At 38.4% G+C, this 70449-nt stretch overlaps 9 protein-coding genes and 1 pseudogene across 24 annotated transcripts; 8 read left to right on the top strand and 2 right to left on the bottom strand.

The window, feature by feature from the left end:
* Positions 1-33842: 33842 nt before the first annotated feature.
* LOC145121063 (uncharacterized) lies at positions 33843-35253 on the top strand. Its single transcript, XM_079056874.1, has 5 exons — positions 33843-34056; positions 34357-34556; positions 34673-34774; positions 34886-34937; positions 35028-35253. The coding sequence occupies exons 1-5, from the start codon at positions 33966-33968 to the stop codon at positions 35144-35146; spliced, it is 564 nt and encodes a 187-aa protein (XP_078913000.1). The 5' UTR covers positions 33843-33965; the 3' UTR covers positions 35147-35253.
* Positions 35254-35365: 112 nt separating this feature from the next.
* On the bottom strand, positions 35366-37107 carry LOC145120977 (UDP-glycosyltransferase 85C1-like; annotated as a pseudogene). The gene is made up of 2 exons (XR_013714457.1): positions 36517-37107; positions 35366-36417 (listed from the first exon to the last, which is right to left on the bottom strand). The product of XR_013714457.1 is annotated as a UDP-glycosyltransferase 85C1-like (transcript).
* Positions 37108-38345: 1238 nt separating this feature from the next.
* Positions 38346-40088, bottom strand: LOC145104566 (UDP-glycosyltransferase 85C1-like). The gene is made up of 2 exons (XM_079041790.1): positions 39546-40088; positions 38346-39364 (listed from the first exon to the last, which is right to left on the bottom strand). The coding sequence occupies exons 1-2, from the start codon at positions 40060-40062 to the stop codon at positions 38427-38429; spliced, it is 1455 nt and encodes a 484-aa protein (XP_078897916.1). The 5' UTR covers positions 40063-40088; the 3' UTR covers positions 38346-38426.
* Positions 40089-40759: 671 nt separating this feature from the next.
* On the top strand, positions 40760-42450 carry LOC145104559 (UDP-glycosyltransferase 85C1-like). Its single transcript, XM_079041783.1, has 2 exons — positions 40760-41302; positions 41384-42450. Exons 1-2 carry the CDS (start codon positions 40789-40791, stop codon positions 42319-42321), a joined length of 1452 nt encoding a protein of 483 aa, XP_078897909.1. The 5' UTR covers positions 40760-40788; the 3' UTR covers positions 42322-42450.
* Positions 42451-43877: 1427 nt separating this feature from the next.
* On the top strand, positions 43878-45577 carry LOC145104551 (UDP-glycosyltransferase 85C1-like). Its single transcript, XM_079041776.1, has 2 exons — positions 43878-44429; positions 44511-45577. Exons 1-2 carry the CDS (start codon positions 43907-43909, stop codon positions 45446-45448), a joined length of 1461 nt encoding a protein of 486 aa, XP_078897902.1. The 5' UTR covers positions 43878-43906; the 3' UTR covers positions 45449-45577.
* A 1427-nt stretch (positions 45578-47004) lies between these two features.
* Positions 47005-48704, top strand: LOC145104544 (UDP-glycosyltransferase 85C1-like). The gene is made up of 2 exons (XM_079041771.1): positions 47005-47556; positions 47638-48704. The coding sequence occupies exons 1-2, from the start codon at positions 47034-47036 to the stop codon at positions 48573-48575; spliced, it is 1461 nt and encodes a 486-aa protein (XP_078897897.1). The 5' UTR covers positions 47005-47033; the 3' UTR covers positions 48576-48704.
* Positions 48705-50131: 1427 nt separating this feature from the next.
* LOC145104536 (UDP-glycosyltransferase 85C1-like) lies at positions 50132-51706 on the top strand. Its single transcript, XM_079041765.1, has 2 exons — positions 50132-50683; positions 50765-51706. Exons 1-2 carry the CDS (start codon positions 50161-50163, stop codon positions 51700-51702), a joined length of 1461 nt encoding a protein of 486 aa, XP_078897891.1. The 5' UTR covers positions 50132-50160; the 3' UTR covers positions 51703-51706.
* A 1552-nt stretch (positions 51707-53258) lies between these two features.
* LOC145104527 (UDP-glycosyltransferase 85C1-like) lies at positions 53259-54958 on the top strand. The gene is made up of 2 exons (XM_079041757.1): positions 53259-53810; positions 53892-54958. Exons 1-2 carry the CDS (start codon positions 53288-53290, stop codon positions 54827-54829), a joined length of 1461 nt encoding a protein of 486 aa, XP_078897883.1. The 5' UTR covers positions 53259-53287; the 3' UTR covers positions 54830-54958.
* A 1427-nt stretch (positions 54959-56385) lies between these two features.
* LOC145104519 (UDP-glycosyltransferase 85C1-like) lies at positions 56386-57979 on the top strand. The gene is made up of 2 exons (XM_079041750.1): positions 56386-56937; positions 57019-57979. Exons 1-2 carry the CDS (start codon positions 56415-56417, stop codon positions 57954-57956), a joined length of 1461 nt encoding a protein of 486 aa, XP_078897876.1. The 5' UTR covers positions 56386-56414; the 3' UTR covers positions 57957-57979.
* A 5339-nt stretch (positions 57980-63318) lies between these two features.
* On the top strand, positions 63319-68357 carry LOC145120048 (anaphase-promoting complex subunit 6-like). 15 transcript variants are annotated; one of them, XM_079056058.1, is made up of 18 exons: positions 63323-63518; positions 63631-63727; positions 63839-64053; positions 64160-64229; positions 64624-64770; positions 64860-65070; positions 65175-65311; positions 65372-65515; positions 66225-66308; positions 66390-66462; positions 66556-66724; positions 66801-66902; positions 67001-67075; positions 67158-67283; positions 67373-67442; positions 67539-67622; positions 67808-67921; positions 68076-68357. In XM_079056058.1, the coding sequence occupies exons 11-16, from the start codon at positions 66687-66689 to the stop codon at positions 67587-67589; spliced, it is 462 nt and encodes a 153-aa protein (XP_078912184.1). In that variant the 5' UTR covers positions 63323-63518; positions 63631-63727; positions 63839-64053; positions 64160-64229; positions 64624-64770; positions 64860-65070; positions 65175-65311; positions 65372-65515; positions 66225-66308; positions 66390-66462; positions 66556-66686; the 3' UTR covers positions 67590-67622; positions 67808-67921; positions 68076-68357. The 15 variants fall into 15 exon arrangements, with proteins under 15 accessions (XP_078912773.1, XP_078912253.1, XP_078912184.1 ...); XM_079056193.1 differs by having other exon boundaries at positions 63323-63727; positions 64167-64229; XM_079056587.1 differs by having other exon boundaries at positions 63323-63727; positions 65486-65515.
* Positions 68358-70449: the final 2092 nt, after the last annotated feature.

The raw sequence follows: 70449 nt of genomic DNA, 5'->3' as shown, positions 1-70449 counted from the left end.
GTTTTGGTGTATTTTAAAGGAAGAAGAAGGTGGTGGTGAAGCTTGGAAGCTAGAAACAAGCTTGGATTTGGAAGTCTTGCATTATTCTCCATCTCCAGAAGGTATAAAGTTCATACCTTGGTGTTAACTTGATAGATCTTGTTATATGATAATACTATGAGCTTTTGTCCCCAAACTAAGACTTTCTTGTGCATGGCATGCTATAGAACATATGGGTTGTCCTTTTGGACGTTTTACCATGTCTTGAGTCATAAAAATGTGATCTTGGCCTCTTGGTTTCCCTCATGCAAGTTATTAAGAGCTTTAGTGATTAAGTGTGACAACCCGAAAGATATTCCGTTAACATAACCCATGTCGTTAATAAAATTTATTTTATTTTGGGTTTTTTCGTTAACTTTCAAATTAAATAATTCATTTAGAATTATTGTTATTATTTCCTATGTGTTGAAACGAAATATTTATTTGAGTGAAAACACTCTAAATAATCTTTTAAAAATTTCTAGACTACGACTAATACGGGTAATGGTCATTTACCCGGGTAAAATATTAAGCTCCGTTTAATGTCCGTATTGGGTGTATTCCCACCGGGTCACTAACTCTAGTCATACAAAAGGGTGGAGTGACCACCACTTGAGCTTTTCCCACACTTGAACTTTCTCTCTCTACTCTCTCTCTAGAAATCGAACTCTCTCAAGAATCTTCACTTTCAAGCTCCAATTTGGTAAGTGATCCTTCCTAACTAGTTGTTTATCCTATCATGCATGCAAATCTATGTTCAAACTACCCAAGAAGCATCAAAAACTCGTGTTTACGGTTTGGGGAGCCTCCCAAAAACCGTAAACTCCTTCAATGGGGGTTTTGAAGCCCCAAAACCCTTCCAAACCTCTTCTAATGCTTAGATCCTTACATGCATGGAGTTAGAACCACAAGATCATAAATTTTTGGCCATGAACATGAGTTTACGGTTCTTGAATGTTCAAGAACCGTAAACACCCTTTTATGGGGTTTTGATGCTCCTTAACCCTTCCAATGCATGTCTAATGGCCTTGAATCTTGCTTGGATGATCTTAGAACCCTAAAACATGTCCAAATGAGCATAAACTCGAGTTTACGGTTTGGGAACGTCTCCCAAAACTGTAAACACCTTCCAAGGTTGTTTTAATGCTCTAAACACTTAGCATGGCTTGTATTCGAGTCTAGAACTTGCATGAATGGCCTACAAACCACCAAAACACATGGAAAATGGACAAACTTGGACAAGGGTGGGTTTACGGCCGTAAACCCATGAGTTTACGACCGTAAACTCCCCAAGGGTGGTCCAAGGACCGTAAACCCTAGTTCCTAGGCCATTTCATGTCCCGATCACTTCCTAAGCCATGGAATCAACCTTAGATCCTTCCTATGTGCAAGATGAGACCTTGGATCACTCAAACCTCCACACCCATGAGTTTACGGCCGTAAACTCATGGGGGATGTGGTCTTTGGACCGTAAACTCTCCTAAGGGTTTACAATTGAAGAGTAAACCCTCCTAACTAAGTCATACACTCCTTAAATGCAACCCGTATCATTCCTAACACTTGGAATCAAGTGTTTTCTTGCATTGAGTGTGTCTACTTGTTTAATTAGTAGTATAATAACTAATTGGATACAATTGGGTATCACCTCATGTTACTTAGGACCTTTGCGTGTGATCAAGTCCTAAGTTGTCTACTAGCATCTAAATCGGCACATTCTCGTCAGGTGAGTTCATACCCCTACACCTTTTCCAAGTTTTTCATGTTTTCAGGGGGGGGGAATACAAGCAAAATCATAAAGGTTTTCATAACTTGAAAGAAACTGATGTAATTATACGATTCTCCGATGAACTTATGATACTTTATCCCTCTTGTAATAAGCAGAGCATAAGGGATATTTTCTAAATATAATTACATAGTTTTCCTAAAACTGTATGGAACTTATCAAACCTTTCCAATCTAAATGGGAAAAACTTATCAAACTGTGCAAATTATTATGGGAATAATTTGGGGATCTTTACCACTTGTTATACGAATTTCGATTTCATGCAAAGTCAAAAATATAAACTATGTCTGATTTAGTTTATCTATGTCTAATCTAGAGTATCATGCTAAATAATTATGTTGTATTTAATTATTTATACTCTACTATGTTCCAAACTAATTCGAAACTCGAAAACGATTGAATTATCCGAAAATCTGTAAATACTAGCTTGTGAGACTTATCTTCGTTATATCCTTCGGGATACCAATAAATCCTCACCGGAAGTATAACCAGAGTCTCCTGGAGGGAGAACGTGAAATTTGTGGATAGATCTATTCGGGACTGACAATCCCACACCTAAACTGTTAGCTACAGTTAGGCGGGCACGCCTGGGGTGACAAATTTTGTAAATCGAACGACGCCTGAAGAACGTCAAGGAGGTCACGGGTCATATCAGTATGGTTATACGGCTCACAATACGTATTTAACAAACCAACTTGGTTACGGATTTTTCTTACTTTATTTCAACTATAGTTTTATGTATTAAAACTACCTGCTTTCACACTGGATGGTATTCCAGGGATCTAATCTAATAGTTTTATGTATTAAAACTACCTACTTTCACACTGGATGGTATTCCAGGGATCTAATCTAATAGTTTTATGTATTAAAACTACCTACTTTCACACTGGATGGTATTCCAGGGATCTAATCTAATAGTTTTATGTATTAAAACTATCTACTTTCACACTGGATGGTATTCCAGGGATCTAATATATAGTTTTATGTATTAAAACTACCTACTTTCGTACTGGATGGTAATTCCAGGGTCATAACTTATGGTTTTCATATCTTATTCAAATAAACTTACATGTTAGAAAATATGGGATTTTCTGGGAAAAACATGCCTATGTATTTCATAACTCAGTAACGATGGCTTTTCAATATTACAGTAAACTTTTACAAAAAGGAAATGAATTATATAACACTGGATTAAATAAACGATTTTTCCTTAACAAAATACGCTTATGAACTCACCAGCTTTATGCTGATATTTCAAAACTGCTTGTATTCTCAGGTTCTCATTAGACAGGTACTCTTGTCAATCTTTTGGAGAAGACGGAGCATCTAGAAGACTCGTCTTTACTTTTGTTCTAATTAATGCATCTATGAAACTTGTAGTACTTTATTTTCAAACAAATGTAAAACTTTCTCATGTAATGTAATGGTTGTGTTTACTATGCTTGCTATGTACATTGGTTGTGATACTCTACATGACGTCACTCCGCCCCGGGACGTTTCCGCCATCGGTTTCGGGGTGTGACATTAAGATTAGTTAGGGTTTTGTTGTTGGGTTTGATTTAGACATGTAGAACCATAAAGTTGGAAACTTTATGGTTTGGAGTGTCATTTAGGACAAGATCTGAGACTTGGACAAAGTGGCTTAAGGGAATAAGCCCTTAAAAGTTGGATCATTAAGACACTGCGTATGTTGGGCGTACCTGGACGTACGCTGCATGAGGCCCGTCTTGGATGGTGAGTACGTTGGGCGTACGTGCTAAGTACGCTGAGCGTACTCGGCCTGAGTTGACTTTTTAACCAAGTTTAACTTTGAGTACGATAAGCCATGACTTATTGTCTCGCACGAATCTCACTAACCTATCACAACCATTATCTTACATAGCCCTATTACAGACTCTCATTTATTTATTTTCACAACCCATTACTACCCAATCATATTATTAAGTATAACATACAATTAGATCAAGTAACAATCATATCATATAGTACGAATATATTAAACACATAAAAAACAGCGTACATAGCATTTAAGCATATAGGCTACTCGTATCTATGTGTAAGTTGAAAGTAATTATGCACTCACTTAATAAAGTGGATAACTGGTGATTTGGGCAGAGCTTCGCCTAATACCTTGACATTTCCCCTTGATGTGACCTAGGTATGATTATTACTAAGTCTTAGTATGATATTCCTCATGAGTTATGATAGTCTATATTCCTCAGCAATCCCAATGTCTATATCAAGATCTATCAAGTAAGGAACAACCCGGTAGGATCATATCGGAGGTAGGGTCCATTTGGTATATATAGTAAACTATTTGGAAATCCCACTTTAAACACCTTACTAAATCTAGCCTAGATATCATCCCCGTAAGTAGATCAACCAGTATATAATCACTTGGAATTACTGATAAATCTTATTTATAGGTTCATAATAACGACTTATGACTATAAATGTAAGTTACACCGAAAGCAAAAGAGTGCAGCTTAACTTACCGAGTATTCTTATGAAAAACTGGGGATTATGCGGGCAGAACTCTGATCTGGGAGCTTCTGTTCATCAACTATCTGACACCACAGGGCTTTGCTAAGGGGTTGGGAACTAGGGAGTAAAGGGAATAAAAACTAGAAGGTATTCCAGAGAGAATTGGAGGAAATGTGTGAAGAAAGTGGCTGAAAATCGAATAATATATAGGGGTAAAAAATAAAATGTGACAACCCGAAATTTCTATTTTGAATAGTTGTTCAAATCAATCAAGGTTGGACTCATTTTGCTATCTTCTAGTATTGTTTAGGGTCTATTTGAGAGTTTTAATCATAGTACATCCAAGGATCGGGTATTAAGAAGTAACTGCTTGAGTCCATTGTGCACCAAGTAAGCCATAAACTTCATCATGTGGAGTTTACGGCCACACCATATGAGTTTACGACCGTAAACTCAAGGTGGCCGTAAACTCACCCTATAAACATGATATTCTATCATTCCTTCCTCATTATTCACCATTTCAACCTCAAGAACTTGATTTCTCTCTCAAGTATCATAAGATCTTCATTTTTATCTTCCAAAAATGTAAGTGTTTCTTCCCTTGAATCATTGATACATCTCGATATCTTGTATCACCCTTTGATTTCACCCATTAACTTCATCTTTTGGGTTTGATCTTCAAGTGTTCTTCATTTCACCAAGAACACCAAGAACACCTACTAAGTTCTTGGACTTCAAACACCCCTAAAGGCTTCTAAACTCTTAAGTACCTTCCTATGTGTATTACTTACTAGACATGCTACTTGAAATCACCCTATATCCAAGATCAAGGAGAGTTTACGGCCAAAGAGCATCTCCCTTGGCCGTAAACCCTTGTTAAGCCTTCATATTGGACATAAACACTTCCTTTAAGGCTTGTGTTGGATCTAGAACACTTCTAGGAGGTTTGTAAGACCTTAAATCACCTCTTTAGCACAAGAATTCATGAGTTTACGGTCGTAAACTGTAACGCCCGTAGATCCGGGCTAGTCAATTTAGAGGCAATGAGTGTCGAAAACGAATTTTTGGCAAAATATTATTTATAATAAATAATCTTAACCAAGTTGTAGAATATTTCTCAAGGTTTCCGTACATATAAAGAACTCCGAAATCCGAGTTATAACGAAGAAGTTATGGCCCGTCGAAGTTTTACGGCAAAACCGGCACGGCACCGGGAAGCGTAAATAGTGAATTTACGATGGAGCGACTTTTAGCCTTAGTGATCTAAACAAAAGTCGTAGAAAACGTTAAACCGAGAGCGTCCATAAAAAGAACGCCCAAATCTGACTTCGTATGAGGAAGTTATGATTTTTCGAAGTTTCGGCTTAGTAGTGTACAACCCGAAACTCGAATTTTAGTTCGAGCGGTTTTTGGCTTACAAGGTCTAAATGAGAGTTGAATATCTCATTAATAGGAACTCAACGGTAAAAAGACATACAAAAACGGAGCTCGTATGCGAAAGTTATGGACGAAGCTTAGTCTCTACTTTTCGAGCGCGGCGAATTCGATACAGTTTTGTAAATCCGAGATAGAATGAGAATTAGCCAACGAGGTCTAAATGAGAGTTGAAGATCTCATTAATAGGAACTCAACGGTAAAAAGACAGACAAAAACGGAGCTCGTATGCGAAAGTTACGGACGAAGCTTGGAGACTACTTTACTATACAATTCCTATAAATAAGAGATGAACTCTTCATAATTTCCTCACACCTTCAAACCTTTCTTTCTCTCTCTAACCTCCCTAAACCCCTCCCAAGTCTAGGGAACCTCCCTAGCACGAGAAGAAAGCCCCGGAGCGCACGACGGCTCCGAGAAGAAAAGCTTTCGGCTCGGAAACGCTGCTCCAGCGAAGCCCGGTTTTTAATAAAAACTCGCTGTAAGTGAGCTACGCCTACGCTATTTTTAATATAACTTCTAATTAATTATAGTAACATTATTAGGACCTTAAAACAATTATTTGGTATATTATTATGAGTTATATAAGAGTGTTGTTTAACGCTTATATAATAATAATAATAATAATAATAATAATAATAATAATAATAATAATAATAATAGCTAGACTATTAATTAGTCGCGGTTAACGTTAGACTAAAACCTAGTGGTATTGATACTAGGTTTTGTCGAAGGAAATTGTTTTAAGAGTAACGAAGCGCTGTCTGAGTTTGGAATCATCACTTTAACAGGTGAGTGCATGGTCCATTTCATCTTACACATAGATATGAAGTATTTTATATAAATTACGTGTTATGTGTGCATATTATCTGAATACTTGCTGTCTATGATGGATGAATGATTTTATACATGTTTTAAATGATTTAAATATATATTTATTTTATATCTACAAATACGTTGGGATAAAACATGGGTAGATGAAATAGTTGGTGTGTGATGAAATAAAATGATGAGAGATAGGTGATGATAGGAAGGTGATGATAATTAGGTGATGGATAGGTGATGATGAATCGGTGATGTAGGATGAAAGATACTATAACCTTGTCCGACAATTTGGAGATGTAGTCATCTACTAGAGTATAGATGGCGACCACGGAATATTCTAGACAACCCGTGGAAACACCAGCAGACTTATAACCTGTAGGTGATGAATTACGAGTCCAGGTGATGTGGTGACTGTATATTCATGCGATGATACTCTAACCCTTACTATGAATTACGAGTTCAGGCGACGTTGTAACTACGTATTCATGCCTTAGGAACGAGCATATAAGGAAATGTGAGGTAGAAAGATGAGAGGTAAATATGATATATGAGATGACCCTTAAGATAATTCTTTAAGGAATATTAAAGAAGATAACGGGGATGGGTAATCGGGTTGATTGTTTAATGTTTAAATATAATAATTATATTATTGTGGGTTGAAAACCCTATGTACTCACCAGGTTTCCCAACCTGACCCACTCCAGCTTATTTGTATCACAGGTGTCGATACGAAGCTACTTTGCACTGAGAGATTTAAAAGAGATGTAGATCACTAGTGTAAACGAATGTAAGTTCTGTTTATGCTTATGTTTCTGTGTTGACGATGACATCCCAAATGTTTTAAATGAATAAAACTACATTTCTTCGGAAATGCTTTGATAACATATTTATCATGTTTTTCTGGGAACAAATTCCACAACATTTTTATTAAAAGAAGTACTCTGATTTTTATAAAGCATAAACAAAAATCGGTCTTTTCTGGCCGTGAAAATGGGGATGTCACATAAACTCATAGAGCCGCAAACCCTATGGTCGTAAACTCATGTGGCCGTGAACACATGGCCGTAAACACCATAGTGTGGCCTTAAACTCCTTAGATGCAATCCTTTGTGATTATAACACTTCCATATAAGTGTTTCCTAGTTCCTAAGGTGTGTTCCTTACATGATTAGTTGTTTAAACACTAATTATATACATATATGTGTCATTATATGCTTAATAGGATCCGTTATGCTCAAGTCTTCACTTGACACTTAGCATCCTTTAAATCGATCTTTCATTCGTATAACTCACTGCAGGTGAGTTCATACCCCTTAACTTATCTTTTAAATGATTTTAAATGCTTTTATGGGGGGGGGGAATAAAAGTAGAACTATTATAGTTATTATATCAATCACATGTGATTAATAACTATCAAACAAGTAGATTTCTTATATTTCAAACTGTGTTATCAATCAAACTACTTCAAATCGTTTTACAAACTCTTTTACATGTTAAATTCTTTCTATTAAACTCTTTCAGACTTATATTTTGTCAAAAGCATATCTATATAGATATAGTTATATAAGTAGGGTTGAAAGGACTTAGGACTGATAACTCGCCTTACATCTTGTTCCTTGTCTGGTTGTGGACTTAGGGTATCGGTTGTTTGTCCGAAGGTCGTTTGAATCTTAATTATATAGTATGTGCAGGCCCGGCCCAATAGGGTGGGCAAGCTGCGCGACGGCCCCGAGCCTCACTACGGTTTGGGGTCCCAAAATTAATTATGTTTTAGTTTTTATAAATATATATACGTCTTGTTAATTTATTTATATAAATTCTAGTAGCGTAGCTGGTTATGGTACAATTTTTACGTGCAGTTTGTGATTAATACCCAAGTTCGAGTCTTCTGAAAATCAGTTTTTATGCATTTACTTTAGAGGACCCCATTTTGTTCTACTACGGAGTATTTTTTTTTCTTATTGTAATCATACCATTTGAATTAGATGTGGATGTCCTAACTTGGTGAATTGGAATCCAATTTACAAAAATGGCCCTTATATTTTTTTTTTCATTATACATAAATCATCCAAATTATAGAAATATTATTTTTTACTCTTTTGGATTTTTGACACTCTTTTCAATTTTTGACAAACCACTCACACACTTATTTCATTTAAAACTTTATTGTTTTTATGGCCAATTATCATGCACAATTTTCATGTGTATATATATGAGATTTTTTAGTTTCATTGTCTTTTAATGTATAAAAACTATTATTTATATGTTTTTTTAACGAGAATCATATTAAACAACCCGTTAGACGGATTATTCTTCCTTTTTTTTCATTATACATAAATCATCCAAATTATAGAAATACTTTCTTGACGCTTTTGATTTTTAACAAACCATCCAAACACTTATTTCATTTAAAACATTACTTTTTTATGACCAATTATCATGCATAAATTTCATGTTTATATATGAGATTTTCTATTTAGCATTGTCTTAATATCTATTATTTATAGGTTTTTTAGCGAAAATCATATTAACCAACCGGTTAGACAAGTCATTCCTCATTTTTTTTAGTTTTCACCAACATAAGATTTTTTTCCAAATACACATTTTTGTTTTTTTCCAAAGATCTTGCCGTTTTTCAAAATGGTTCGGTTGTTCGATTTTTTGGATTTTTGATTTTGTTTTGTCGCTGGTTTTTTTAAACTCACGTCCTTCAAATACAATCCAATTTATATATATATATATATATATATATATATATATATATATATATATATATATATATATATATAATTTAATAACAAGTCCACTGGTACTCGTATTATCGTTTGTTTATTACTAAATTTTGAGAGGCCACATTTTTTGGTTTTGCCCCGGGCCTCAAATCGTCTTGGGACGGCCCTGAGTATGTGTATGTATATAGATATAAAAGTTCATCCTTCAATTCAATACCTTTGGGTAGCAAAGGTGTACAAACATTTTCATTCATACAAACAACATTGCTAGTAAACTATAATAGGTATAGTTTAGGAAGTCACTAATACTATTACTAGAATAACGAAACATACAAAGAGTCAGTTCATACATGAGTCAATACATACTATAACGAGAAACAATACTCACTATAAAGAGAAACAGATAGAGAATACTATAACGAGAAACAATACTCACTATAAAGAGAAACAGATAGAGCATACTATAACGAGAATCAATACATACTACACACTATACACTAGAGAACAGACTACATATTAGACAGAGAGAACATACATTACACTAGTACATACTATACAAATACAAGAATACTATAACATTAATGTGAGATACTACTTCATGGCTCAGCATATACTGTTGCGTCACGTTTTGTACCCAGAGTCTCCTGGAGGGAGAGCGTGAATTTGTGTATAGATCTATACGGGACTGACCCTCCTACACCTTGTTGCTAACTACAGTGGGACCTACAGGTCTGCGGGTGACGAATGTCATATCATTTCGACGTCTCGAACGTCGTGTTATACTGGTCAATCGAGTATGGTTACAATCATATCACATTTCACCTTAATTAACTAACAAGTTTAAAGGTAGTTAGTACATTAGTAGTTACCTAGATAAAACTCCGGTACATCTTTATTTTTCCCAATTTATTCACATTGTGATCTTCTCACATAAACGGTAATGAGAAACTATATTTTGGTAATGATAGTCATACTTTGGGAAAACTCACACTTTTACAAAAGAAGAAACATAGAGAACAGTTGAGTCTTGGTAGAAGACTACTTTAGTAGAAAATATAGGATTTTCTAGGAAGTTTACAAACATTTACATCAAATACTTACAAACTTTTACATCAAACATTTACAAGTACATTCTTCAAACTTATACAAACAATGACACTAAAATACTTATGAACTCACCAGCTTTAATGCTGATCTATGCTTTCAAAATAACTTGTATTCTCAGGTCACCAGTAGACAGGTACCGATGACCAGGTTTTTGAGAAGATGGAGCACGATCAAGACTCATCTCTTATTTTGAATTTTCATTTTTGGTGTCTTATAAACTTCAGAACACACTTGTATTAAAATATTACTATTAATGCAATGGATGATGTTGTTGCTTGTTTACTATTATGCATTGTTGTGATACTGTACATGACGTCCTCCGCCCCCGAACATTTCCGCCGTTCCGGTTTTGGGGTGTGACAGATTGGTATCAGAGCATTGTTTATAGTGAATTGAGTATATCAACCCATAAAAGATATTGTGACAACCCGATATTTTGAGTCAATATAATGTTCGAAAAGTCAAATATTATAAACTATTTTGAATCAATAAAAATTAGCGTAAAAAACGAAGTGTTCTAAAGTCTCAATTGGAATACAAAAAGTGATAGATATTGTATCAAGTTTTTCAAAAATATAGAGAACACTCAAATCCGAGTTATAACGAAGAAGTTATGACCAATCAAAGATTCGCGACAAAACCGGTAAAACGCTGTTAAGCGTGAAAAGTGAAATTTCAATGAAATACTTTTTAGCCTTAAGTATCTAAACGAAAGTCGTAGATTATGTTAAACCGTGAGCGTACATAAAAAGAACGTCCAAATCTGACTTTGTATGAGGAACTTATGATTTTTCTAAATTTCAGATCAGCGGTAGACCGCTAAAAATTCGAATTTAAGATCGAGCGATTTTTAGCCGATGCAACCTAAACGGAAATTGAAGATCTCGACAATAGTAGTACAACGGTAAAAAGACAAACGAAAACGGACATCGGATGAAGAAGTTATGGATTTTTAACGGAATTATCTTGTCCCGGCCTATTAAATAAAATATAATTAAAAATAAATTCAAAATTAGCCAACGAAGTCTAAATGAAGGTTGTAGAGTATATTCTCACCTACGCGTGGATATAAAGAACGTCAAAAACGGAGCTCGTATGTGAAAGTTACGCATTTTTCAAGTTTGTGGCACACACATCGAGGCTTATCCGAAGGGAACGCCCTGCGCTCCCTAAGGGAACGCCCCGCGTTCGTGCATGCAGGCCTGACCCTTCGCCATCCCATCCGAGGTTAGTAATCGATGACGTATTTCAGCTTCAGAACGCGCTGCGTTCAGGGGAACGCCCTGCGTAGGGGAAACGCCCCGCGTACCCAGCAGGAACGCCCCGCGTTCGCACCTTGACCAGCCCCTATATAAAGGGTGCGAGGGTTACGGATTTTGATTGCTCATTTACCATATTCTCTCCCAAACTTCATATTTCTACCCTCCCGAAACGATCCCGACTTCCCGGTTTCATATCTAAGTCCCGGCAAAGGTCCGAAGCTCCGAGATTTCCGAAAAATCCGCCACTTTCCGGTCGAGGTGCCGCCCGAGAAAATCTTGTTTTCTTCAAATCACACACTTTACCGGTGAGTTCATACCCCTACATTTCTCCCGTTTTCTTTAGTTTTCAGGGGGAGAATACAAGTTCAAAATACCAAAACACATTTGAAACCGAGCTGGACAGCTTACAACAGCAAAGTTGTGATCTGTTCACAGGCTATTTTACCCAACCTAAATTTAACATTTTTTTTTCAAAACTATCTAATACATGTTTAAAAGTTTTCCTACACCTTGTAACATGCTGAGCAAGGTGTGTATACGGTTTGCACTTATCATTTCAAATGTCGATTTATGGAAATACAATGACTTGCATAAAAAGGTTTCATCCAAACACACACAACACTTCTTGATAAACTATAACATGTATAGTTTGAGCACTTCGTTTGACAAAGAAACAATAACTCAATCGACTTACAAAACAAATATTTCATTGCACACTACGTGATCTTGTTATTAATTAAACTCGCGAGACATTCTCCTTCGGGGTACTCCTAAGTACCACAGAAAAGTCCTGTAGTTATAATCAGAATCTCCGGGAGAGAGAGAACGTGATAGTTGTGTATAGATCTATACTGGTTCTGACAAACCCGCACCTAAGCTGCTTGCAACAGCTAGACCGGCAGGTCTGGGGTGACAAGTGTCATAACTTTCCGACGCCTGAAGAACGTCGCATACAAGGCCTTCTAGTCTTTAGTATGGTTATAACACCTCGCACAGAGTATTAATAAAACATGCGGTTCACGGAAATTCTACGACCTTTTCATAAAAAGAGGTTTTACTTAAACATAAAATTACACATATAAGTATGACGATTTACTTACTCGTACCAAGCCTCGTTTCGGTTAAAACTACAACAAACCTTTTAGAAAATATTGGATTTTCTGGTAACAAAACTTTAAGGAAGCAACATTTATTTTCTTTATATAAATCGCTTATGCACTCACCAGCTTTATGCTGATACTCTCTTTTCAAAACAACTTGTATTCTCAGGTAATCAGTGATTCAGGTAACTACAAGATTTCTGAAGTCAAGACGCTAAGGCGTAGATTCTTTTGCCACATTTTATCATCATATGCAATTTATTTGGAAACATGTATTTTGGAAACAATGTAACCTTTTAAATTATATCTATGATGGTTGTGTTTAACTTTCTTCACTATGGTTATGATACTGAGCATGACGTCATCCGCCCCCGAACGTTTCCGCCGTTCTGGTTTGGGGGTGTGACAGATTGGTATCAGAGCTTTGTTTATAGTGAACTAAGTATATCGAACCATGTAAGATATGCAAACTATAAATACAACGGGACAAAAAAAATTCTCTGACGTAGCTTTTCAAAAATACTTTAAAAATAAGAATTAATATTTTTATAAAAGTATTCGCACAATCGCACATTCAGTATTATAATGGCAATAACATAAAAGTATCAAGACAAGTTGGACATCATGGTCCAGCTTCGGGGTATGTAGTCAGATCTTGGATGAATATAGCCTGATCAACTATATTCAGCCAAGATAGGACCAATTTATGCCGAAGAAGGATCATGGTGAGCAACAAGTCTGCAACTTACCAATGATTCCAAGAATCAAACTTAAAAATACTATAGGAGTATTTTAACACAAAAAGCCATAATCACAACTTCGACAACTAACTTCTTGTTCCCAAAGTTTCTCGCGACATTCCTCCTTATCCCCATTCTCGTACAGGTACGATGGCAGGATTCCACTTACCAGGTGATCCCTACTTTCCCAACCAAGGGAATGTCGGTTGGATTGTGGAAGACCCAGAGGAAGAACCCGAAGAAGAACCCATGGAGGACGAGGAACACATGGAAGAAGAAGAATCCGTAGACGGTGAAGAGGAAGAAGACTCAGATGGAACCGACTCCAAACCCGAAGTTTACAATCCACACCCTGCCCCTAATCCTCCGCGACACTTCCAGGGCCCGACGCCCCAATGGGCTGAAACTATACATCGATGGAGCCGAGAGCAAGGTCAACGACCTCCCTATGGCATGCAACGAGGCTTCTACGATCTCAGTAGAGGAGGGTTAGCCGACCGAGCCCTCCCTGTCATAGTTCACCGTGTCACACGCCACGAACATCAAACAAGAGTTAACACCCAACATCTCATGGAAGTTTGTGCCACCAGCCAAGTCAACTCCGTTCGTATTCGCCGGTTGGATGACGACCACGATCGGACTCGAGACCGCACCGAGCTCCTTCGACGAGAAATGGCTGCAACCCGGGCTGAAGTACAAGAACTCCGAGAACACCGAGCCACTCTAGAAGGACGTCTGGCAGAAGCAGAGCGCCAAGCGGCGGAATCTGGAACCGAAATGAAGAACTTCGTGTCTACACTTCGTGATCCTCAGAGCTTCAACCACTACAAGTAGTGCTTGCACTGCTCGCCCCAGTTTAATTTAGTTTTGCGGATAAATATCACTTTCTAGTATTTTATGTTCAATCTCGCGATTTAAGTGTTTACACTTCCGGGATCAATTAGGCGGCCAAAATTTTCCGTACATTGATGTAGCATAGACCCCTAGTAGGGTCAAATTTTCCCAAGTATTGTATACTAAGTTATATCAATGATATTGGCACGCTATTTGCTTTATTAACACTACTCCAATTTCATAACATGAACTATTTTCAGATAAAAATTTATTAGTGGCCAACCTATGGTCGCCCGAGGTATAAATCAAAGTCATATGTAATTAAGACCATGTCGACCTAGAAATGGTGGTTCCGCCTTGGATCCTGTTCCTTGTTTGGTTGTAGGCCCAGGACAGACCCATTAGATTCGAAAGTTTATTAAATCTTGATTATATATAAATATTGTACATCGAGCGATTGAAGGGTGGACCCGGTATGGATACTATCACAGACATTTCATGAAAAATCAATACTACCGAAATTCATAAAGTCTATATTTCATTGTTTATAGACTTCTAGTATGAATGGATTCTTACAACATCCTTACAAGTCGGAATCATGATGCATATAAAGAACTAATAATGTTTAGTTTAACACTCGACTTGTATCAAAGACTTATTGTCTTTTCATTCTTGATTATGGCAAAAAAATGCCACCTCGTAGAAATCCTAGACGCGGCGACGCAGCTGAGACTGCACCACCCCCACCACCACCTCCTCAGTTCGACCCAGCCATGTTCCAGGCTGCGGTGGCGGCTGCAGTGGCAGCCGTGATAGCCCAAATTAACCCCAGTAATTCAGGAGGTGCAGGCAGTGGTGCCTCGAATTCTAATAACGGGGACGGCCAGGGACGCTCGAGAGAGTGTACCTACAAAGACTTTACTAACGCCAAGCCTAAAACCTTCAACGGAAGCGGAGGTGTCATAGCGTTGCTACAATGGTTCGAGAAAACCGAGACCATTTTCGAAATATGTGCATGCCCTGAAGCAAGCAAGGTTAAATTTGCTTCATGCACATTCCCCGAAAGAGCCCTCACCTGGTGGAAGGGTCACGTCAAGGCACTAACGATCCCGGTGGCTAATGCGATAACATGGGAAAATCTGAAAACCATGTTAATGAAGGAGTACTGCCCCAGGGGTGAGATACAGAAGCTGGAAGAAGAATTTTGGGGTCTTAAAATGACAGGCTCTGACATCCTGTCGTACACCTCAAGGTTCAGCGATCTAGACATGTTGTGTCCCGAGATGGTTCCTACTGAAAGCAACAAGGTGGAAAGATACGTATGGGGATTATCTCAACAACTCCAAGGACGCGTATTGGCCTCAAAGCCAACTACCTTCGACAGTGCTAAGGAACTGGCACATCAACTCATCGACCATAACGCCAGCCATGGCACTGTAACGACCACCTCCGAGCAAGCAAAAGGGGGAAACAACAAAAGGAAGTTCTGGGATAAGAAGAAGGGCCAACCTGCCCAAGACTCTGCCAAGAAACAACAAGTGGTTGCTATGCACGCCGCCACGACCCCTACCAACCCTACTCCGATAAGGCAATACGCCGGGAACCTACCCAAGTGCAACAAATGCAACTACCACCACAACGGTGCATGCCGTGAAATGCATTGCACCAACTGTAACAAGAAGGGACACACCGCCCAATTCTGTAGAACTCCAGCCCAACCGAACGCACAAGCTGCCAACGCCGGAGCAAGCCAAACCTGCTATGGATGTGGAGAAGCAGGACACCTCAAACGTAAGTGCCCGAAGGCAAGAAACCCCAACCCCAGCGAAGTGGGCAGAGTTCTGGCGATAGGTCATGAGGAAGTCGTCGCAGATCCAACTGTGGTTACCGGTACGTTTCCCCTCAACAATACCTATGCATGCATTCTTTTCGATAGTGGCACGGAGAAAAGCTTCGTGAGCCACCAATTTACCACAAACACTAAAAGACACATTCACCGTAGAAATGGCTAACGGAAAAACAGAGAACACTAACGATATTTACACCGGGTGTACCCTCACCTTAAACAACCACTCTTTCCAAATCGACCTTATGCCGGTCACCATAAAAAGTTTTGACGTTATCATTGGCATGGATTGGTTATGCCCTCACCATGCGGAAATCCTATGTCACGAAAAGGTCGTTCGCCTTAATCTGCCAAGTGGCGAAGCTCTCGTCGTTTATGGCGACAAACCTAGCTCAAACTTTCAGATCATCTCTTGTATCAAGGCTCAAAAGTATCTCCGCAAGGAGTACCACGCCTTCCTAGCCCACGTCGTAGATAAGGGTCAAGGAATGAAAGACATCAAGGACATTCCGGAGGTCTGCAATTTCCCCGATGTATTCCCAGAAGACCTTCCAGGAGTGCCCCCTCCTCGACAAGTCGAATTCCAAATCGACTTAATTCCCGGAGCTACCCCCGTAGCCAAATCGCCATACCGTCTAGCCCCAGCCGAGATGCAGGAACTGTCCAGTCAACTGAACAAACTACTGAGCAAAGGCTTCATTAGACCAAGCTTCTCGCCTTGGGGAGCACCGGTTTTGTTCGTTAAGAAGAAGGACGGATCGTTCCGTATGTGCATTGACTACCTCGAATTAAACAAACTCACCATCAAAAACCGATACCCTTTGCCTCGAATCGATGACCTCTTCGACCAACTACAAGGAGCGAGTTTCTTCTCGAAGATTGACCTTAGATCTGGGTACCATCAGCTACGAGTTCAAGAGGAGGATATTCCCAAGACATCTTTCAGAACGCGCTATGGTCACTACGAAATTGTAGTGATGCCTTTCGGCTTAACCAATGCACCCGCAACGTTTATGGATCTGATAAACCGAGTGTGTCGACCTTACTTAGACAAGTTCGTGATTGTTTTCATCGATGATATACTAGCCACTCCCGAAGTAAGGAAGAACACAACCAACATTTACGTCAAGTCCTAGAGACACTGAGGGCGGAGAGATTGTACGCAAAGTTCTCAAAGTGCGAGTTCTGGATTCGAGAGGTGAATTTCCTCGGACATGTAGTCAGCAAGGAAGGAATCCATGTGGATCCTTCAAAGATCAAGGCGATTGAAAGTTGGGCAGCACCAAGAACACCCACGGAGATCCGACAATTTTTAGGGCTCGCCGGTTACTATCGGAGATTCATTCAAAACTTCTCCAAAATCGCAAAACCACTCACCACCCTGACTAAAAAAGGAGTGACATTCGTCTGGGGAGATAAGCAAGAGGCTGCATTCCAAACACTAAAACGAACTCTATGCAGTGCACCGATCTTGTCCCTACCAGATGGAACCGAAGACTTTGTGGCTTACTGCGATGCATCAAACCAAGGTCTACGGTGTGTGTTAATGCAACGAGGAAAAGTCATTGCCTACGCCTCAAGACAACTGAAGACGCATGAGGTAAACTACACGACGCACGACCTTGAATTAGGAGCAGTAGTTTTCGCCCTAAAAATCTGGAGGCATTACCTTTACGGCACCAAGTGCACCATCTTCACCGATCACAAAAACCTCCAGCATATCCTCAATCAGAAGGAACTCAACATGAGACAAAGGCGATGGGTGGAATTACTAAACGATTACGAATGCGAGATTCGTTATCACCCCGGAAAGGCCAACGTGGTTGCAGACGCTTTAAGCAGAAAGGAGTACTCGGGCCGCCGAGTAAAGGCATTAACCATGACCATCCACTCACACATGTCCGCACAAATCAAGGAAGCTCAGGAAGAAGCCTTGAAGCCAGAGAACGTGACAGGTGAAGCATTGAGAGGAATGGACAAAAATCTTGAAGTCAGGGATGACGGAGTTCGTTGTCTCATGAACCGGATCTGGACACCAAAATTTGGTGGATTCAGGGACGTTATCATGAACGAAGCTCATAAAACTCGCTACTCCGTGCATCCCGGCTCAGACAGGATGTACTTAGACCTCAAGAAGTTATATTGGTGGCCGAACATGAAAGCCGAAATAGCTACCTTTGTGGGCAAGTGCCTGACTTGCGCCAAGGTTAAGGTAGAATATCAAAAGCCCTCGGGACTAATCCAACATCCAGAGATACCCGAGTGGAAGTGGGAGCGGATTACGATGGATTTCATTACCAAGTTACCTAAGACCACAGGTGGACTTGACACCATTTGGGTAATCGTCGACAGTTTAACCAAATCCGCACACTTCCTACCAATAAAAGAGACTGACAAAATGGAGAAGCTGACAAGGATCTACATTAAAGAAATAGTGCGCCTTCACAGAGTACCAATATCCATTATCTCTGATAGAGATAGTCGTTTCACATCACGATTCTGGCAGTCACTGCAGAAAGCTATGGGAACTAGGCTGGACATGAGTACAGCTTACCACCCACAGACTGACGGTCAGAGTGAAAGAACCATTCATACGTTAGAGGACATGCTATGGGCTTGTGTGATAGACTTTGGTAAAGCTTGGGATACTCATTTACCTCTTATTGAGTTTTCCTACAATAATAGTTATCACACTAGCATCAAAGTTGCTTCGTTCGAAGCCCTCTACGGTCGTAAGTGCAGATCACCCCTGTGCTGGGCTGAGGTGGGACATACGCAGCTAGCAAAAGGGCAAGTCCCTAACAACGCACTCACTGGCCCGGAGATCATCAGGGAAACAACCGAAAAGATCGTCCAGATTCGAGAACGAATGAAGGCTTCGCAAGACCGACAAAAGAGTTACGCGGACAAGAGACGGAAACCTTTGGAGTTTCAAGTTGGGGATCGTGTACTTCTGAAGGTATCACCTTGGAAGGGACTCATACGTTTCGGAAAACGTGGGAAACTAAATCCAAGGTACATCGGACCATTCGAAATCCTCGCCAGGATTGGCCCGGTGGCATACAAACTACGATTACCACAGGAACTCAATCACGTTCATCCTACCTTTCATGTGTCAAACCTGAAGAAATGTTTGTCTGATGAGACCCTTTTCGTTCCCTTGGAAGAAATTGAGATCAACGAGAACCTCCACTTCGTAGAGGAACCTGTTGAAATCATGGACCGAGAAGTGAAGTCGACGAAACAAAGCCGCATCCCCATCGTAAAGGTCAGGTGGAACGCCAAACGAGGACCTGAATACACCTGGGAACGCGAGGATCAGATGAAACATAAGTACCCGCATCTTTTTCCTAGCCCATAAACTCTGTCTTAGATTAAAATTTCGGGACGAAATTCCCTCTAACGGGGGGATGATGTGACAACCCGATATTTCGAGTCAATGTAATGTTCGAAAACTCAAATATTATAAACTATTTTGAATCAATAAAAATTAGCGTAAAAAACGAAGTGTTCTAAAGTCTCAATTGGAATACAAAAAGTGATAATTGTATCAAGGTTTTCAAAAATATAGGGAACACTCAAATCCGAGTTATAACGAAGAAGTTATGACCCATCAAAGATTCGCGACAAAACCGGTAAAACGCTGTTAAGCGTGAAAAGTGAAATTTCAATGAAATACTTTTTAGCCTTAAGTATCTAAACAAAAGTCGTAGATTATGTTAAACCGTGAGCGTACATAAAAAGAACGTCCAAATCTGACTTCGTATGAGGAACTTATGATTTTTCTAAATTTCAGATCAGCGGTAGACCGCTAAAAATTCGAATTTAAGATCGAGCGATTTTTAGCCGATGCAACCTAAACGGAAATTGAAGATCTTGACAATAGTAGTACAACGGTAAAAAGACAAACGAAAACGGACATCGGATGAAGAAGTTATGGATTTTTAACGGAATTATCTTGTCCCGGCCTATTAAATAAAATATAATTAAAAATAAATTCAAAATTAGCCAACGAAGTCTAAATGAAGGTTGTAGAGTATATTCTCACCTACGCGTGGATATAAAGAACATAAAAAACGGAGCTCGTATGGGAAAGTTACGCATTTTTCAAGTTTGTGGCACACACATCGAGGCTTATCCGAAGGGAACGCCCTGCGCTCCCTAAGGGAACGCCCCGCGTTCGTGCATGCAGGCCTGACCCTTCGCCATCCCATCCGAGGTTCATAATCGATGACGTATTTCAGCTTCGGAACGCGCTGCGTTCAGGGGAACGCCCTGCGTAGTGGAAACGCCCCGCGTTCGCACCTTGACCAGCCCCTATATAAAGGGTGCGAGGGTTACGGATTTTGATTGCTCATTTACCATATTCTCTCCCAAACTTCATATTTCTACCCTCCCGAAACGATCCCGACTTCCCGGTTTCATATCTAAGTCCCGGAAAAGGTCCGAAGCTCCGAGATTTCCGAAAAATCCGCCACTTTCCGGTCGAGGTGCCGCCCGAGAAAATCTTGTTTTCTTTAAATCACACACTTTACCGGTGAGTTCATACCCCTACATTTCTCCCGTTTTCTTTAGTTTTCAGGGGGAGAATACAAGTTCAAAATACCAAAACACATTTGAAACCGAGCTGGACAGCTTACAACAGCAAAGTTGTGATCTGTTCACAGGCTATTTTACCCAACCTAAACTTAACATTTTTTTTTTCAAAACTATCTAATACATGTTTAAGAGTTTTCCTACACCTTGTAACATGCTGAGCAAGGTGTGTATACGGTTTGCACTTATCATTTCAAATGTCGATTTATGGAAATACAATGACTTGCATAAAAAGGTTTCATCCAAACACACACAACACTTCTTGAGAAACTATAACAGGTATAGTTTGAGCACTTCGGTTGACAAAGAAACAATAACTCAATCGACTTACAAAACAAATATTTCATTGCACACTACGTGATCTTGTTATTAATTAAACTCGCGAGACATTCTCCTTCGGGGTACTCCTAAGTACCACAGAAAAGTCCTGTAGTTATAATCAGAATCTCTGGGAGAGAGAACGTGATAGTTGTGTATAGATCTATACTGGTCTGACAAACCCGCACCTAAGCTGCTTGCAACAGCTAGACCGGCAGGTCTGGGGTGACAAGTGTCATAACTTTCTGACGCCTGAAGAACGTCGCATACAAGGCCTTCTAGTCTTTAGTATGGTTATAACACCTCGCACAGAGTATTAATAAAACATGCGATTCACGGAAATTCTACGACCTTTTCATAAAAAGAGGTTTTACTTAAACATAAAATTACACATATAAGTATGACGATTTACTTACTCGTACCAAGCCTCGTTTCGGTTAAAACTACAACAAACCTTTTAGAAAATATTGGATTTTCTGGTAACAAAACTTTAAGGAAGCAACATTTATTTTCTTTATATAAATCGCTTATGCACTCACCAGATTTATGCTGATACTCTCTTTTCAAAACAACTTGTATTCTCAGGTAATCAGTGATTCAGGTAACTACAAGATTTCTGAAGTCAAGACGCTAAGGCGTAGATTCTTTTGCCATATTTTATCATCATATGTAATTTATTTGGAAACATGTATTTTGGAAACAATGTAACCTTTTAAATTATATCTATGATGGTTGTGTTTAACTTTCTTCACTATGGTTATGATACTGAGCATGACGTCATCCGCCCCCGAACGTTTCCGCCGTTCTGGTTTGGGGGTGTGACAGATTGGTATCAGAGCTTTGTTTATAGTGAACTAAGTATATCGAACCATGTAAGATATGCAAACTATAAATACAACGGGACAAAAAAAAATTCTCTGACGTAGCTTTTCAAAAATACTTTAAAAATAAGAATTAATATTTTTATAAAAGTATTCGCATAATCGCACATTCAGTATTATAATGGCAATAACATAAAAGTATCAAGACAAGTTGGACACCATGGTCCAGCTTCGGGGTATATAGTCAGATCTTGGATGAATATAGCCTGATCAACTATATTCAGCCAAGATAGGACCAATTTATGTCGAAGAAGGATCATGGTGAGCAACAAGTCTGCAACTTACCAAAGATTCCAAGAATCAAACTTAAAAATACTATAGGAGTATTTTAACACAAAAAGCCATAATCACAACTTCGACAACTAACTTCTTGTTCCCAAAGTTTCTCGCGACATTCCTCCTTATCCCCATTCTCGTACAGGTACGATGGCAGGATTCCACTTATCAGGTGATCCCTACTTTCCCAACCAAGGGAATGCCGGTTGGATTGTGGAAGACCCAGAGGAAGAACCCGAAGAAGAGCCCATGGAGGACGAGGAACCCATGGAAGAAGAAGAATCCGTAGACGGTGAAGAGGAAGAAGACTCAGATGGAACCGACTCCAAACCCGAAGTTTACAATCCACACCCTGCCCCTAATCCTCCGCGACACTTCCAGGGCCCGACGCCCCAATGGGATGAAACTATACATCGATGGAGCCGAGAGCAAGGTCAACGACCTCCCTATGGCATGCAACGAGGCTTCTACGATCTCAGCAGAGGAGGGTTAGCCGACCGAGCCCTTCCTGCCATAGTTCACCGTGTCACACGCCACGAAGAGCAAACAAGAGTTAACACCCAACATCTCATGGAAGTTGGTGCCACCAGCCAAGTCAACTCCGTTCGAATTCGCCGGTTGGATGACGACCACGATCGGACTCGAGACCGCACCGAGCTCCTTCGACGAGAAACGACTGCAACCCGGGCTGAAGTACAAGAACTCCGAGAACACCGAGCCACTCTAGAAGGATGTCTGGCAGAAGCAGAGCGCCAAAAGTATTACGATTGTTGAACAACACAATTAGGCTTGGGAACATATAATCAGATCTGAGAGTGATATAACCTGATCAACTATATCTTTCCGAGAAGTGATTGCATGTGCCTAGGAATGGTTGTGGCGTTGCAGCAAATCTAAAAACTTACCAACACTACTACAATGAAAACATTAGAACAGAACATAAACTTAAAATACTTTAGGAGTATTTTGTGTTACTATAATTACTTATGTGCAAACTAAAAAGGTCTTTATTAGTATGTCAATAGTTGCTGAGTGGATACGCTAAGGTTATATGTGGCTAGGGTGTTATAGACTTAGAATCTGTGATCTTTGCTTTACTTCATGTTCCTTGTTTGGTTGTGGGCTTAGAGTTAGGGTCACTCATTCGAAGGTCTATCCTGTTTTGGTTACATGTGACTGGTATGAACTACGCAAATGTTGGAGTAACTGGTAAGGATCATCTTATAATTATCTTAATTAGTGCGTCTATTGATTAATTCTTTTACCCCTTTTCTCGCGTAGATAACATGGTTGGATTCCATATCCCCGGAGACCCGTACTTTCCCAACCAAGGCGACGGAGGATGGCTCGATGTTGAGCCAGAAGAGGAACCTGCAATTCCATTGGATGATGACTTTGCTGAGAACTTCCCGGAGGATTCTGACTCCAAGCCCGAAGTCAACGATCAACCCCCGGTAGCTCCAAACCCAAATCCAAACCCATGTCCGGCTTTTCAAGGTCCGACGCCTCTGTGGGTGGAAAGTCTGGAGACCTGGAGTCAGGAACAGGGCCAACCCATCCCGTACAATAGGGACAGAAGCTTCTACAATGTGAGCGAAGGAGGCTCAGCGGACAGAGTCCTGCCTATCCTGGTCCGCAGGGTTGCTCGTAACGAAATTCAGGGAAGGACAACCCTCCAATGAATTGCGGAACTTGATGCCAATACAGGGATCAACACTGTCCGCATTCGTCGGCTGGAAGATGCTCGTGAGAGAGCTGAAAGAGACCGTGAGTCTCTACTCCAAGCACTAGCTGAGACTAGGGCTGAAGTCATAGAGCATCGCGTGCGCCAGCGAGTGTACGAGCGACGCCTTCTTGAAATGGAGCGTCTGATGAATGACTTAAGGGTTCGCCCAAGGGGTTCCCGCCGTCAGTAGAGGATGCTCTGCTCATCCCTTTTCCTTTTGATCTAAGGATTAGCCTTCTTATCTATGCTCTTAGTAGTACTTTTCCTGTAATTTCCTGTTATTGTAAGACCTTGAACTTTCGGTCGATAGGTCTTTATTCTGTCAAAATTTTCTCATCTTGGTTTGATGTAAGACCTACTTTTAGGTCGTTTTTCCCGAACTAGTTGCATCTGTAATACCAGTATTATTGACAGCTCTTAATCTTGTGAAAATTATTATCCAAATGCTTTCATCTTTCTAGGACTAGAGTTCTATCCAATCATACTTTCATCTGTGTTGTTGGGCTATGTAGAGTTAGTCCATGAGTCACTCTCAGCATACTCTCTCTTTAAATTCTCATCAATATCTTCATCTTTTAAACTTATAGCTACAAGATGCCTCCACCCCGAGTAACGAGGCGCAACCCTCCGAATCAAACTCCACCTCCTCCTCCTCAATACAACCCAACAACTATCCAAGCTGCTGTGAATGCGGCTGTTACGGTAGCTCTAGCACAATTCACCACTACCGGTACTAGCGGGAGTGAGACTAATGTGCCTCCCACCGTGGTCGAAGCTCCAGTGCGCTCTAGGGAGTGCTCATATAAGGATTTTACCAGCTGTAAACCCAGAGCCTTCAACGGTACTGGCGGAATCATTGCCCTCTCGCAATGGTTCGAGAAGACGGAGTCGATCTTTGAGATCTGCTCATGTCCGGAAGGGAGCAAGGTAAAATTTTCCGCTTGCACCTTCGCGGACCGAGCTCTGACGTGGTGGAACAGCCATGTCAAGTCACTATCTCTTATAGTGGTAAATGCTATCGGCTGGGAAGCTCTTAAGGAGCTTATGATCGAGGAATACTGCCCGAGGGGCGAAGTTCAGAAGTTAGAGCAGGAGCTTTGGAGCCTAACCATGAAGGGCTCCGACATAGTTTCCTACACCGCCAGATTCAGCGATCTGGTGGCACTATGTCCATCTATGGTCCCTAATGAGGGGAAGAAGATAGAGAGGTATATATGGGGGCTGGTGCCTCCATTTCAAGGGAACGTACTAGCTTCTCACCCCACTACCTTCGACAGTGCCAAGCGATTGGCACAGAGGCTCATTGACCACGGGGTCCGAACCCCATCAACAACAACAACCCTAGCCATCTTAGAACCCTCCAAAGCCGCGGACAACAAGCGGAAGTTCTGGGATGACAAGAAAAAGCAGAAAGCTGCCAAAAAGCACCAGGTCGTAGCTGTTCACGCTGCGATAGCACCTGCCGCTGCTGCACCGGTAAAGCAGTACGCGGGAAACTTGCCGAAGTACAACAAATGCAACTTCCACCACAATGGACCCTGCCGGGAAATGCAGTGCTCTAACTGCAACATGAAGGGTCACACTACAAGGGGCACACTGCAAGGCTTCGGCAAGGCCAATCAACCAAGTCCCCGACGCTGGTGTGGGTCAGGCTTGCTACGGTTGTGGCGAGGTGGGCCACTACAAGAGGAAATGCCCGAAGGCAGGGAATGTCGGCGGAGTGGGAAGAGTTTTGGCTATAGGCCACGAGGAAGCAGTTGCCGACCCTATAGTGGTCACTGGTACGTTTCTCCTCGATAACTCATATGCATGCATACTGTTTGATAGTGGAGCGGAGAGGAGTTTCGTGAATCAGAAATTTGCTCAATTACTTAAGCAAAAATCGCATGCACTTAAAGAATCGTTCATTGTAGAAATGGCTAATGGGAACACAGAGAGCACTAGCTGCATATACATAGGTTGTTCACTAACACTAGATAACCATTCATTCCCAATCGACCTCATGCCGGTCTCAATTAAAAGTTTCGGCGTCATAATCGGCATGGATTGGTTGAGTTCTCATCGTGCCGACATTATGTGTTACGAAAAGGCTGTTCGCCTTAATCTGCTATCTAGCGAAACTCTAGTAATCTACGGCGACAAACCCGGCATGAACCTTCGCCTCATCTCGAGCATTCAAGCCTAGAAATTCTTGCGAAAGGAATGTCGCACATTCCTTGCTCATGTTGTCGACGTGAGCCAAGAGACGAAAGACATAAAGAACATTCCAGTAGTACGCGATTTTCCCGACATATTTCCAGAAGAACTCCCAGGATTACCTCCGCAACGTCAAGTCGAGTTCAGAATCGACTTAGCTCCAGGGGCTACCCCAGTAGCCAAATCGACATATCGTCTAGCACTAGCTGAGATGCAGGAGCTATCCAGTCAACTTAAAGAATTGCTCAGCAAGGGCTTCATTAGGCCAAGCTTCTCACCCTGGGGAGCACCGGTCTTGTTCGTCAAAAAGAAAGACGGATCGTTCTGTATGTGCATCGACTACAGAGAACTTAACAAGCTAACCGACAAAAATCGTTACCCTCTGCCTCGCATAGACGATTTGTTTTACCAACTTCAAGGGGCAAATTTCTTTTCAAAGATTGACCTGAGATCCGGGTATCACCAATTACGAGTGCTAGGGGAGGATGTTCCGAAGACAGCCTTCCGAACTCGTTATGGACACTACGAGTTTGTAGTGATGTCGTTCGGATTGACCAATGCGCCCGCAGTATTCATGGACTTAATGAATAGGGTGTGCCGTCCTTACTTGGATCAGTTCGTCATTGTCTTCATCTATGACATACTTATCTACTCTCGTAGTAAGGAGGAGCATAGTCAACATCTGCGTCAGGTCTTGGAAACACTGCGATCAGAGAAGCTCTATGCAAAGTTCTCGAAATGCGAATTTTGGATCCGAAGAGTCGAATTCTTAGGGCGCGTGGTTAGCAAAGAGGGAATACACGTGGACCCTTCCAAAATCAAAGCCATTGAGAACAGGTCAGCACCAAAGACGCCTACATAAATTCGTCAATTTCTAGGCCTCGCTGGCTACTATCGCAGGTTCATTCAGAACTTCTCGCGGATTGTGAAACCTCTTACAACACTGACCCAGAAGGGCGTGGCCTTTGACTGGGAAGAGAAGCAAGAGAAAGCGTTCCAAATGCTAAAGCGAGCCTTATGCACCGCACCGATACTATCCCTCCCTGAAGGGATAGAAGACTTCGTGGTCTATTGCGATGCGTCCAATCAAGGACTCGGCTGTGTTATGATGAAACGAGGTAAGGTCATCGCCTATGCCTTAAGCCAGCTGAAGAAAAACGAGATCAACTACACCACACATGATCTTGAGTTAGGAGCAGTAGTGTTTGCTCTGAAGATCTGGAGACACTACTTGTATGGTACGAAAAGCACTATCTTTACAGACCACAAAATCCTACAACACATATTCGACCAGAAGGAGCTCAACATGAGACAACGACGATGGGTCGAGCTACTCAGTGATTATGAATGCGAAATTCGTTATCATCCCGGCAAGGCCAACGTAGTAGTTGACGCCCTGAGTCGGAAAGAATACTCTGGTCGTAGAGTCAAATCATTGACTATGACTATCCATTCACACTTGTCCACACAAATTAAGGAGGCTCAGCTCGAAGCTTTGAAACCTGAAAATGTGGCGGGCGAATCCCTGAGAGGGATGGATAAGAACTTGGAAGTCAAGGGTGGCGGAGCTTTATATCTCGTGGATCGGATCTGGACACCGAAACACGGTGGTTTCAGAGACTTGATCATGACCGAAGCGCACAACACTCGATATTCTGTCCACCCAGGTTCGGGTAAGATGTATCTGGATCTTAAAAAGTTATACTGGTGGCCTAACATGAAATCATAGATTGCTACCTTCGTGAGTAAATGCCTTACTTGCGCGAAGGTTAAGGTCGAATACCAGAAACCATCAGGTTTACTTCAGCAACCGGAGATACCTGAATGGAAGTGGGAGCGGATCACGATGGACTTCATAACCAAGTTACCGAAGACTACGGGTGGTCTCGATACCATTTGGGTGATCATAGACAGGTTAACAAAGTCCGCACACTTCATGCCTATAAAAGAGACTGACAAAATGGAGAAGCTAACAAGAACATACATCAGGGAGATCGTACGACTGCATGGTGTTCCCATATCTATTATCTCTGATAGGGATAGTAGATTCACTTCGAGGTTCTGGCAGTCGCTACAAAGTTCCCTAGGAACTAGGCTGGACATGAGTACAACCTACCATCCACAGACAGACGGACAAAGTGAGAGGACTATTCAAACTTTGGAAGATATGCTGCGAGCCTGCGTGATTGACTTTGGGAAGGCACGAGATACTCATTTACCCCTTGTCAAGTTCTCCTACAACAATAGTTATCACACGAGCATAAAGGCTGCTCCATTTGAAGCCCTCTATGGCCGTAAGTGCAGATCCCCTCTGTGCTGGGCTGAGGTGGGCGACACTCAGTTAGCTAAAGGACGAGTTCCTGACAGCACTCTCACAGGTACGGAGATCATTCGGGAAACGACAGAGAAGATCGTTCAGATTCGTGAACGATTGAAAGCCTCTAGAGACCGACAGAAAAGCTACGCTGACAAGAGAAGGAAACCGTTGGAATTCCAGGTGGGCGACCGTGTTCTATTGAAGGTCTCACCCTGGAAGGGCTTGATACGCTTCGGAAAGTGTGGAAAGCTAAATCCAAGATACGTAGGGCCCTTCGAGATTATCGCTAGAATCGGCCCTGTAGCTTACAAACTCAAACTACCTCGCGAACTCAGTAACGTACATTCTACTTTCCACGTCTCGAACTTGAAAAAGTGTCTGTCCGACGAGACTCTTGTAATCCCACTCGACGAGATCGAGATCAACGAGAGCCTCAACTTCGTGGAAGAACCTGTAGAGATCATGGACCGAGAGGTCAAGCAAACGAAGTAAAGTCGTATCCCGATAGTGAAGGTTCGTTGGAACGCCAAGCGAGGACCTGAATTCACTTGGGAGCGCGAGGATCAAATGAAACTGAAATATCCTCATCTTTTCGTTTAGTTATTTGTAATAGCTTATTTGTTAAACTCTAATTTCGGGACGAAATTCTCTCTAACGGGGGGATGATGTGACAACCCGAAATTTCTATCTTGAATAGTTATTCAAATCAATCAAGGTTGGACTCATTTTGCTATCTTCTAGCATTATTTAGGGTCTATTTGAGAGTTTTAATCATAGTACATCCAAGGATCAGGTATTAAGAAGTAACTGCTTGAGTCCATTGTGCACCAAGTAAGCCATAAACTTCATCATGTGGAGTTTACGGCCACACCATATGAGTTTACGGCCGTAAACTCAAGGTGGCCGTAAACTCACCCTATAAACATGATATTCTATCATTCCTTCCTCATTATTCACCATTTCAACCTCAAGAACTTGATTTCTCTCTCAAGTATCATAATATCTTCATTTTTATCTTCCAAAAATGTAAGTGTTTCTTCCCTTGAATCATTGATACATCTCGATATCTTGTATCACCCTTTGATTTCACCCATTAACTTCATCTTTTGGGTTTGATCTTCAAGTGCTCTTCATTTCACCAAGAACACCAAGAACACCTACTAAGTTCTTGGACTTCAAACACCCCTAAAGGCTTCCAAACTCGTAAGTACCTTCCTATGTGTATTACTTATTAGACATGCTACTTGAAATCACCCTATATCCAAGATCAAGGTGAGTTTACGGCCAAAGAGCATCTCCCTTGGCCGTAAACCCTTGTTAAGCCTTCATATTGGACATAAACACTTCCTTAAGGCTTGTGTTGGGTCTAGAACACTTCCAGGAGGTTTGTAAGACCTTAAATCACCTCTTTAGCACAAGAATTCATGATTTTACGGTCGTAAACTCATAGGGCCGCAAACCCTATGGCCGTAAACTCATGTGGCCGTGAACACATGGCCGTAAACACCATAGTGTGGCCTTAAACTCCTTAGATGCAATCCTTTGTTATTATAACACTTCCATATAAGTGTTTCCTAGTTCCTAAGGTGTGTTCCTTACATGATTAGTTGTTTAAACACTAATTATATACATATATGTGTCATTATATGCTTAATTGGATCCGTTGTGCTCAAGTCTTCACTTGACACTTAGCATCCTTCAAATCGATCTTTCATTCGTATAACTCACTGCAGGTGAGTTCATACCCCTTAACTTATCTTTTAAATGATTTTAAATGCTTTTATGGGGGGGGGGGGAATAAAAGTAGAACTATTATAGTTATTATATCAATCACATGTGATTAATAACTATCAAACAAGTGGATTTCTTATATTTCAGATTGTGTTATCAATCAAACTACTTCAAATCGTTTTACAAACTCTTTTACATGTTAAATTCTTTCTATTAAACTCTTTCAAACTTATATTTTGTCAAAAGCATATCTATATAGATATAGTTATATAAGTAGGGTTGAAAGGACTTAGGACTGATAACTCGCCTTACTTCCTGTTCCTTGTTTGGTTGTGGACTTAGGGGATCGGTTGTTTGTCCGAAGGTCATTTGAATCTTAATTATATAGTATGTGTATGTATATAGATATAAAAGTTCATCCTTCAATTCAATACCTTTGGGTAGCAAAGGTGTACAAACATGTTCATTCATACAAACAACATTGCTAGTAAACTATAATAGGTATAATTTAGGAAGTCACTAATACTATTACTAGAACAACGAAACATACAAAGAGTCAGTTCATACATGAGTCAATACATACTATAACGAGAAACAATACTCACTATAAAGAGAAACAGATAGAGAATACTATAACGAGAAACAATACTCACTATAAAGAGAAACAGATAGAGCATACTATAACGAGAATCAATAGATACTACACACTATACACTAAAGAACATACTACATACTAGACAGAGAGAGCATACATTACACTAGTACATACTATACAAATACAAGAATACTATAACATTAATATGAGATACTACTTCATGGCTCAACATATACTGCTGCGTCACGTTTTGTACCCAAAGTCTCCTGGAGGAAGAGCGTGAATTTATGTATAGATCTATACGGGACTGACCCTCCTACACCTTGCTGCTAACTACAGTGGGACCTGCAGGTCTGCGAGTGACGAATGTCATATCATTTCGACGTCTCGAACGTCGGGTTATACTGGTCAATCGAGTATGGTTACAATCATATCACATTTTACCTTAATTAACTAACAAGTTTAAAGGTAGTTAGTACATTAGTAGTTACCTAGATAAAACTACAGTACATCTTTATTTTTCCCAATTTATTCACATTGTGATCTTCTCACATAAACGGTAATGAGAAACTATATTTTGGTAATGATAGTCATACTTTGGGAAAACTCACACTTTTACAAAAGAACAAACATAGAGAACAATTGAGTCTTGGTAGAAGACTACTTTAGTAGAAAATATAGGATTTTCTAGGAAGTTTACAAACATTTACATCAAATACTTACAAACTTTTACATCAAACATTTACAAGTACATTCTTCAAACTTATACAAACAATGACACTAAAATACTTATGAACTCACCAGCTTTAATGCTGATCTATGCTTTCAAAATAACTTGTATTCTCAGGTCACCAGTAGACAGGTACCGATGACCAGGTTTTTGAGAAGATGGAGCACGATCAAGACTCATCTCTTATTTTGATTTTTCATTTTTGGTGTCTTATAAACTTCAGAACACACTTGTATTAAAATATTACTATTAATGCAATGGATGATGTTGTTGCTTGTTTACTATTATGCATTGTTGTGATACTGTACATGACGTCCTCCGCCCCCGATCGTTTCCGCCGTTCCAGTTTTGGGGTGTGACATAAAATCACGCCGCGTATAATGTCGGAGTATGCCGCGGGTAAAAAATAAAAGCACGCTGCACATAATGTCGGAGTGCGCCGCACACGTGGTCGGCCAATGGCGTGTTGCTCTCTGAGTGGTGCCAGGTTTCGCGATTTCCATGGAGAGTCAGAAGCGTGCCACGCCCTCTGTTTAGGCGTGCGTCTGTGTGCAAATTTTTCTGTTTTCTTAAATAATTCAAATCTTCTTCTTCATATGAGCTTTGTTTTCTACGAGTTTTATTTTCACGCGTAGCTATCGATGAGATCTATAACTATCTTTTAGAGTCCATCGACTAATTTTGACTTTATTTTTAAACTTATATTTTTACAGGCTTAGACTGTTAAAGTCGATGTAAAAATCATAACTCTCTTATACAATATCCGATCTCGGCTATCTTTATATTAACGGACTCCTATTAACGAGATCTTCGATTGTCTCTTAGATTGTTTTTCCTAACAATCAATGTTTTAAAACCCGGATCGACCCAGCCGGTCTAACCGGTTGGACCGTGACCCGGGGTAGAAGGCGAGTCAATTGAGAGCGGTTTTTTGGAAAAATACGGACCGGATCAAACCGGCCGGGTTTTCCCTAAACCGCGGTCGAACCGTTTATGTTGAACCGGTTAAAACCGGATTTACCCATTTTAATAGGACTTGGATAGTTGGATACAAGTAGCGAACGCCAAAACAACGAGCCATTTGCGGCTTCTTCGATGTTTTTCAATGTTTAAACTTTGTGGACATCAAATTATTGGTTTTATATGTTTATGCATTATGCAGGAAAGTAAAAATTATAAAAATAGAAAAAGACCATAAACCGGGTTAACCCGGTGGTTCAATCGGTTGAACCGGTTGACCCGTGAACCGGTCATCACACCGGGTCAACTAAAAACCCGGGTTTTAAAACATTTCTAACAATCGATCGATTTCAATTTCGGTTTCTGAGCCGTATACTAATACGCTGAAATATTAGAAAAATCATAACTTTGTTTCACGAAGTCAGATTTGGGCGTTCTCTATAAGCACGCTCTCGGTTTAACGACTACTATGACTTTCATTTAAATCTCTTTGGCTAAAAAATAATTTATCAAAAAATCATTTTTTACGATTCGCAGAGCTGAACCGGTTTAATCGCGAAACTTCGAAGAATCATAACTTTTTCATATGAAGTCGGATTTCAGCGTTCTATATATGTACAAAATCCTTGTCAAATAGACTATAACTTTAGTTAAAATTATTTATCATAAATAATCTTTTATCAAAAACTCATTTTTAACGTTTAATATATCTTTAATTGACTGAAAGAAATAAAACTTTTGAGATGTCCCTGGAATGAAAATGTAGGTGTTACACCTGTCTCTCCCTACTACAGTAAGTAGGAAGATGTATGTAAACATCTCTCTCTCTCGTGAGTTAGATTTTGTAATTATATGCAAAAAAAAAAAAAAAAAAACTTCTTTTTTTTTTATACTTTGTTAGGTGAACAAATTTATGTCTTATTCATTATTACTTATTATTTGCAAAGGAAAAATATAGAACCATACCACTAACTAAATGCCAATAACTAAGCACTAATATCATATATAAAACTAGGTGACTAATAAAAAATAATTTAGTATGGCTAGAAGTTTATAATATAAAATATATAGTCAATTTATTATTTTATTTTGTAAAAAATTAGTGTCTTTGTTATTTGTTAATTTGTCATGTATTTTATTATTTTATTATATAATTTATAAACTTTTACTTAATTTTTTATATAGTCTATAACTCTATATCAACATGAAAAGCAGTCCATTGTTTATTTTTTTTAATTTATTTAAATTGTTTTATTTCCTAGTGTTAATTTCGGCCCCCTTAGTTTTGTGTTTCGTCCCCGCGTAACCCTTTTTTTACTACAAATTCTTAAGCGTGTCGGTTACAATATCTTTCATAAGAGGATTCCGTTGCATATTCTTAAGTATTAAGCAACAGAGAAACAAAACAAAAACAGCAGAGAAACCCCAAATCCAATACGTGCAGCGAGTGAGAATCGAATTTTCTAGTGCCAATATGGACGGGCCACCAGCAAACGACTGTTGTGCAATCTGCCATGGCAACTTCCATATCCCGCATCAAGCCAATTGCTCTCATTGGTATTGCGGTAAGTGTTCATATCCTAATCAATTGTTCGCGTTCTTTTCTAAAATAACATTACGAAGATCGCATTCAGTCCATTTGGAAGCAGATTTGGAGAATCCCCGTATATCCGTTGTTTATTTCGTCAATTGAAGTTTCTGTGTGTGCATAGGGCAAACCACGCTATTCCCATTCGGGGAATTAGGGTTTTGGCATGAAGATTATAGCTGTATGTTTGAGGATATTTTGTCATCTGTTCAAGGGTGTGCATATGAATTTTGATCACATTAATAACTAATATGCATCTTTCCCCTCTCTCTGTTAGGAAATTGCATTTTAGAAGTTTGGAATCATGGATCTGCATTACAGCCATGTAAATGCCCTCTTTGTCGTCGCCACATTACTTTGTTGGTTCCTAGCCATGAATCCTCTGAGCAAGCTGATAATCCCGAAGCTTCTGAGGTTATAAGAAAGATTGAATCTTATAACCGAATCTTTGGTTCACATTCAACAGGACTAAGCCAGGTAACTAATCATTATAATATCCACCAAAAAGTTAAGAAAGAAACTAATCATATTTCTTTAAGATCCATATTCAAAGTCTTTTTTATTTTATTATTATTTTTTTTTTTTTTTTGCAGAGACTGCAGGACCTCCCGTTTCTGATCAAAAGATTGTTCCGAGAAGTGATGGATCCTCAAAGATCTCTCCCGTTTGTCATCAAAGCACGCGTATTTCTGGCAGTGAGTTAATAATAATAATAAATTTCATTTTATTGCATATATATGAATATGATTGCTCACTAGTTACTGGTTACTACCACGACAATTTACTATTTTTTTTTTCATACACAGCTTTTATCAACTGTCATTTATGTACTCAGCCCAGTGGACATTATCCCCGAAGGTATGGTTTTCAACTCAGATCAACTTACATAGATTGCTAAATGCCTACAGACTTAAAAAGATTGATAGAATGTTTTCCTAATTTTGACAGCATTATTTGGAATACTTGGTCTATTGGATGATGTCATTATCGCCCTCATCTTCTTCCTTCATGTTGGCACCTTGTATCGAGCTATACTCGTGCGTCGTTATGGAGGATCTTCAACGTGAAATTTCAAACTGTATGATAATGGACATGGTTGTCTTAGTTTTGAGACTTTATTTTGAACCAAATTATCAATTAGATATAAATATTTTCATGTTTTGGTTGTTGGTTATCTGCTTCCCATTTGTGAAGTAAGACAGGTCTGACAAAACATGCGGTACTGTAACTGGGATAAAGATAGATGTAAATGAGACGGAATTACAAGCTTTTTTCCCACTCTAAAGGTCGGACTAAAACTCGCTCTCAATCACTTGTCTATGCAAAAGACTTGAATGCCCTCATTTTCATTATTAAAAATAGCTCTAAAAAGTTTTGTTGGAAACAAATGGGTATCTAGTTTCTCGACAAGTTGGTGATTTCATTAGCAAGTTCTTCAATATTCAAAAAAGATGATCCATCAACATCTGTAGCTAATTCCGCCATTTCTTCCATTCCATAGCTTTCTTCTTCATCCTTTTCCCCTCAATTTCCTCCATTAACCACCTTACAAGCTTTTCAACTTCATCCCTCTTCACATTCCGGTCAATCTCCATTCCGACCTCCCAATTCCGACACATTTGCCTACAATTGATTCCTTGGTCATGGGAAACCGGCCAACATAACATCGGTACACCAGCCGACAAGCTCTCGATCACCGACCCCCACCCACCGTGGGTCAAGAACCCGCCAACTGAAGGGTGTTTCAGCACCTCTTCTTGTGAACACCAGCTTGCGATAAAACCTCTCGTTTTAACTGCCGCCATGAATTCCGGCGGCAAAACCTCCAAAACACCATCTACCAAATCATTCCGGATTATCCAAAGAAAATAATGGTTGCTGTTAGCAAGTCCCCAACCTAATTAAAGTAAATCATGTAGAGACATTACTGCTAGACTCCCAAAGTTGACATACACGACCAAGTTCGGTTCCTTTGACTCGAGCCACTCGATGCACCCGGGCTCTTCCTTCCATAAACTATAGCCATTAGAACTCGAATTTGGGGTTTCATTTTCTGTGATTTGATTAAGAAGTAATTGTAGAGGCCCGACAGTGTAGATCTTAGGAAAGATGGATTTAAGCTCTTTGACTAGATTAGCTTCTAATTCGTCAAAAGTTTGGATGATCATGTGTGAAACTTTATCGGCTGTCCTGGCTGCTTCCAGCACAAAATTGTATGCGGGGTCATCTGGGTTTGTGACTAACACATGTTCTTGTAGATCCTTCAAACGGGTTCCTTCCATTCCTGGAATCCAATCTATTTCGGTATCAGTGTACCCGTTTTTCAAATCACTTTCATCTGCATGAACAACAAGTTCAATGAGTGGTTGTCAAATACAATTTTCATGGGGTTTGTTTGGTTGGATGGAATGAGAGACTAAGAAGTAGGAAACCTAACCTTTAAGCGGGAGAACTCCTTTATCCGTTAGAACTTTCGTCTGGTAAGTCGCCATGAACCCACAAGCTGCAAGGGTCCAGTAAAGGATGATCGGAATTTTGAGCTTCTCAGCAGCATAAACAGTGTTTGTGAATGTCATGAAGCCATCTGAGATAATCCAAGTCGGTGGATTTTCAAGTCCAGCTACAAGATCAAGAAAGGAACCCAAGAAATTGGGCAAAAGGTACAGAAACAGTTGCTCTGCGGTTTGATTTGGTTCAGTGTCGTCATCACAAGGGAGACCATCTGGAACCGTTTTAAATTCAAAACCAAGAGCCACGGCTAGACCATGAAACCCACCGTACTTTACAAGGCGCTTTTGGTTGGACTCGGTGTTGACGAAGGTTATGTGAAGGCCCTTGTGATGCAGTAGCCTTGCTAGTTTAATCATACACTTGATGTGGCTTTGTGTTGGAAATGGTATAAACACCACATGAGGCTTTTTCTGATCGTTTCGGGGTTCTGGCTCCATCTCTGTGGCTGTTACTGTGTGTGTTTTTAGGTGCCATGAAAGGTGTTATATACGTGGCATTAGAAGAATCTTAATGAAATCATTGGTGCCATCGATAATCTTGTTTGAACGCATTTGTCTTTTTAATTTGTACTTTTGGCGTTTAAGATGAAAACTTGTGCCGACAGCCAAGTATTATAAACTCATAACGTAACAATTGTAGGGACTCGATTGGTATTATACAATTCAGAATTTTCAACAATGGTTGAAAATCATATATAAACAATAATGTTCTGGCAAAATTGTTGATATCATCGATGACAATGCAACAATATGTGCTCCCTTTATGATTGTAGAAACGTAATAATGATAACATATATTAGTACAAATTGTTGTGATACCTTTATATGAGACTGTTTGAGTAAAATATAGTATTTTTTAAAGAGAGAATGTTAGCAAATAGTAACGAAATTTAATAATTTGTTATGTATCCTTGACTTTTAAAAAAAAAAAAAAAAATTACCTGCTAAACTTTAATTTTGTTTTACTTTTGTGAGAGTAGGCAACTTAATAACTTGTAAGCTATTAAATCAGTGGCATTGCACTGGTATTATAAATAAGCTGTGTTTGTTTGTCACGTATCTTACAACGGTAATCGGTAAGCACGTCCTATATATAAATGTTTATATATGTTGAAGTCCCTTCTTTCTATTAGACTTTTTTAGAAAGTAAACTGAAGAGATTTCTTATAATATTTCTAATTTTAACAATATTTTTTTGGAATACTTGGTTTATTGGATGCTTTCATTATGGCCCTCATCTTCTTCCTTCACGTTGGTACCTTGTATTGGACTATACTTATGCATCACTATGTAGGATCTTCAACGTGACATTTCAAATCTCAAATGAAATTTGTATGCTAATGGAGAAGGTTATCTTATTTTTGACACTTTCTATTTTGAACCAAAAATCAGTTAGATACCAACGTATTTGTGTTTTGGTTTGTTAGTTAGCCCTTCCCTTTTGTTCCTTTATACAGAGCATCATTAAGGCCCTTCCTTTTGTTCCTTTATACAGAGCATCATTAAGGCGACATGGTTGGACATTAGTTTGCATAAATAGGACTAGAATCAAAACCGTGTCGATTAAAACAAAAATTGTAAACTTTTTGTCCCATCTAAAAAATGAAACAAGGTGGGAAAGAGACTCACTAGATCTCCATCTCTCATCTATGTGAAAGGCATGAATGTCATCACACTCATCATCGATGATAGCCTATAAAGCTTATCGAGTCCAATTCACTCCCATCTTTTCCTATTTAGTTATGTCGTGTGTAACAAATGCAAATTAACTCCAGTTTCTTTTCTTTTTTGTTCCATAAACACTTACACATGTGGAATCATAAACAAATATTGGGTATCTAGTTTCTTGACATGTTTGTGATTTCATTGGCAAGTTCTTCGATATTCAAAGACGAACATCCATTACAATCTGTCGCAATTTCCGCCATGTTCTTCCACTCCATGGCCTTCTTCCTCATTCTTTTACCCTCAGTTCCCTCCATTAATGCCTTTACAAGCTTCTCAACTTCACCCCTCTTCGAATTCCTCTCGATCTCCATTGCGACCTCCCAATTCTGGCACATTTGCCGACAGTTAACCATTTGGTCATGAGAAACTGGCCAACATAACATCGGCACACCCGCAGATAGGCTCTCGATCACTGAACCCCAACCACCGTGAGTCAAAAACCCACCAACCGAAGGGTGGTTGAGGACCTCTTCTTGTGAACACCAATTTGCAATAAAACCTCTCGTTTTAACAGCCGCCTCAAATTCCAATGGTAGAATTGCTGATCCCCCGTCAACCATATCAGTCCTGATTATCCAAAGAAAATAATGGTTGCTATTAACAAGTCCCCAACCTAATTCTAGTAAGTCTTGTAGAGACATTACTGCTAAACTTCCAAAGTTGACATACACCACCGAGTTTGGTTCCTTTGACTCGAGCCACTCGATGCACGTGGGTTCTTCATTCCACAAACTATAGCCATTAAAACTTGAGCTTTTAGTCTGGTTGGTCTGGTTCAAAAGTAATTGTAGAGGTCCAACTGTGTAGATTCGAGGAAATATTGATTTAAGTTCTTTGACAAGAGTAGCTTCTAATTCGTCGAAAGTATGGAGGATCATGTGTGAAACTTTATCGGCTGTCCTAGCTGATTCCAACAGATAATTATATGCAGGATCATCGGCGCTTGTGGCTAACATATGTTTGGGTAGATCCCTCAAACGGACTCCTTCCATTCCCGGAATCCCATCTATAAGGGTATCAGTGTACCCGTTATTCAAATAACTTTCATCTGCATAAAGAAGAGTAGAAGACATATACAATTAATCGTCAAATAGGATTTTCATGAACATTATGGACATATTTAGTTGGATGGAATGGAATGAACGTGCAATTCCTTTTCCAATTACGCCATATACCAAACAATATCTAAGCTTTGATAATTCAGGGATAAATTAGCTAGGATAGTTAACCTTTGAGCGGGAGAAGTCCTTTGTCAGTCAGAACTTTGGTCTGGTAATAGGCCATGAATCCAGAAGCTGCAAGGGTCCAGTAAAGGATGATCGGGATCTTGAGCTTAGCAGCAGCTTTAACAGTGTCTGTGAAAGTCATGAAACCATCTGAGATAATACAAGTCGGTGGACTTTCAAGTCCAGCTACAAGATCAAGAAAGGAACCCAAGAAATTGGTCAAAAGGTACACGAAGAGTCGCTCTGCCTCTGCGGATTGATTTCGCTCAGTGTCGTCATCAGAAGGGAGACCATCTGGAATGGTTTTGAATTGAAAACCAGGAGCCGTGTCTAGACCATGCAACCCACTGTACTTGAGAAGGCGCTTGTGGCTTGACTCGGTGTTGACAAAGGTTATGTGAAGACCCTTGTGGTGCAGAAGTCTTGCTAGTTTGAGCATACACTTGATGTGGCTTTGTGCTGGAAATGGTATAAACACCACATGAGGCTTCTTCTCATCAATTCTAGACTCTGGGTCCATCTCTAGCTGCGGGGAGTTGCCGTGTGTTTTTGGGTGCTATGAAAGGGTGTTATATTAATATACGTGTCATTAGGAGAAACTTAATGTAGGCATTGGTGGCATCGACAATCTTGTTTGGACATGGTTTTTTTTGTGCTTTTGGCCTTTAAGTTATCAAATTGAATATTTAAAGGTGAAATCATGTGATTACCTAAGTGTAATTAACTCATAATGTAACGATTGTGGATATTCGATTAGTGTTATGTATACGATTCAGATATAGACAGCTAAGTTCCAACAATAGCTAAATAAACATAGACAACAACAATGTTCTGGCAAAATTGTTGATCGATGCTACCGATGACTATTCCCTCGGATTGTAGAAAGTTCATGTTGTAGATTCTGTAGCATATATGAATACAAAATCTTGTGTTTTTTCTGGAATTTTCCCTGATTAATAACCAAGTTCAGGATCATTGCATGTTATTGTGTTCTTTTGAGTTCATGTCATCTTTAAGAAAAATAAAAATAAAAAGATGTAAACAAAGTTTGTACATTCATAAAATTTAACAATCATCATACAATTTTAGAAAAATAAAAAATTTCAGAAAATAAAACAATATTTTAATTTGAATGATTGTCATATCTGATTTGAAATCAATAAAGTGATAATGATCTCCACAATCATTCGACATTCCACATTCTGTGGCACACTAAATTCCACTTGCCTCTATATGCAACACAAAGATGGAAGCAGTGCCCAGAATTGCTCAGAAACCTCATGTCGTGTTCATACCGTTACCTGCACAAAGCCACATCAAGTGTATGCTCAAACTAGCCAGGATTCTGCACCACAAGGGCCTCCACATAACATTCGTCAACACCCAGTCCAATCACAAACGCCTTCTCAAGTACGGTGGGTTTCATGATCTTGACGGTGTTCCTGGTTTTCAATTCAAAACGGTTCCAGATGGTCTCTCTTCCACTTCTGACGACGATCATGATCCAACTCAAACCCTCGTTGAACTTTCCGCGTACCTTACGATCAATTTCTTGGATGCTTTTCTTGAAATTGTAGCTGGACTTGAAACTCCGGTAACTTGTATAATCTCCGACGCTTTCATGACTTTCGCTCAAACCCCTTATGCTGCTGAGAAGCTCGGAGTCCCCATCATCCTTTTCTGGACCATGGCTGCCTGCGGGTTCATGGGGTTTTACCAGGCAAAAGTTCTATCGGAGAAAGGAGTTGTCCCACTTAGAGGTAATTAGCTTTCTAGTCCATAAACATTATCATCTTTTCCTTTGGCATTTGTAATTAATCCATCTTGTATTGTTTTTGCAGATGAGAATTGTTTGACAAATGGATATCTTGATACCTTGATAGATATTCCCGGAATGAAAGAGATCCGTTTAAGGGATCTACCGGAACATATCTGGGGCGTAGGGCCAAAATCTTCGGCTTTAAAATTCATTGTCCAAATCGCACATGATGCTGATAAGATTTCACACATGATTATCCATACTTTTGATGAATTAGAGAGAACTCTCATCAAAGAGTTTAAATCCATGTTTCCACATGTCTACACCATTGGGCCACTGCAATTACTTTCGAACCAGATGACAGAAAAAGAAACCAAGAGCTCGACTTTCAATGGTTATAGCTTATGGAAGGAAGAACCCGAATGTTTCCAATGGCTTCATTTGAAGGAACCGAATTCTGTGGTGTATGTCAACTTTGGAAGTCTAGCAGTAATGTCTGTAAAAGATTTGCTTGAATTAGGTTGGGGACTTGTTAACAGTAACCACAATTTTCTTTGGATAATCAGGGATGATTTGGTTGATGGTGGGTGTGCAGTTTTGCCATTAGAACTGGAGGAAGTGGTTAAAGAAAGAGGGTTTATAGGAAGCTGGTGTTCACAAGAGGAGGTGTTGAACCACCCTTCGGTTGGTGGGTTCTTGACTCATGGTGGGTGGGGTTCGGTCATTGAGAGCTTGTCTGCTGGTGTACCAATGATATGCTGCCCGTTCACAGGTGACCAACGGACTAATTGCAGACAAATGTGCAAGGAATGGGAGGTGGGGATGGAGATGGGGAGGGACGTGAAGAGGGATGAAGTAGAGAAGCTTGTGAGGGAGTTAATGGATGGAAGCGGGGGGAGGATGAAAAACAAGGCAATGGAGTGGAGGAAAATGGCGGAAATGGCGACAGATCTTGCCGGTTCGTCGTTTCTAGATGTTGAAAAACTGGTTACCGAAATTGGCGTGCTTTCAAAAAAGTAGATTCATGTTGCTTTTAGGGGTAGTGGGGACGTTTTTTAAGGGTATCAACAGTGGATTAAACTTTATAGAGTTCAATGGATTGTCTCCTCATCCTTCTACATTCCATACAACTCATTAAATTTTTTCCTACAATGCATTAAACTTTACAAAATTCCATGAAACATTACAAAATAATTTATAATATTTATTTAAGAGTTTAAAAACATTCATTTTTTTTTCAATTAGAGAGTTCAAATAACTATTGAACTACAAATCCATTGAATGACAAATTGACAATATGACATCTTGATCACAATGCAAGAGTTGTATCTAATATTGAATAACAACTATATTTGTCCCATCATTCAATTTCCCCATTAAACTCATCATTATGGATTCTCTTTCCTCGTATGAAAAAATATGATGAAATATCATTTTTTTTGTTAACGTGGCAAATAAATGAAGCAAACAATACATAAGAAGAAAATGTTGTTAAGAAATAAATAGGAATTAATGAACAAAATCTTCTTCATCTTTGATGGTTGTGTAATGTATATAAAGAAAACAAAAATAAATGAAAATAGTCCATAGAAACTCACAATCTCGACCTTGATGATCATATATGACCTACCTCGCACCCGACACCTATACTCGCCCCAACACCCTCACACACACCAACAAGTAAAAACATATGTACATAACCACACCAACATTAACAAGTCAATGCCAATGCTCACCCTATCCTACCCCTATCCCCACATACATTTGAGTGGGTAAATTTGAGTGAGTAAGACCGTATGAGTTTAATTAATGAGAGTTTTATCATTTTATTAAAATGAATAGTAATTTACATAAAATTAATTTTAGTCATATTATATAAGTTACCTTCCAATATTTTTGACAAATATGTAAACCAAACATAAAACAAATTTCATTACGTATCAATCAAATACATAAAAGATTATAATTAATTCCTTCAAATTTCAATTCTTTTCAAAAACATTATACGAACCAATTTTCCAAATTAATAACCATGTTCATAATTATTTCATGTTATTTTGATCTTTCAATTTCATGTCATCTTTGAGAAAAAATAAAGAAAAAGATGTAAATAAAGTTGGTACATTCACCCGTTAAAATTTAATAATTATCATATAATTTTATATATAATTTTATAGAAGTAAAAAGTTTCAGAAAATAAAACATTATTTTAATTTGAATGGTTAAATCTCAAAAAAAGAAAAAAAAAAGTTAAAAAAAACTAAAAATAAAGCAAAAACTAAACTTAATCACTATTCTAGGTTTATGTTCTTTTGTTCACGTGTTTGCAGTCGCTTCACTTCTGTTGGCAGTTTGCTGTTGCTTTTTAGTTTTAGACTTCTTTTCTTTTGGTGCTGGCTGTGTTTATTTTCTTGGTTTATCTTCTTTTGTTCAGCTACTTGCTGGCTTCTTTTTCTTTTTTCTAATAATATTTTATTGCCGCTCAATAAAAAAAAAACTTAATTACACTCTTATTCAATAAGATTGTCGTATCTACTATGAAATCAATAAAGTGATAAGAGGTCTCCACAATCATTCGACTTTGTCAACAGACATTCCACATACAATGATGGAAGGAGTACCCAGAATTGCTCAAAAGCCTCATCATGTGGTGTTCATACCGTTTCCAGCACAAAGCCACATCAAGTGTATGCTTAAACTAGCCAGGATCCTGCACCACAACGGCCTTCACATAACCTTCGTCAACACCCACTCCAACCACAAACGCCTTCTCAAGTACGGTGGGTTTCATGATATTGACGGTGTCCCTGGTTTTCAATTCAAAACGGTTCCAGATGGTCTCCCTTCCACTTCTGACGACGACGATCATGATCCAACTCAAACCATCGTTGAACTCGCCAGGTACCTTACGACCAATTTCTTGTCTCCCTTTCTTGAAATTGTTGCCGAACTTGAAACTCCGGTAACTTGTATAATCTCCGACGCTTTCATGACTTTCGCTCAAACCCCTTATGCTGCTGAGAAGCTCGGAGTCCCCATCATCCTTTTCTGGACCATGGCTGCCTGCGGGTTCATGGGGTTTTACCAGGCAAAAGTTCTATCGGAGAAAGGAGTTGTCCCACTTAGAGGTAATTAGCTTTCTAGTCCATAAACATTATCATCTTTTCCTTTGGCATTTGTAATTAATCCATCTTGTATTGTTTTTGCAGATGAGAATTGTTTGACAAATGGATATCTTGATACCTTGATAGATATTCCCGGAATGAAAGAGATCCGTTTAAGGGATCTACCGGAACATATCTGGGGCGTAGGGCCAAAATCTTCGGCTTTAAAATTCATTGTCCAAATCGCACATGATGCTGATAAGATTTCACACATGATTATCCATACTTTTGATGAATTAGAGAGAACTCTCATCAAAGAGTTTAAATCCATGTTTCCACATGTCTACACCATTGGGCCACTGCAATTACTTTCGAACCAGATGACAGAAAAAGAAACCAAGAGCTCGACTTTCAATGGTTATAGCTTATGGAAGGAAGAACCCGAATGTTTCCAATGGCTTCATTTGAAGGAACCGAATTCTGTGGTGTATGTCAACTTTGGAAGTCTAGCAGTAATGTCTGTAAAAGATTTGCTTGAATTAGGTTGGGGACTTGTTAACAGTAACCACAATTTTCTTTGGATAATCAGGGATGATTTGGTTGATGGTGGGTGTGCAGTTTTGCCATTAGAACTGGAGGAAGTGGTTAAAGAAAGAGGGTTTATAGGAAGCTGGTGTTCACAAGAGGAGGTGTTGAACCACCCTTCGGTTGGTGGGTTCTTGACTCATGGTGGGTGGGGTTCGGTCATTGAGAGCTTGTCTGCTGGTGTACCAATGATATGCTGCCCGTTCACAGGTGACCAACGGACTAATTGCAGACAAATGTGCAAGGAATGGGAGGTGGGGATGGAGATGGGGAGGGACGTGAAGAGGGATGAAGTAGAGAAGCTTGTGAGGGAGTTAATGGATGGAAGCGGGGGGAGGATGAAAAACAAGGCAATGGAGTGGAGGAAAATGGCGGAAATGGCGACAGATCTTGCCGGTTCGTCGTTTCTAGATGTTGAAAAACTGGTTACCGAAATTGGCGTGCTTTCAAAAAAGTAGATTCATGTTGCTTTTAGGGGTAGTGGGGACGTTTTTTAAGGGTATCAACAGTGGATTAAACTTTATAGAGTTCAATGGATTGTCTCCTCATCCTTCTACATTCCATACAACTCATTAAATTTTTTCCTACAATGCATTAAACTTTACAAAATTCCATGAAACATTACAAAATAATTTATAATATTTATTTAAGAGTTTAAAAACATTCATTTTTTTTTCAATTAGAGAGTTCAAATAACTATTGAACTACAAATCCATTGAATGACAAATTGACAATATGACATCTTGATCACAATGCAAGAGTTGTATCTAATATTGAATAACAACTATATTTGTCCCATCATTCAATTTCCCCATTAAACTCATCATTATGGATTCTCTTTCCTCGTATGAAAAAATATGATGAAATATCATTTTTTTTGTTAACGTGGCAAATAAATGAAGCAAACAATACATAAGAAGAAAATGTTGTTAAGAAATAAATAGGAATTAATGAACAAAATCTTCTTCATCTTTGATGGTTGTGTAATGTATATAAAGAAAACAAAAATAAATGAAAATAGTCCATAGAAACTCACAATCTCGACCTTGATGATCATATATGACCTACCTCGCACCCGACACCTATACTCGCCCCAACACCCTCACACACACCAACAAGTAAAAACATATGTACATAACCACACCAACATTAACAAGTCAATGCCAATGCTCACCCTATCCTACCCCTATCCCCACATACATTTGAGTGGGTAAATTTGAGTGAGTAAGACCGTATGAGTTTAATTAATGAGAGTTTTATCATTTTATTAAAATGAATAGTAATTTACATAAAATTAATTTTAGTCATATTATATAAGTTACCTTCCAATATTTTTGACAAATATGTAAACCAAACATAAAACAAATTTCATTACGTATCAATCAAATACATAAAAGATTATAATTAATTCCTTCAAATTTCAATTCTTTTCAAAAACATTATACGAACCAATTTTCCAAATTAATAACCATGTTCATAATTATTTCATGTTATTTTGATCTTTCAATTTCATGTCATCTTTGAGAAAAAATAAAGAAAAAGATGTAAATAAAGTTGGTACATTCACCCGTTAAAATTTAATAATTATCATATAATTTTATATATAATTTTATAGAAGTAAAAAGTTTCAGAAAATAAAACATTATTTTAATTTGAATGGTTAAATCTCAAAAAAAGAAAAAAAAAAGTTAAAAAAAACTAAAAATAAAGCAAAAACTAAACTTAATCACTATTCTAGGTTTATGTTCTTTTGTTCACGTGTTTGCAGTCGCTTCACTTCTGTTGGCAGTTTGCTGTTGCTTTTTAGTTTTAGACTTCTTTTCTTTTGGTGCTGGCTGTGTTTATTTTCTTGGTTTATCTTCTTTTGTTCAGCTACTTGCTGGCTTCTTTTTCTTTTTTCTAATAATATTTTATTGCCGCTCAATAAAAAAAAAACTTAATTACACTCTTATTCAATAAGATTGTCGTATCTACTATGAAATCAATAAAGTGATAAGAGGTCTCCACAATCATTCGACTTTGTCAACAGACATTCCACATACAATGATGGAAGGAGTACCCAGAATTGCTCAAAAGCCTCATCATGTGGTGTTCATACCGTTTCCAGCACAAAGCCACATCAAGTGTATGCTTAAACTAGCCAGGATCCTGCACCACAACGGCCTTCACATAACCTTCGTCAACACCCACTCCAACCACAAACGCCTTCTCAAGTACGGTGGGTTTCATGATATTGACGGTGTCCCTGGTTTTCAATTCAAAACGGTTCCAGATGGTCTCCCTTCCACTTCTGACGACGACGATCATGATCCAACTCAAACCATCGTTGAACTCGCCAGGTACCTTACGACCAATTTCTTGTCTCCCTTTCTTGAAATTGTTGCCGAACTTGAAACTCCGGTAACTTGTATAATCTCCGACGCTTTCATGACTTTCGCTCAAACCCCTTATGCTGCTGAGAAGCTCGGAGTCCCCATCATCCTTTTCTGGACCATGGCTGCCTGCGGGTTCATGGGGTTTTACCAGGCAAAAGTTCTATCGGAGAAAGGAGTTGTCCCACTTAGAGGTAATTAGCTTTCTAGTCCATAAACATTATCATCTTTTCCTTTGGCATTTGTAATTAATCCATCTTGTATTGTTTTTGCAGATGAGAATTGTTTGACAAATGGATATCTTGATACCTTGATAGATATTCCCGGAATGAAAGAGATCCGTTTAAGGGATCTACCGGAACATATCTGGGGCGTAGGGCCAAAATCTTCGGCTTTAAAATTCATTGTCCAAATCGCACATGATGCTGATAAGATTTCACACATGATTATCCATACTTTTGATGAATTAGAGAGAACTCTCATCAAAGAGTTTAAATCCATGTTTCCACATGTCTACACCATTGGGCCACTGCAATTACTTTCGAACCAGATGACAGAAAAAGAAACCAAGAGCTCGACTTTCAATGGTTATAGCTTATGGAAGGAAGAACCCGAATGTTTCCAATGGCTTCATTTGAAGGAACCGAATTCTGTGGTGTATGTCAACTTTGGAAGTCTAGCAGTAATGTCTGTAAAAGATTTGCTTGAATTAGGTTGGGGACTTGTTAACAGTAACCACAATTTTCTTTGGATAATCAGGGATGATTTGGTTGATGGTGGGTGTGCAGTTTTGCCATTAGAACTGGAGGAAGTGGTTAAAGAAAGAGGGTTTATAGGAAGCTGGTGTTCACAAGAGGAGGTGTTGAACCACCCTTCGGTTGGTGGGTTCTTGACTCATGGTGGGTGGGGTTCGGTCATTGAGAGCTTGTCTGCTGGTGTACCAATGATATGCTGCCCGTTCACAGGTGACCAACGGACTAATTGCAGACAAATGTGCAAGGAATGGGAGGTGGGGATGGAGATGGGGAGGGACGTGAAGAGGGATGAAGTAGAGAAGCTTGTGAGGGAGTTAATGGATGGAAGCGGGGGGAGGATGAAAAACAAGGCAATGGAGTGGAGGAAAATGGCGGAAATGGCGACAGATCTTGCCGGTTCGTCGTTTCTAGATGTTGAAAAACTGGTTACCGAAATTGGCGTGCTTTCAAAAAAGTAGATTCATGTTGCTTTTAGGGGTAGTGGGGACGTTTTTTAAGGGTATCAACAGTGGATTAAACTTTATAGAGTTCAATGGATTGTCTCCTCATCCTTCTACATTCCATACAACTCATTAAATTTTTTCCTACAATGCATTAAACTTTACAAAATTCCATGAAACATTACAAAATAATTTATAATATTTATTTAAGAGTTTAAAAACATTCATTTTTTTTTCAATTAGAGAGTTCAAATAACTATTGAACTACAAATCCATTGAATGACAAATTGACAATATGACATCTTGATCACAATGCAAGAGTTGTATCTAATATTGAATAACAACTATATTTGTCCCATCATTCAATTTCCCCATTAAACTCATCATTATGGATTCTCTTTCCTCGTATGAAAAAATATGATGAAATATCATTTTTTTTGTTAACGTGGCAAATAAATGAAGCAAACAATACATAAGAAGAAAATGTTGTTAAGAAATAAATAGGAATTAATGAACAAAATCTTCTTCATCTTTGATGGTTGTGTAATGTATATAAAGAAAACAAAAATAAATGAAAATAGTCCATAGAAACTCACAATCTCGACCTTGATGATCATATATGACCTACCTCGCACCCGACACCTATACTCGCCCCAACACCCTCACACACACCAACAAGTAAAAACATATGTACATAACCACACCAACATTAACAAGTCAATGCCAATGCTCACCCTATCCTACCCCTATCCCCACATACATTTGAGTGAGTAAATTTGAGTGAGTAAGACCGTATGAGTTTAATTAATGAGAGTTTTATCATTTTATTAAAATGAATAGTAATTTACATAAAATTAATTTTAGTCATATTATATAAGTTACCTTCCAATATTTTTGACAAATATGTAAACCAAACATAAAACAAATTTCATTACGTATCAATCAAATACATAAAAGATTATAATTAATTCCTTCAAATTTCAATTCTTTTCAAAAACATTATACGAACCAATTTTCCAAATTAATAACCATGTTCATAATTATTTCATGTTATTTTGATCTTTCAATTTCATGTCATCTTTGAGAAAAAATAAAGAAAAAGATGTAAATAAAGTTGGTACATTCACCCGTTAAAATTTAATAATTATCATATAATTTTATATATAATTTTATAGAAGTAAAAAGTTTCAGAAAATAAAACATTATTTTAATTTGAATGGTTAAATCTCAAAAAAAGAAAAAAAAAAGTTAAAAAAAACTAAAAATAAAGCAAAAACTAAACTTAATCACTATTCTAGGTTTATGTTCTTTTGTTCACGTGTTTGCAGTCGCTTCACTTCTGTTGGCAGTTTGCTGTTGCTTTTTAGTTTTAGACTTCTTTTCTTTTGGTGCTGGCTGTGTTTATTTTCTTGGTTTATCTTCTTTTGTTCAGCTACTTGCTGGCTTCTTTTTCTTTTTTCTAATAATATTTTATTGCCGCTCAATAAAAAAAAAACTTAATTACACTCTTATTCAATAAGATTGTCGTATCTACTATGAAATCAATAAAGTGATAAGAGGTCTCCACAATCATTCGACTTTGTCAACAGACATTCCACATACAATGATGGAAGGAGTACCCAGAATTGCTCAAAAGCCTCATCATGTGGTGTTCATACCGTTTCCAGCACAAAGCCACATCAAGTGTATGCTTAAACTAGCCAGGATCCTGCACCACAACGGCCTTCACATAACCTTCGTCAACACCCACTCCAACCACAAACGCCTTCTCAAGTACGGTGGGTTTCATGATATTGACGGTGTCCCTGGTTTTCAATTCAAAACGGTTCCAGATGGTCTCCCTTCCACTTCTGACGACGACGATCATGATCCAACTCAAACCATCGTTGAACTCGCCAGGTACCTTACGACCAATTTCTTGTCTCCCTTTCTTGAAATTGTTGCCGAACTTGAAACTCCGGTAACTTGTATAATCTCCGACGCTTTCATGACTTTCGCTCAAACCCCTTATGCTGCTGAGAAGCTCGGAGTCCCCATCATCCTTTTCTGGACCATGGCTGCCTGCGGGTTCATGGGGTTTTACCAGGCAAAAGTTCTATCGGAGAAAGGAGTTGTCCCACTTAGAGGTAATTAGCTTTCTAGTCCATAAACATTATCATCTTTTCCTTTGGCATTTGTAATTAATCCATCTTGTATTGTTTTTGCAGATGAGAATTGTTTGACAAATGGATATCTTGATACCTTGATAGATATTCCCGGAATGAAAGAGATCCGTTTAAGGGATCTACCGGAACATATCTGGGGCGTAGGGCCAAAATCTTCGGCTTTAAAATTCATTGTCCAAATCGCACATGATGCTGATAAGATTTCACACATGATTATCCATACTTTTGATGAATTAGAGAGAACTCTCATCAAAGAGTTTAAATCCATGTTTCCACATGTCTACACCATTGGGCCACTGCAATTACTTTCGAACCAGATGACAGAAAAAGAAACCAAGAGCTCGACTTTCAATGGTTATAGCTTATGGAAGGAAGAACCCGAATGTTTCCAATGGCTTCATTTGAAGGAACCGAATTCTGTGGTGTATGTCAACTTTGGAAGTCTAGCAGTAATGTCTGTAAAAGATTTGCTTGAATTAGGTTGGGGACTTGTTAACAGTAACCACAATTTTCTTTGGATAATCAGGGATGATTTGGTAGATGGGGAGTGTGCAGTTTTGCCATTAGAACTGGAGGAAGTGGTTAAAGAAAGAGGGTTTATAGGAAGCTGGTGTTCACAGGAGGAGGTGTTGAACCACCCTTCGGTTGGTGGGTTCTTGACTCATGGTGGGTGGGGTTCGGTCATTGAGAGCTTGTCTGCTGGTGTACCAATGATATGCTGCCCGTTCACAGGTGACCAACGGACTAATTGCAGACAAATGTGCAAGGAATGGGAGGTGGGGATGGAGATGGGGAGGGACGTGAAGAGGGATGAAGTAGAGAAGCTTGTGAGGGAGTTAATGGATGGAAGCGGGGGGAGGATGAAAAACAAGGCAATGGAGTGGAGGAAAATGGCGGAAATGGCGACAGATCTTGCCGGTTCGTCGTTTCTAGATGTTGAAAAACTGGTTACCGAAATTGGCGTGCTTTCAAAAAAGTAGATTCATGTTGCTTTGAGGGGTAGTGGGGACGTTTTTTAAGGGTATCAACAGTGGATTAAACTTTATAGAGTTCAATGGATTGTCTCCTCATCCTTCTACATTCCATACAACTCATTAAATTTTTTCCTACAATGCATTAAACTTTACAAAATTCCATGAAACATTACAAAATAATTTATAATATTTATTTAAGAGTTTAAAAACATTCATTTTTTTTTCAATTAGAGAGTTCAAATAACTATTGAACTACAAATCCATTGAATGACAAATTGACAATATGACATCTTGATCACAATGCAAGAGTTGTATCTAATATTGAATAACAACTATATTTGTCCCATCATTCAATTTCCCCATTAAACTCATCATTATGGATTCTCTTTCCTCGTATGAAAAAATATGATGAAATATCATTTTTTTTGTTAACGTGGCAAATAAATGAAGCAAACAATACATAAGAAGAAAATGTTGTTAAGAAATAAATAGGAATTAATGAACAAAATCTTCTTCATCTTTGATGGTTGTGTAATGTATATAAAGAAAACAAAAATAAATGAAAATAGTCCATAGAAACTCACAATCTCGACCTTGATGATCATATATGACCTACCTCGCACCCGACACCTATACTCGCCCCAACACCCTCACACACACCAACAAGTAAAAACATATGTACATAACCACACCAACATTAACAAGTCAATGCCAATGCTCACCCTATCCTACCCCTATCCCCACATACATTTGAGTGAGTAAATTTGAGTGAGTAAGACCGTATGAGTTTAATTAATGAGAGTTTTATCATTTTATTAAAATGAATAGTAATTTACATAAAATTAATTTTAGTCATATTATATAAGTTACCTTCCAATATTTTTGACAAATATGTAAACCAAACATAAAACAAATTTCATTACGTATCAATCAAATACATAAAAGATTATAATTAATTCCTTCAAATTTCAATTCTTTTCAAAAACATTATACGAACCAATTTTCCAAATTAATAACCATGTTCATAATTATTTCATGTTATTTTGATCTTTCAATTTCATGTCATCTTTGAGAAAAAATAAAGAAAAAGATGTAAATAAAGTTGGTACATTCACCCGTTAAAATTTAATAATTATCATATAATTTTATATATAATTTTATAGAAGTAAAAAGTTTCAGAAAATAAAACATTATTTTAATTTGAATGGTTAAATCTCAAAAAAAGAAAAAAAAAAGTTAAAAAAAACTAAAAATAAAGCAAAAACTAAACTTAATCACTATTCTAGGTTTATGTTCTTTTGTTCACGTGTTTGCAGTCGCTTCACTTCTGTTGGCAGTTTGCTGTTGCTTTTTAGTTTTAGACTTCTTTTCTTTTGGTGCTGGCTGTGTTTATTTTCTTGGTTTATCTTCTTTTGTTCAGCTACTTGCTGGCTTCTTTTTCTTTTTTCTAATAATATTTTATTGCCGCTCAATAAAAAAAAAACTTAATTACACTCTTATTCAATAAGATTGTCGTATCTACTATGAAATCAATAAAGTGATAAGAGGTCTCCACAATCATTCGACTTTGTCAACAGACATTCCACATACAATGATGGAAGGAGTACCCAGAATTGCTCAAAAGCCTCATCATGTGGTGTTCATACCGTTTCCAGCACAAAGCCACATCAAGTGTATGCTTAAACTAGCCAGGATCCTGCACCACAACGGCCTTCACATAACCTTCGTCAACACCCACTCCAACCACAAACGCCTTCTCAAGTACGGTGGGTTTCATGATATTGACGGTGTCCCTGGTTTTCAATTCAAAACGGTTCCAGATGGTCTCCCTTCCACTTCTGACGACGACGATCATGATCCAACTCAAACCATCGTTGAACTCGCCAGGTACCTTACGACCAATTTCTTGTCTCCCTTTCTTGAAATTGTTGCCGAACTTGAAACTCCGGTAACTTGTATAATCTCCGACGCTTTCATGACTTTCGCTCAAACCCCTTATGCTGCTGAGAAGCTCGGAGTCCCCATCATCCTTTTCTGGACCATGGCTGCCTGCGGGTTCATGGGGTTTTACCAGGCAAAAGTTCTATCGGAGAAAGGAGTTGTCCCACTTAGAGGTAATTAGCTTTCTAGTCCATAAACATTATCATCTTTTCCTTTGGCATTTGTAATTAATCCATCTTGTATTGTTTTTGCAGATGAGAATTGTTTGACAAATGGATATCTTGATACCTTGATAGATATTCCCGGAATGAAAGAGATCCGTTTAAGGGATCTACCGGAACATATCTGGGGCGTAGGGCCAAAATCTTCGGCTTTAAAATTCATTGTCCAAATCGCACATGATGCTGATAAGATTTCACACATGATTATCCATACTTTTGATGAATTAGAGAGAACTCTCATCAAAGAGTTTAAATCCATGTTTCCACATGTCTACACCATTGGGCCACTGCAATTACTTTCGAACCAGATGACAGAAAAAGAAACCAAGATCTCGACTTTCAATGGTTATAGCTTATGGAAGGAAGAACCCGAATGTTTCCAATGGCTTCATTTGAAGGAACCGAATTCTGTGGTGTATGTCAACTTTGGAAGTCTAGCAGTAATGTCTGTAAAAGATTTGCTTGAATTAGGTTGGGGACTTGTTAACAGTAACCACAATTTTCTTTGGATAATCAGGGATGATTTGGTTGATGGTGGGTGTGCAGTTTTGCCATTAGAACTGGAGGAAGTGGTTAAAGAAAGAGGGTTTATAGGAAGCTGGTGTTCACAAGAGGAGGTGTTGAACCACCCTTCGGTTGGTGGGTTCTTGACTCATGGTGGGTGGGGTTCGGTCATTGAGAGCTTGTCTGCTGGTGTACCAATGATATGCTGCCCGTTCACAGGTGACCAACGGACTAATTGCAGACAAATGTGCAAGGAATGGGAGGTGGGGATGGAGATGGGGAGGGACGTGAAGAGGGATGAAGTAGAGAAGCTTGTGAGGGAGTTAATGGATGGAAGCGGGGGGAGGATGAAAAACAAGGCAATGGAGTGGAGGAAAATGGCGGAAATGGCGACAGATCTTGCCGGTTCGTCGTTTCTAGATGTTGAAAAACTGGTTACCGAAATTGGCGTGCTTTCAAAAAAGTAGATTCATGTTGCTTTTAGGGGTAGTGGGGACGTTTTTTAAGGGTATCAACAGTGGATTAAACTTTATAGAGTTCAATGGATTGTCTCCTCATCCTTCTACATTCCATACAACTCATTAAATTTTTTCCTACAATGCATTAAACTTTACAAAATTCCATGAAACATTACAAAATAATTTATAATATTTATTTAAGAGTTTAAAAACATTCATTTTTTTTTCAATTAGAGAGTTCAAATAACTATTGAACTACAAATCCATTGAATGACAAATTGACAATATGACATCTTGATCACAATGCAAGAGTTGTATCTAATATTGAATAACAACTATATTTGTCCCATCATTCAATTTCCCCATTAAACTCATCATTATGGATTCTCTTTCCTCGTATGAAAAAATATGATGAAATATCATTTTTTTTGTTAACGTGGCAAATAAATGAAGCAAACAATACATAAGAAGAAAATGTTGTTAAGAAATAAATAGGAATTAATGAACAAAATCTTCTTCATCTTTGATGGTTGTGTAATGTATATAAAGAAAACAAAAATAAATGAAAATAGTCCATAGAAACTCACAATCTCGACCTTGATGATCATATATGACCTACCTCGCACCCGACACCTATACTCGCCCCAACACCCTCACACACACCAACAAGTAAAAACATATGTACATAACCACACCAACATTAACAAGTCAATGCCAATGCTCACCCTATCCTACCCCTATCCCCACATACATTTGAGTGAGTAAATTTGAGTGAGTAAGACCGTATGAGTTTAATTAATGAGAGTTTTATCATTTTATTAAAATGAATAGTAATTTACATAAAATTAATTTTAGTCATATTATATAAGTTACCTTCCAATATTTTTGACAAATATGTAAACCAAACATAAAACAAATTTCATTACGTATCAATCAAATACATAAAAGATTATAATTAATTCCTTCAAATTTCAATTCTTTTCAAAAACATTATACGAACCAATTTTCCAAATTAATAACCATGTTCATAATTATTTCATGTTATTTTGATCTTTCAATTTCATGTCATCTTTGAGAAAAAATAAAGAAAAAGATGTAAATAAAGTTGGTACATTCACCCGTTAAAATTTAATAATTATCATATAATTTTATATATAATTTTATAGAAGTAAAAAGTTTCAGAAAATAAAACATTATTTTAATTTGAATGGTTAAATCTCAAAAAAAGAAAAAAAAAAGTTAAAAAAAACTAAAAATAAAGCAAAAACTAAACTTAATCACTATTCTAGGTTTATGTTCTTTTGTTCACGTGTTTGCAGTCGCTTCACTTCTGTTGGCAGTTTGCTGTTGCTTTTTAGTTTTAGACTTCTTTTCTTTTGGTGCTGGCTGTGTTTATTTTCTTGGTTTATCTTCTTTTGTTCAGCTACTTGCTGGCTTCTTTTTCTTTTTTCTAATAATATTTTATTGCCGCTCAATAAAAAAAAAACTTAATTACACTCTTATTCAATAAGATTGTCGTATCTACTATGAAATCAATAAAGTGATAAGAGGTCTCCACAATCATTCGACTTTGTCAACAGACATTCCACATACAATGATGGAAGGAGTACCCAGAATTGCTCAAAAGCCTCATCATGTGGTGTTCATACCGTTTCCAGCACAAAGCCACATCAAGTGTATGCTTAAACTAGCCAGGATCCTGCACCACAACGGCCTTCACATAACCTTCGTCAACACCCACTCCAACCACAAACGCCTTCTCAAGTACGGTGGGTTTCATGATATTGACGGTGTCCCTGGTTTTCAATTCAAAACGGTTCCAGATGGTCTCCCTTCCACTTCTGACGACGACGATCATGATCCAACTCAAACCATCGTTGAACTCGCCAGGTACCTTACGACCAATTTCTTGTCTCCCTTTCTTGAAATTGTTGCCGAACTTGAAACTCCGGTAACTTGTATAATCTCCGACGCTTTCATGACTTTCGCTCAAACCCCTTATGCTGCTGAGAAGCTCGGAGTCCCCATCATCCTTTTCTGGACCATGGCTGCCTGCGGGTTCATGGGGTTTTACCAGGCAAAAGTTCTATCGGAGAAAGGAGTTGTCCCACTTAGAGGTAATTAGCTTTCTAGTCCATAAACATTATCATCTTTTCCTTTGGCATTTGTAATTAATCCATCTTGTATTGTTTTTGCAGATGAGAATTGTTTGACAAATGGATATCTTGATACCTTGATAGATATTCCCGGAATGAAAGAGATCCGTTTAAGGGATCTACCGGAACATATCTGGGGCGTAGGGCCAAAATCTTCGGCTTTAAAATTCATTGTCCAAATCGCACATGATGCTGATAAGATTTCACACATGATTATCCATACTTTTGATGAATTAGAGAGAACTCTCATCAAAGAGTTTAAATCCATGTTTCCACATGTCTACACCATTGGGCCACTGCAATTACTTTCGAACCAGATGACAGAAAAAGAAACCAAGAGCTCGACTTTCAATGGTTATAGCTTATGGAAGGAAGAACCCGAATGTTTCCAATGGCTTCATTTGAAGGAACCGAATTCTGTGGTGTATGTCAACTTTGGAAGTCTAGCAGTAATGTCTGTAAAAGATTTGCTTGAATTAGGTTGGGGACTTGTTAACAGTAACCACAATTTTCTTTGGATAATCAGGGATGATTTGGTAGATGGGGAGTGTGCAGTTTTGCCATTAGAACTGGAGGAAGTGGTTAAAGAAAGAGGGTTTATAGGAAGCTGGTGTTCACAGGAGGAGGTGTTGAACCACCCTTCGGTTGGTGGGTTCTTGACTCATGGTGGGTGGGGTTCGATCATTGAGAGCTTGTCTGCTGGTGTACCAATGATATGCTGCCCGTTCACCGGTGACCAACGGACTAATTGCAGACAAGTGTGCAAGGAATGGGAGGTGGGGATGGAGATGGGGAGGGACGTGAAGAGGGATGAAGTAGAGAAGCTTGTGAGGGAGTTAATGGGCGGAGGTGGAGGGAGGATGAGAACCAAGGCGATGGAGCGGAGGAAAATAGCGGAAATGGCAACAGATCTTGACGGTTCGTCATTTCTAGATGTTAAAAAACTGGTTGCCGAAATTAGTGTGCTTTCAAAAAACTAGATTCATGTTGCTTTCGAGATAGATTTATTTATTTATTATTGTTGTTATTGTATATACAATTGTTAAAAACTTGAGGAACAGTAACTTTTTTTCTATTTCATTTTTGGACACGGAAGTTTGTTGGCTTTCTTATTATGCCACTGAAACTTCTATTTCTCACAAACCGCCTTACAATTTTGTTATCCTTATCTTCTATTTTGCGATTGTCGCTTCACTGCCATCCTTCTCTAATCTGCCATCCTTCTCTAATTCTTTTTCTCTGTCAACCAGGTTCGAGTTCCTTTCCTTTCACCACTTCATGTGTGGCTCTGCGATTCTTCCTCCACTGCTTCACTTTGTAAGTGATTTTCTACCACTCTTCAAAGTTCAATCTTATACACGATAGATATATAATGAGATGGATATCTTCTAGTATAACAATTGTATAGTATAGTAATTGTATAAACAATTATAGTATAGCAATTGTATAAACACAGACAAATATATCAAAATATCTCTTTGATTTATAATTGGAAATATCACTCAAAAACCAATTGGTTTACACTGTGTTTGTGTTGTACTACATATTCATAACTCGATATATGCTGTATATATATATAAGCTGGAGTAAGCTTATAATATTAAACAAGTAAAGAGACCCAACCACTCTTTGATGATGTCCCCTACTTTGTTCCAGAAATTGTGTTAGCTTTTTAGGAGTGGAAGACATGGGTGGAGGGAAATGATGACTTAAGATTCCAACAATCACCCCCGAATCTCTAAGTCCTTCTAGAGATTCCCGATCACCGCTAATCTTTAAGTCCTTCTAAAGATGTCTTCAATCCCGATCAAGTCCCGCATTGTCTTGAACTTGGTTCGAGCCAATGGTTTTGTGAGAATGTCTGCCTTTTGTTCTTCACCTGGAATGTACTTCACCTCCACTTGTTCCTTTTCAACACACTTAAGAATGAAGTGAAACCTCGTGTGAATGTGTTTGCTTCTTCCGTGAAAAACAGGATTCTTTGTTAGTTCGATAGCCGACTTGTTATCAACTCTAAGAACCACCTTCTCTTGCGTTTTGTTCAAGATTTCTCCCAGCAAATCTTGAAGCCATATTGCTTGACATGCAGCCGCAGTGGCTGCCATGAACTCTGCCTCGCAAGATGATAAAGCAACAGTATCTTGCTTTTGCGAACACCATGTTATTGGAGACAACCCATAGTAGAAAATATGACCAGTTGTGCTTCTTCCGTCATCTGGATCAACATTATGACTACTATCACTGTAACCAATTATTCGATTTTGTCGCATCCTCTCATACTTGATTCCGTATCCCGTTGTTCCTCGTAAATACCTTAGGATGTGTTTGATTGCAACACCATGTGATTCTCTTGGATCTTGCATGTATCGACTAACAACTCCAACCGCATATGCCATATCGGGTCTTGTCTGCAAGAGATATCTAAGGCATCCTACCAACTTTCGGTATTGTGTCGGGTCGATTTCGGGTTCATCTTCGGCCTTCGACATTTTGGTTCCTGGATCCATGGGAATGTGGGTCGGATTGCAATCGTGTAAACCGGCTTCTTTTAGAATGCGTCTAGCATACGCTTCTTGGTTTATAGTAATCCCTGATTCTTCTTGTTTGACTTCAATGCCCAGGTAGTAAGTTAATCTTCCAAGATCAGACATCTCGAAGTTCTTGGACATTTCAAATTTGAACCTTTTGATCATGCTCAAATTTGTACCTGTGACAAACAAATCATCAACATAGATTGCTAAAATTAGCAAGTTGGATCCTTCGTTCTTCCGGTACACCGATGGTTCTTTCATGCACTTGTGAAATTTCATTCCTTTCAAAATCCCATCAAGTTTTGTATTCCATGCTCTCGGTGCTTGTCTAAGACCATATAGTGCTTTTGAAAGACGGTACACCTTGTGCTCGTCGCCTTTCCTTATGTAGCCTTCCGGTTGATACACATAGACGGTTTCTCTCAACTCTCCATGTAAGAAAGCCGTCTTGACATCCAAGTGGTGAAGCTCCCATCCATTGGTAGCGGCTAAGGCAATGAGAAACCGTATGGTTTCGATGCGAGCTACCGGAGCAAATATTTCTTGAAAGTCAATACCAGGTTGTTGTACGTACCCTTTAGCAACCAACCTCGCCTTGTGTTTGTTTATGGTGCCATCTGCATTTTTCTTCAGCTTGAACACCCATTTGAGTCCAATGGGCTTCACCCCCATAGGTTTGTTTACGAGAGACCAAGTATTGTTCTTGTTGATCGAATTGATTTCTGTATTCATGGCTTTGACCCACTCTGGTTCTTTCGTCGCCTCTTCAACCGATACCGGCTCGTCATTGGTTTCTAGGAGAAGTTCTTCAATTTCATCAACATAAAGTACATAATCTCGTAATTGAATTGGAAGCACCTTTTGTCTTGTGGGCCTTTGGTTTTGAACATTGTTCACGTTGTTGTTGATCAGACTTGGTTGCTCATTTTCTTGTACCTCCACTCCGTCTTCAATCTCGTGATCCGATTCGTTTGGTTCGTTGTTTACATCGTTTCCTTGGTTGTTGTTTGCCTTATCTTCCGGTAAATCACATGGTACTATGAATGATCCTGGTTCTTCATTGTCAGGTGTAGCTTCGTTAACCCAATTCCATCCTTTGGTTTCATTAAAAATAACGTCTCGACTTACGATTATTTTTTGTGTAACCGGGTTAAATAACCGATAGGCTTTTGTACCCGGTTCAGAACCAAGATGAACCAATGGTCTTGATCTTGCATCCAATTTTTTCACGTTTACATGTTCAACTTTTGCATACGCTAAACACCCAAAGATGCGTACATTCTTCAAATTAGGTTTTCTTTTATACAACTTCTCGTACGGAGTTGTATCACCAAGTACTCTTGTGTAAACACGGTTGATCAGGTTTGTGGAATGTTTTACCGCTTCTCCCCATAGGTAGTTTGGAACATGCATCGCCTTCATGATACTTCGTGTAATGTCCATAAGTGTTCTGTTTCTTCGTTCCACAATACCGTTTTGTTGTGGTGAATATGGGGCGGTAAGATGGCGTTTGATTCCATTCATATCACAAAAGGAATTAAACTCGAGCGAAGTAAACTCACCTCCTCGATCACTTCGAAACACCTTTAAAGACTTTCCGAGCTCATTCTCCGCCAAAGCTTTAAATTTTTTGAAGTGTAAAAACGCCTCATTTTTCTCTTTTAAGAGAAAAATCCACATATACCGTGAAAAATCGTCAATTAGTGTGAAAATGTATCGATTTTGACCCTTCGTTGACGGTGTTATCGGACCACATAAATCACCGTGAACTAGCTCCAATGGTCGTGTTGCTTTGTACGTCGTCATTAATGGAAATGACTTTCTTGTTTGCTTGCCCACCAAGCAAGATTCACACAATTGATTTTCACTGTCAAAATAGGGTAACCCTTTGACTAGACCTTTCTTGGACATCTTTTTCATTGACTCGAAATTTATGTGTCCAAGTCTTGCATGCCAGCGCCACGTGTCTTCACTTAGTCTTGAATGAAGACAGATAGGTACTCCAATAGGCAACTGTATTTTATAAAGGCGATTTGGAGTTCTTTGTACCTTCATTAATAAGCAGTTGTCGGCATCATGCATCGTCAAATAGTTGTCTTTCATCCGAATATCACACCCGGCTTCTGTTGCTTGTCCGAGACTGAAAATATTATTTTTCAAATCTGGAATGAAATAAATCTCCGTTATCAATCGTTGTTGCCCCGATTTTCCTTGGAAAACAATTGAGCCTTTCCCTTTTATTTCGACACACGAATTATCACCGAATTTGACCTTTCCGGTTATTCCTTCGTCGAGTTCGGAGAAAAATGAACGATTTCCCGTCATGTGATTACTTGCCCCGTTGTCCAAATACCACACATCGTTTTCTTGTGAGTTGTATCGAGACGGTATCACCTTCTCTTCGTTCAAAAATACGGTCTCGTGTAAAAATACTGTTTCACCGGCATCGTCGTGTTCAGTAAAATTACTTTCTTGGAATTTTTGGGTTCTGTCCGGACATTTGGATGCGTAATGGCCCGACTTATCACATCTGTAGCATATAATCTTCGACAGATCTTTTTTCGGGTTTCGGTTTGAGTCCGAATTAGAATTGGGCTTGTTTTTGGGCTTATTAGGGTTTTGGGCCGAACTGGGCCGGTTTCCACTTGGGCCTGACCCATTGGGTCCTGCTGACTCGGATCCTCCACCCGACCCAGATCCATTCCGATTAAAACCTCCTGAGTCGGAGCCATTTGAACCCTTCCCCTTTTTTCCCCAGTTCGTCTTCCCCGACGATCCAGAGCTTCCACCGCCGCTCCAGCCGCCAGTCGATCTCGAGGCAAACAACATCTTCGCGCCACCATCTCCGCTATCATCTGCCTCTCTTATTCTCTCTTCGTAAGCTTTCAGACGTCCGACTACGTCCTCGAAGCCCACGGATTTCAGATCGAGCACCTGCTCGAGTGATGCCACCAGATGGATGAATCGCCTGGGAACAACCTTCAGAAGCTTCTTCACAAGCTTCGACTCGTCAATTGTTTCACCAAGTGAGGCAGATTTCGAAGCCAAACCGGAGAGTTTTCCGGCGAACGAGTCAATTGACTCTGTCTCGATCATTCTCAACCGATCGAAATCGGTGTTTAATGTTTGCAGTCTCGCCTCCTTTACCCTATCAGCTCCGACGTATCGAGCTTTAATCGATTCCCACAGGGTTTTTGATTCATCGACATCTCTTATTTGCATGATTAGGGCTTCGGGGATTGCCTGATACAATAGCCCCATTGCCAGGTTATTCTTTTCATCATTTTTCTCTTCTCCTGGATCGATTATGGTCCAGGCTTTATGAATTCTGAGTACGACTTTCATACGCAGGGACCATACGGTGTAATTTGTGGAATTCAACATCGGGCAAGCCACAGTGGTTGTTCCGACCTCCTTGAGTTTCACCGGAGCCGGACCAGCATCACCACCTTCTCCTTCTTTGTCTGACATCTCTTTTACTGGTGTCCTTCTTGATCACCAGGTATGAATTCAAGCCCCTGTTCTTGAGCTCTGATACCAATTCTAGTATAACAATTGTATAGTATAGTAATTGTATAAACAATTCTAGTATAGCAATTGTATAAACACAGACAAATATATCAAAATATCTCTTTGATTTATAATTGGAAATATCACTCAAAAACCAATTGGTTTACACTGTGTTTGTGTTGTACTACATATTCATAACTCGATATATGCTGTATATATATATAAGCTGGAGTAAGCTTATAATATTAAACAAGTAAAGAGACCCAACCACTCTTTGATGATGTCCCCTACTTTGTTCCAGAAATTGTGTTAGCTTTTTAGGAGTGGAAGACATGGGTGGAGGGAAATGATGACTTAAGATTCCAACATATCTGTGATTGATTTATTTAACAGTTTCTACATATGATCTTTTATTGTTATGATAAGAGGAAATCACTCCTGACACCACAATTGAATCCCATGTTCCTCTTAATTTTCTCTTATCTGCTTTTGTGGCTAAGGGTTAATAGCGATTCTTTATTTATCTGTTTTTAGGGCTTATCGAAATTGAATTTGGGGTTTTTGTTGTGTAATTTGCCTTCAGATAAATCTCTGTTTATGTTTTTGTTTACAGAAGTAAGCTGAATTGGATTGTAAAGCTAATTTTGCAAGCCTCACACGAAAAAGTTAACAGTTGTTGATGGCAAGATGGGTGAGAGAAAAGATAGCAGGTCTGTTGAAACACTTCTTAATCTTTTTACTTATGCTTGAGTTGATTCATATGAATTCAATACGATTTTTTTTGATGAAAAGTCAAAAGCATCTTCCACCTCTATTTTTAGGGTGCATACAACCTCAGGAACATTTTTGAGGAGGGGAAGGGATAAGAAAAGAGCAATACACAAATGAAATATAAGAGAAAAATAAAAAGAAGGAATTCACACCCACAACTCCTCTTGTTCTTGTAAGTGAGCAGCCTGTATGTGAAAAGAAATCTGTTCAGCGGTTGGTTACTTTCATAGACAAAGATAGTTCCAAGGATTTTCATATCACAAAGGTTGTCTTTCTAAATTTAGAACTTTTAAACTCTTAAACGGGTTTCTAATTTGTTAAATCTCAATTTGATATATTTATTTGTTTTTGGTTTGGATTTGGAAACCAAGATCTTAGATTATGAACTGCTGAATTATAGAGCTACCAACCATCAACATTGATTTAAGGGTTAAAAAGAAGGTAATAGCAATGTCATTTTAATTACAAATTAAGAAATTTTAGCTATTGTAATTGGGTTGATTTTGTAAAATGTACCAAATTAAAGCAATTCTTCCTGAAGATGGTAAATTACAGAAATACCCTCATTGAATATGCTTTCATTTTTTCTTTATGTTAAAACCGGCATGAGCGGAAATAAGAAGTTCACTTATTTTACCCTAGACATCTGTCTTGGATAAACCCCCATAGCCCATTTCCTTTTGTCCACTTTCATGTGACATCCACTACTTGATTCCTTGTGAGTATTCAGAGATGACATGTCTGACCTTTTATTCACATGTACCTTTTTACCCGTATGCACTAAAGATTTAGGAGTCGTTTGTTTTTTTTTTTTAAACACGAACCCTTTTTGTAGATTGCTTTCTGTTGGAGATGATGGTCTGGCGACTTGAAGTGTTTTCCACAAACCAACGCTTCCCTCTCCTTCTACCAGCTCAATGTGACTCCTGCTTCGATCGTCTCGTGTTTCTCATTAATTTTGTGTTTAAAACCACAATTTCAGGTTATTTGTTTATCCTCTTTCATTCTTTCTATGTTCTGTGGCTGGTGCTTCGACGCCCTAAATCCTTCTTCTCTCTCTCTTCTCTCCAGGAAATCAAATCAATGACTTTACTTGCCGCAAGAACAAAGGGGAAGCAGAAAACACCGACTCCACCACACCAGTTGATTTCGAATACCTTTTTCGTTTCACTTACTGTAATCGATTGGGAGTTTCTTTGATCCAGTTGACGAGTTCGACAGGGAAATCAACAACGCATACCGGCACTGATGATGGTGGTGGTTGCCGGTGGCGGTGGCTTCTGTATGTCTCTCTCTCTCTCTCTCTCTCTACAGTTTAGGGTTTTCCAGTTTCTTTCCTCAAGAATTTCAGGTTACGTTTTCTAAGCCACAAAACCCATTTTGTAGACTTCTTTGGAAACGGATACGGTTTCCTTGAATGAAAGATTAAGTGATTAATTTGAGATTATTAAAGCTGATGGAGGTGATTGCATCCAGAACACGGCACGACTATAATTTGGCTTCAACAAAAGCCCAACAAACAGGTATATATATAAATTTATAATTTCTAATAGGGGCAAATTTAACACAAACCCAATACTCAGAACAACAGTTTGTGAAATGGGTTAGTTTTGTTGGAAGTTTAAAGCATTCCCTTTTTTCCACTGCTAAGAACAAGCTTTTCCCTTCTTATACGATCACCGTTGACAAGAATCCAGTAAGAGGACATTTCACCACCATTCAACAAGGTATTGATTCTCTCCCTTTTTTGAATCTTATTAAAGTTGTTATTAAAGTTCATGTACGAGTTTACAAGTAAGTTGTTTTAATTTGATTCATGGTGTTAATGTTTTCTAAAGATTTTGAGTTTGAATATGTATCAACGAGTTTACAAGTAAATTGTTTTAATTTGAATCTGAATTTTCCTGGATATAAGTTCATATTTATCTAAAACCGTACATTATCAACGTTTTTAAATGAATGGACGAAAAAAGTTTCTGATCATGATTTTGTTGATTGTGACTTGTGAGAGAACACGCAAATTTGGAACATTTATATTTTGTTTTTTTTTTTCTGTTAATTATGGGAATTTTTAGTTCATGCAGAGGTTTTATAAAGACAAAATCTGATAACGTTTGAGGGTGTTTATTGTTTAATTTGGTCAAATTCTTATTTAAAAGTTTTGAGTTATAATTTGTTATCTTAATAATTACATGCTTATTATTATTTATAAAATTTTAAGAGCAAATGAGTAGTTTTAATTATTTTAAATTTGGGTTAAATACAGAAAATAACAATGGTTTGTATTAAAACATCATTCTTCCTTTTACAACATTCAATTCTTTAAAATATACATTTTATCATTATAATAACGCCACCCAAAATACGAAAATACTCACTGCTGTGCTGTGCTGTGCTGTGTATAAATTATAAAATTGACGTTATGATCTGGTGCAGCATACGCTTCTTTGGGGACTTGGTTAAGAATTTGTATTGTTAGCAACTGATGGGTCAACTTTGTTAGAACATGGAGATGTGCAGGTAATTAGTTTCCATGAAATAATTTTCAAGAAAAACAAAAGTTTATAAAATCTTTATTATTTTTATACCAATATATTGTAGGTTGCATCCGAATCTACAGTTTGCTCAAGAAGATGGCTGGCTTTCTTCATTCTATTCATGTCTGATAAAAAAAGTACCTAAATACATCCAAAACACCCATGTAACATTCATCAAAACATTTTATACTTTCCAATATATAATATTTTTCGTTTTTGATTATTTTCAGTACGATAAAGCAAGTATTGTGGAAGAAAAATTCAATGAACTCGAAAAAGAATACACATCAAATCAATCCTTGAGTTGTACACTAAAAAACAACACAGATCTTTTAGCATGTAAAGCTGAATAATATCATCAATGTGGAGAATATCAGAATGCTTTGAATTGACTTCAGTGTAAGTTCACATTTTTAAATAAACAATCAGACTAATTATATATATTTAGATTTATATAATGATTATTTAATTTCAGATTACTTGAAAAGAATCCATTCCATCTTAAAAGCACAATGGTTCATATAACAGCAGCTATGGAGCTTAGACATTCAAATGAACTTTATCTCATGGCTTACAAGTTACTCAAGGACTACCCTCAAAAATTAGAAAAACTATATTTAAAATAAAAAACCTTTTTTTTTATAAAAAAAATTCTAATATTTTTGGTTTCCAAAGGGCAATATCATGGTTTGCTGTTGGCTGCTGCTCTTATTGTATCAATAAGTATGACCAGTCACGCCTTTATTTCAGGTAAATAAGTCCCAATATTTTACTTTCTACTTTTTACCCATAAATTTACATTTCTTTATTTGATTTATTATTAATATGACAGCAAGGCAACTAGCTTAGAAGGAACATTTGCCCCTGGTTGGATAGGATATGAGAATGCTTATGCAGGCAAAGAAGAAGGTGATCAAGCTATGTCTGGTTATCGAACTGCTGCACGTTTATTTCCTGGGTAATTTATCTTCTTTCTTTTATTTAAATTAAAAAAATATAATATTATCAAAGTGTAATATGATTAAATTATGTGTTTTTAATCTTTAGGTGTCACTTACCTACTTTATATATTGGAATGGAGTACATGCGTACTCACAGCTTCAAACTCGATGATCAGGTGGTAATTGCTATACCACATTCTTAACAAAATGTCTAAAATGCCCTTTTCTTTATTTGGTTTGATGTAATTTCATTTTTCTTTGGTTGTGTATAGTTTTTTTATGCAAGCAAAGGCAATATGTCCTTCGGATCCACTTGTGTATAATGAGCTTGGAGTTGTTGCTTATCATATGAAAGAGTTCGCATTCTTTACTTCGTTCTTTATTTGAGTAAACCAAAAAATGACCATTTTACTTTTTTCTACCTACAATCCAAAAATGAGTATTTTGTCTGAAAAAGATCCTTATAGCCAGGTTTCGTTTCAAATTTCGTCGACTTTTGTTTTTTTTAAATGACGATTTTGTCATTGGTTAAATTTTATAGGTATAAAAAGGTCGAATGGTGTTTTAAAAAGACTTTGGCTCACATACCATCACCATTAAGTGAAATGTGTGAATCAGCTGTGGTTAATCTTGCTCATACTTTAAGAAAACTCAAGTAAGTTCACATTTCATATATTTTCATAATCTTTACAATTTATAAAAACTTATTATTGTGTTTAATTTAATCAAAAGTTGGATAAGATCTTAAAACACGTTTTAGTTGGATAAGATCTTAAACACGTTTTTTTTTGTGTTTTAAATTCTTGCAGGTGTTGTAGAGGTGACAAATTATTGATTTACCCTTTTCACGTTTGGATATGGACCCCTGGATGTTGGGACAAGACTTTATGCTGCAGAAGGATCATCTTGCTAACAAATGAAGGATGAGATTTCTCTCTTTCGTGACATGATTTTTTTGCTTCTCAGGGTTATCTTTGAAAAAAAATATAATTATTATAGCATTTATTATTCTCTTGGTGTAAATTTTATTTGTCTTTTAGATAGATTCTGAAATGATAATTGAAAATCCGGGCAAGTAATAAACAAATGAATGGACGACTCCCCAATATAATTAGAAACAGGGCATAACACAAAATCATAATAAATGCCATTCTCTCTTAACTTGAACATTATAGAAATTTTGTCACTTCGAATTACATATACAACCTGAAAGAAGAAAAAATAAAATGATTCAGCGCCAACGGGCGTGCATGATTCCCATCTAGTTATTATTATTTTACAAAAAGCTGTGAAAATGCAAGTCATTATATTTAAATTTAAAGGTCAAAGCCATTTTTGACTTTCTTATTATTTGTAAAATAGCCCCTAGATTTAGCATTATAGTCACAAGAAACCCACAATATTCACCTTGGTGATCATACTTTTATTTAATTTCGAAAGAAAATAATTTGCCGGTGAAAATTCAACCCTCCTTATCCATCTTGAAACCGAAACCTTTACTAACCTTCTGTACCCATATTTTGGTGAAAGCTCCAAACCGTATGTGGACCCACAATATCGACCCATGTGATCCTTCACTAGTAAGCCAAAACCATTGTGGTTGAACCCTTGAGTTTCCTTTATCCAGATCACCATGAAGAGACTTCCAATGCCGTAAAAAGTGTGAAAACTTTTATTTGTAGTCATCCTTACCATGATGCTAAACATATAAGTCATAGATCGCACTTACAATTCTTCTACCTTTTAAAAAATAGCCTTAACCCATTGACCCGGTTTTGTCAAGACAACCGTCTCACAATAAGTAGCATCCTCCACTTGATCCCCATAAGCTCCAACGTCATTGGTCAAGACAATCGTAGGTCGTCTAGCATCATTCATACCACCTTCATATAAATATTGATAAACAATCAATCATGATTATTGTTCTCCTACACCAAAAGATCCCTACTTTGTGAGGTAGTTGATTTCTTACACCCTATGATTGTAATTTATTGATTATGTTAAGTTCTATTTGAATCAGTACTTGCGGATTAAATTAAAAAATATATGACAAATATTATTTCTGTTGTGTTGATTCGATAAAACGTTTTCGAACTAGCCAATCCCCGACAATGTTATCCAAGAAACTATTAGACTTTATGATCATATTACTCAACATGCATCTAAGCCTTTATAAAATCATTGAACATGGGACTTGGCTTTTATAAAAGTAAGTTTTTCAAACACAATGTGATTAATTTATAAACGGTTAAATACCTAAAACAAAAATACTAAAATTGAACTTTAGATTATGTTGTAAATAACCATAACATTCATAAATAACTTGTAGCTCTCTTTTTTAATGGAGATTGGAGAATCACAAGCTTGTTAGCGGATCATTCTTATTTGTATAGATAGTCCAGTTTATATTAGCCCATTGTATTCGGGTCTGTTTCCTATGTAATTTTGTATATATATATTTCTTTATCTTGAATGGAAGGAGTTTACAGGAAAATATTTAGATTTCATAGTATCATAGCACAAACCGTGTTTTTCCTAAACCCTACTTCTAAGTCGACACCTCCTATATTGTCGACCTTCATCTCATCTCCCATTCTCTTTCTCGCTTTCCTATGTCGATTATCATGACGGGATCTCTAAAGCCTCAATCTTTTTCTATTGTTTCTGACAGGCCTTCTTCCACAATAAATATCAAACATGATGTTATGTTCGTTCTCAATTTGGACATGATGAATTATGACATATGGCAGGAGTTATTTGAGATTCATTGCATAGGCTATGGAGTTGTTGATCACTTAGAGCCACCAAGCGAAAAACAAGTTGCCTCTTCTGATAACACTGAATGGAATAGATTGGATTCCATTGTCAAGTCATGTTTGTATGGTACTCTCTCCATTTCTCTTCTGATAGCTCAGGCCCTCCAGTTGCCGACCCTACTTTATATCGCAGCCTTGCGTGTGCATTACACTATCACACGTTCACTAGACCAAACATTTCATATGTTGTCCAACATATACGTTTATATATGCATAACCCTCGAGAGCCACACTTTACGGCTCTAAAGCGCATTCTACGCTATATACGTGGCACTACAGGTCATGGTCTTCAACTTTTCAGTTCTCCGTCTCGTTACATCATTGCTTACTCAGATGTTGATTGTGCTAGTTTCCCATTCACTCGTTG

The sequence above is a fragment of the Lactuca virosa genome, chromosome 1, assembly GCF_052849685.1.
Source record: "Lactuca virosa cultivar CGN04683 chromosome 1, Lactuca_virosa_CGN04683_v6, whole genome shotgun sequence".
NCBI classification, from domain to species: Eukaryota; Viridiplantae; Streptophyta; class Magnoliopsida; order Asterales; family Asteraceae; genus Lactuca; species Lactuca virosa.
This window is presented reverse-complemented; position numbering and strand designations above follow the sequence as displayed.

Coding starts and splice junctions, on each gene's coding strand:
- LOC145121063 (XM_079056874.1), top strand. CDS start 33,966: ATGGACGGGCCACCAGCAAACGACTGTTGTGCAATCTGCCATGGCAAC. Junction 34,057..34,356: donor TTGCTCTCATTGGTATTGCG/GTAAGTGTTCAT, acceptor TCTCTCTGTTAG/GAAATTGCATTTTAGAAGTT. Junction 34,938..35,027: donor AGTGGACATTATCCCCGAAG/GTATGGTTTTCA, acceptor TAATTTTGACAG/CATTATTTGGAATACTTGGT.
- LOC145120048 (XM_079055931.1), top strand. CDS start 67,205: ATGAGAATGCTTATGCAGGCAAAGAAGAAGGTGATCAAGCTATGTCTG. Junction 67,443..67,538: donor GCTTCAAACTCGATGATCAG/GTGGTAATTGCT, acceptor GGTTGTGTATAG/TTTTTTTATGCAAGCAAAGG. Junction 67,623..67,807: donor GTTGCTTATCATATGAAAGA/GTTCGCATTCTT, acceptor TAAATTTTATAG/GTATAAAAAGGTCGAATGGT.
- LOC145104544 (XM_079041771.1), top strand. CDS start 47,034: ATGATGGAAGGAGTACCCAGAATTGCTCAAAAGCCTCATCATGTGGTG. Junction 47,557..47,637: donor AGGAGTTGTCCCACTTAGAG/GTAATTAGCTTT, acceptor TTGTTTTTGCAG/ATGAGAATTGTTTGACAAAT.
- LOC145104566 (XM_079041790.1), bottom strand. CDS start 40,062: ATGGACCCAGAGTCTAGAATTGATGAGAAGAAGCCTCATGTGGTGTTT. Junction 39,365..39,545: donor AGGACTTCTCCCGCTCAAAG/GTTAACTATCCT, acceptor TTCTTTATGCAG/ATGAAAGTTATTTGAATAAC.
- LOC145104527 (XM_079041757.1), top strand. CDS start 53,288: ATGATGGAAGGAGTACCCAGAATTGCTCAAAAGCCTCATCATGTGGTG. Junction 53,811..53,891: donor AGGAGTTGTCCCACTTAGAG/GTAATTAGCTTT, acceptor TTGTTTTTGCAG/ATGAGAATTGTTTGACAAAT.
- LOC145104536 (XM_079041765.1), top strand. CDS start 50,161: ATGATGGAAGGAGTACCCAGAATTGCTCAAAAGCCTCATCATGTGGTG. Junction 50,684..50,764: donor AGGAGTTGTCCCACTTAGAG/GTAATTAGCTTT, acceptor TTGTTTTTGCAG/ATGAGAATTGTTTGACAAAT.
- LOC145104551 (XM_079041776.1), top strand. CDS start 43,907: ATGATGGAAGGAGTACCCAGAATTGCTCAAAAGCCTCATCATGTGGTG. Junction 44,430..44,510: donor AGGAGTTGTCCCACTTAGAG/GTAATTAGCTTT, acceptor TTGTTTTTGCAG/ATGAGAATTGTTTGACAAAT.
- LOC145104519 (XM_079041750.1), top strand. CDS start 56,415: ATGATGGAAGGAGTACCCAGAATTGCTCAAAAGCCTCATCATGTGGTG. Junction 56,938..57,018: donor AGGAGTTGTCCCACTTAGAG/GTAATTAGCTTT, acceptor TTGTTTTTGCAG/ATGAGAATTGTTTGACAAAT.
- LOC145104559 (XM_079041783.1), top strand. CDS start 40,789: ATGGAAGCAGTGCCCAGAATTGCTCAGAAACCTCATGTCGTGTTCATA. Junction 41,303..41,383: donor AGGAGTTGTCCCACTTAGAG/GTAATTAGCTTT, acceptor TTGTTTTTGCAG/ATGAGAATTGTTTGACAAAT.